Source organism: Euprymna scolopes, chromosome 38, assembly GCF_053919585.1.
Source record: "Euprymna scolopes isolate OS-2025 chromosome 38, ASM5391958v1, whole genome shotgun sequence".
Lineage (NCBI taxonomy): Eukaryota > Metazoa > Mollusca > Cephalopoda > Sepiida > Sepiolidae > Euprymna > Euprymna scolopes.
In genome coordinates this window covers 90,166,334-90,238,422 of record NC_136519.1, presented here as the reverse complement: position 1 = coordinate 90,238,422, position 72,089 = coordinate 90,166,334, and the positions used below count along the sequence as shown (strand labels likewise).

At 35.4% G+C, this 72,089-nt stretch overlaps 1 long non-coding RNA gene across 1 annotated transcript; it reads right to left on the bottom strand.

The window, feature by feature from the left end:
* Positions 1-30,796: 30,796 nt before the first annotated feature.
* LOC145263235 (uncharacterized) lies at positions 30,797-69,780 on the bottom strand. Its single transcript, XR_013864500.1, has 2 exons — positions 69,687-69,780; positions 30,797-42,336 (listed from the first exon to the last, which is right to left on the bottom strand). It is a non-coding gene; the product is annotated as an uncharacterized LOC145263235 (long non-coding RNA).
* Positions 69,781-72,089: the final 2,309 nt, after the last annotated feature.

Here is a 72,089-nt window from a genome sequence, read left to right as displayed (position 1 = left end):
CTTTAGTTTTAATCACTGCCTTGATACGTGTCCGAAACTGGGTGCTTGTCTTTTTCACAAGTGCCGGCAGTAGCTTGGTGAATACTCGGCAGATAGCGGCGATCATGCTGGCTTTGGTGTTGGTTTGTGATATTCTCGATGCATGACACAAGTAGTCCAGCAGGTTCAGGACAGCGAAGGAGAGGGGGGGGGGCAGTGTGAGAAGGGTACAAAGTCGTAGTACTCTTGAAGACCAACCTGAATCTTTTTGAACCTGTGAGCCGATGCCGTGTCTTTCTGCCACATCCAGGGTCTGCCAGCAGTTACCTGATTGTACCAGAGGATCAGCACACTCTTCAGTACATCTAGGTGCAGTTTGGGTCTGACTTTCAAGCCGACTTCGAAGATGTGAGGTGGCATAATGTGGCCTTCACTTGAAACAATAACAAAGATCATTAATTTTCCATGCTGAAAGTGACTTTTTACCCTTTTTTTTACTCTTTGTTGATGTAAGCGAGGGACTTTTATGTTGTTTACTTATTCCTAAAAAGGTTTGGTTATTTTTAACCTAGAACATTTACTTTTTCGACTTCATTTCATTTTATTACCTGAGTTGTGGGAAGAGACTCTCAATTAAGAAGAAACTTTCTCATCTTTTCTTTTCACTTATTTATGATTTTGAGAAAAATAAATTTTGTATTAAATTTATTCTCCACCTTGGTCATCTTTATTTGGTTGTTCAACTCCATTTTATGAATTATTGTTTTTTTTTAGTTTGCAGGACAAACATTGACACCCGTATTCCATCAACACATGCATCGAAACTATAAAATAATGCTGTCCGTGTAGTTAAGTTATTTAATCAGATAATCAGCGAGTTGAGTACATAACCATTTGTAAAGAATCACTAAAATGCTAACTAATGCTGACTCCGATAAAATTCCTAGGATAATTTACCAGCTTGAAAGAACAGATTTTAAAAAATAAATTACTTGCATTCTTAAAAAAAAAACTGGACTTTTGATAAATTTAAAGATTTCTGGGAGTTTTTCTCTCTGACCAAAGAAATATTATTCTATTTCTTCTAAATAAAAAAAATTAAACTGGAATTAGAATTAATCATTCTATTTAGATTTTGTTGAGCATATTTAATATTTGTAAATATTGTTTTGTTTTTATTTATGTTAAATTAACTGTTTTCTCATTTTCGGCTTGTTTATATTTATTTTTTGTAACTGGGTTTTTAGTTGTTTTATATTTGTTGTATGTTGAATATAACAGACACAAGCATTTAACAATAGACACACACACACACACATATATAATATATATAGTTGTAAACGATTTTCATGAACGTAGAAGAGAACTTTCGTGTTTAATCTATTTATTCATTCAATTATTTAAAAGCACCTATTCCTTCATCTCATCGACACCAAAGTTTCTTATATTTTAACATTATTTATATTTTATATCAATTTCTCCTGAATATATGCTGGTCAAAGTACGTCTTGGAAATAAAATTAGAAATTTACTTTTAACTATATATATGTATCATGCGCTGTGCTTATGAGCAATAGATATGGTGAAACACATCTCTGTGTATAACTGTTTTATATGATTAAAATAAGAGTATATAAACAACGAATATATCTATATATATTTATATTCGTATGTTTATATTTATATATGCACATATTCATATGCACCTCTGGAATGTAAGGCGACTAGAATGTAAAGGAGACAAAAAACTCCTAGGTTGAGTAACTCATACTTGAATGCAATCGCCAGAAAAACAATAGAAAATATTCACATACACATATAAGAAAAACAGCATATTTATATTGCAAGTTCTAAATATTTATTTTTATCAGAGTTATTTCAACATATCCAAACTTCCATACATTTTACAGATCATTTTCATTACGCAGAAACAACCAATTATTACTATATCAATATTGAATAATTTTCTGGCTATACACATAAGAAAAATTTAATTTTTTCGCTTAGATAGAAATGTGCAAGAGAATATAATGTTGGAAAAAGAAATTTCTTAGGAACCAACATTATGTATTCATCTAGGTAGCCATTTGGTTTGCAGATAGGTTATAATAAAGACAAACACAGCAGTATTTTTTAGAAAAGGGTACTAACAAAATTATGTAGTAGAAGTACGCATCTTAATTCTGAAGCCATAATTGCCACTAACAATAGCTACCATGATAGAACTGTATTTATTTTTATTATTAATTCCGGAAATAATAGATGTGCTTACAGAAAAACACCCATCCTTTAAGTGAGAATATGGTAAGCAGTAAATATCTTTATTCTCTTAATGCTGATTACAATAATATTGTTTTTGTTTTTTTTGCAAAGTTCGTTTTTTTATAAATTACTTATGCGACTGGTAATTTGACCGTGTTAAACACGATGTCCATTAATACCTGTGTAGGTTTGTCCTCTACATGATCAGAATATCTTTTGCTAGTAAATTTTTGTCCTTTAACTATATATATCATATTCCTAATTATTTAATTTACAATCTTGATTTCAAGTAATGACATTATTCTTAAATATTCGAAAAGAAACATTCATCTAATTTGAAAGCGACATTTTTTACATAAATTTTTTGGTCTAATTTCTAGTGGCTTTGTAACAGTCTGTCAAAAATCGTCTTGGTTTTTTCGTGCAATTCTTTGACAAGATGAAAAGTTATCATTTGGGATCATCCAATACAATTATAGAAAATCCTTTATGGCTTTCTCCATTGGAATACTGTTGTTTTATAGCACATCAACAAATCGCTCCCCTAGAAAATTGCTTCATCATATGTTCCAACTGAGAAAGCTTTTAAAGCTGCTAACCGTCTTTTTTTCAATAGTGTGTTTGCATGTGTCTGTTTAAATAAGCAGTCCGTGAAAACGTAGCACCACAGAGTTCACAAAAATGCGGTTTCTCTCCAGTGTGTGTTCGCATATGATTTCGTAAAGTAGAACTATCTGAAAATGCAGATGCACACATCATACAAGAGTATGGTTTTTCTCCAGAGTGCGTTCGCATGTGTCGTTTTAATGTGGAATTCTTTGAAAATGCTGATTTACATACCTTGCAGGAAAAAGGTTTCTCTCCTGTGTGTGTCCGCATGTGTGATTTTAGGTTCGAGTTTTCTGAAAATGCAGAACCACACACTTCACAAGAATAACGTTTCACTCCAACGTGTGTGTGCATGTGCCGTGTTAAAGTAAAATTCTCTGCAAATGACATTTGGCACACCTCACAATAAAAACGTTTCTCTCCAGTGTGTGTCTGTATGTGGCTTCTTAAAGAAGATTTCAGTGAGAATGCAGCCGTGCAGAATTCACAGGAGAAATGTTTTTCTCCAGTGTGTGTGAGCATGTGTTTTTTTAAAGTGTAATTTAATGCAAACGCTGAGCCACAAATTTCACATGAATATGGTTTTTCTCCAGTATGTATTCTCATATGTGAATTTAATTGAGAATTAAATGAAAATGTTGATCCACATACATGACATGAACAAGGTTTGTGTCCAGTGTGCGTTCTCATGTGTCGTTTTAGATTAGAATTGTCCGAGAATGATGTCTGACAAACTTCACAACAAAAAGGTTTGTATCCAGAATGTTGCATAATATGCCGTTTTAAACAAGACATCGTCGAAAATGTTGAACTACAAACTTCGCAACTATGGGTTGTTTCCTCAGTGTTCCCTTGCATTTTGCTTCTTGAATTGAAACACCTTCAAAATTATTATTATTTTTATTATAATTATTTATAATAGGTATTTGTTCTCCATAATTTTCTCTTTATAAATGGTTATGTACTGACTTCACAACTATGGGTTATTTTTCGAGTGTTCACTTGCATTTTGCCTACTGAATGGAAACACCTTCAAAATTATTATTCACCTTAGCTTTAAGAGAAGTCTTTTGTTCTCCATCATTTTCTCCTTACAATGCTTGTGTACATATATCATATTTGCTTAAACATGGGTTCAATGAGATATTTCATACATACTTAAAACCGTTTAGGTGTTGTGGTAAGATCTACCTAATTAGCATATGGGGAGTGTCAACTATAAACATATAGTTGATACCGTAAAGATGGGAGAGACCCTGCGAGAGACTCAGGGAGACACAAAATCGAGAGTCAATGATCACCCAGTCGACACTTTCTCCAAGGACGGTCTCCCCATGAGTATACCAATGGACACTATGTAAATATTTGTATATACTTTCTTGCTTTTAATATATCTGTTCTACTTCTGTGTTGTAGTTATTTATTCCATGTGTTCAGTCGACCTTAAACATAAGGTGAATTATTCTTTCCTGTTATCTATCCACATACTTTTAAAGAGCAGTTTCGTTTTCTTCAGTATTTTCTCCTTATTGTTTTTCTGTTGAGTTATTCCTCACTTCAGAACTGTTAGATCTATAAATAAAAAATGCAATTAAATCAAATATTACAATAAAATAACATTTGCAATTAAATCAAATCATGGTAAAGTAAAAAGTAAATTTTACATATAAAATGTATATTAAGGAATACACCATATCTTTATATGCACAGAAATCTTTTTTTTATTTAATAAAATTGTTAAAGTTGTATGCATGTGATGGACATCTTATCTTTTTTACATAATGTCCACACATGATATAAAATATTTACGTTTAAATGTTTTCATATTAAAGTTACATAAGATAGAGAAAATATTGGGTTATGATTCTATTTCTTTCAATAAATTGTTATTGTTAAACAGACGATTTGAGTTATAATAAGGCTCCAGAATTCCATTCATCAATTAACATCTGTTTAAATTGCAGATAAACGTGTCTATAATACTATAAAATATACAATCAAATAAAATTGTTTATAATAATATAAAATATACAATCAAATAAAATTGTTTATAATACTATAAAATATACAATCAAATAAAATTGTTTATAATAATATAAAATATACAATCAAATAAAATTGTTTATAATAATATAAAATATACAATCAAATAAAATTGTTTATAATAATATAAAATATACAATCAAATAAAATTGTTTATAATACTATAAAATATACAATCAAATAAAAGTGTTTATAATATTACAAAATACACAATTAAATAAACATCTTAAACATATCTGATTTCATTATTCTGGACAAATTGCAGAAATGTAAACCTATAGTTTTATAATAAATTTTCAACATACATAAAATTCTATATAAAAGGAAATTTTATATAGAATTTAACGTATGTTTAAAATGTAGAATACGCCATATCTTTATACTAACAGACATTTTATTTTCTATGCATACATTAAACAAAATTGTAAAAGTTGTCTGAGACAGTATGTACTCACATGCTGACTTATTTTTCTGCGTATGAAAAATGGATATCTTTTTATTTCTTTTCAACACATGATAAAAGTTTACGTTTAAATTTTACATATAATAGATAGAGAAAATATGATTTATTTCTTTCATGCAATAAATTTTTTATTGTTAAACAAACGATCTGAGTCATAGTAAATAGAACAGAAAAATTAATCGATTTTCTTGGTTTCCAGAATATTCTGTAGTGGCAACTATAAATAACTGTCAATTGCTTCTGCTAGTAGGAAAAACTGTTAGAGGGATGCAGCTTTGACGACCTGGTAACTCCGGCCGTAAAATCAAAAGAAATAACTCCCAGTCGTTAAAAGTAGAATTCTGAACAACAAGCTGAATAGAAATCCTCCTCACCAAGAAAACAGACATTTTATGGTAAATATAGATTTTCTGAGTCTTAGTTTGACCAAAGACACTATATCTTTAAATATTATGAACTATAAATTAGACACGAAACTAATACTAAATTATTTCCCTTTGACCATTAAGAACCTGTAAAATAGTTTTGTTTGTATTCCTTTTGCTTTTGTTTAATAAATTTCCATTTTACTTCACTCTATTATTTTCTTTCTATTTTGAATATATATGACTGTGTTTCTACTCTAGACTAAACACAAAATATGTAACAATATCTAGATATTCTGAACATAAAGTTTTATAACAAATTATGGTAATTACATTAAATAACAACAAACATAATTTAAAACATTATATATATTATACTGTTACATGTTACAGCATAGTACAAATATATCATAACCGTTGTGCATGGCAAAAAGAAAACATACTCTACTCCTTTTCCAACATCCAATGAGCAATGTTGCCAAATTCGGCTGTGTAGGGTCCCTGTTGGTAACCTGGCATCTGGCGGTCACTCTGTGGTAATGATCCTGGACATTGAAAGGTCCTGTCTGACAACTTACCTCAGCCCACGTTGTATTAGAAACAAAGGGGAAAATCACCTGGCATTGGTCATCAATTAAATATTGATTAACTCAATTGTTATAGCTCAAACATATCAAATGTCTACTTGGTCAACTATATCTATTTTTTTTATTATATTTTTAGAGCTTTTTCACTGTTTACAAAACTTATGAACTTTGCTCCATTCGTCAACTGTGGTAATGATCCTGGACATTGAAAGGTCCTGTCTTACAACTCACCTCACCCCACGTTGTGTTAAGATCACATGGCATTGGTCATCTATGTCTTGGTCATGAGGAAAAGAGATTGTTTCAGACAAAAGAAAAAGAACTCAATGCAATGGTTTTTTAATAAGACGACAATTATTAGTTAAAAAAGGAAAGAAAATAAATTTCCACAAGTCCTTGAAAAATGGGTCTGAATGGTGTGTAGTTGGCAAAGTTTGGGCGATTTCACATTTCAATTCTAAGTTCTACAGTTAGTCCATTAGAAGTGAAAGACTCTTGCAAGGAGCGGGCATCATAACACTTTTTTTTACACAGGGAGTCACCACTTATCAAGGTCTGGAGGCCACTCGAGGATAAGGGTTAATGTGAATACATTTATTAATGTAATTATAGTGTAATTAACATAAGTAGAGGAAATTTTGCAAATTTGATTACTAAGGGGGATGGTTCATCAATAACTTGTTTACATTGGACAATAAGATTGTAGTCAGCTGGAAAGCAGGAAATCAGAAGAGAGTTTCACAGGCATGCAGTTCTAAGAAAGAAACTTTGTTCATGGAATCTACATTTAGGTTTAGCACAGATAAAGAGTGTGGGAAATTATTGAAAGTGGTTTTGGCTAGACAAGTGTTTTTCATGAAAGTTTGACAAGGGGGAACCATAGATTGAAGCTCAGATTAGGACTTGCCATGAAAATAATGATAAAGCAGAGACAGCCTCACAACGTCTTTTCTGTGGGAAAGAGGTTGCAGGGAAGAGAAAAGGGCATCCCCCACTAAGCTACGAAGATAATTTTGAACTCCGTCAAGGCAGGATAAGCTGCTTCTAACAGCTCCTGTCCAAATGTGGCAACAGTACTCCATCATTGGCAATACCTGGCTTTTATAAAGATAGTGAATTGCATCAGGAGTGAGATTTTTCCCGACAACCATGGTGTCTTTTCTGGTGAATGGCAGCGGTGAAAACACTAACTTGGCAACTCTTGTGCTTTTATATCAACCCATAAGCAAATTACAGGTTAACCTTTTGATACCACATGCGGCTAGCATATATCGGGCAAACATTGGCACTCAATTGTTATAACTCAAACATATCAAATGTTTACTTGGTCAACTATATCTAATGTTTTATTATATTTTTAGAGCTTTTTCACTGTTTACAAAACTTATGAACTTTGCTCCATTCGTCAACTGTTAATAAACTTTTCTCAATTTTGCTCTATTTGTTAATCATGGCAAAACAGTTTATAATTCTGAGATTATCGATCTTAATTTTTTTAATACAAATCAACAATTCTTACTTCTCATTTATTTTGGTCTTTACAGTTTCCGTTTTAATATATTATCCGAAAACTGACCCTGTTTGCGAGGAGGATGCCATCCTTATTATGTCATTACATTATTAAAGATAATGACCATTATATATTTCAGTTGTTTTATTATACGGGAAAGTGAGCAAATATTGTGTTAAAGACGGAACCCAGTGAGAAATTCGTTCAGATTAAATAATTTTTACTATCAGTTTGCATAATTTTTTAACAAAAATCATTCAGTGATAATTATTTAAATTAAAATACATATTTCGAAATGAAAAACATCGCAACATGATATAAATATTGATATAAATATTGATATAAACATGATATAAATATTGATATAAATGTTGATATAAATGTATTTGTTCTATTCAGTTTGACAGTCATCTATTCTGTTTCCAATTGATTTCCCTCTTTTCAGTCTGTTTTAAATATCACACTTTACTTGACAACAATTATATGCATATAGGGTTCGTACAGATATTACATGTCCATTTTTTATGACTTTTTAAGAACGCTTCAAAGTTTTTCAATGCCTTCCCCAGACAAAATTCGGTACTTGTACAGTTTAGTCAAGACATTAAAAATAAAAATATCGAACAAAGTTTAAATTATATGTATCCGTTATGGAACAAAGTTCTCTGAAAAAAAAATTTCACTTAATTTCATCAGGTAGTTTTTTTTTTTTTTTTTACAGCGAAAAAACAATTTGTTATGATACCGAGCAAAATTTTCGATTTTTAGGAAGAAAAGCTAGTATTAGAGATGGGGAGGGGTGTCAGCGCTTTAACTGGAGTTATCTCCCTTTTGCATTTCTAAAATTCAAACAATTTTTTTTTTTAATCCAAGATGGCCGCCTTCAACGCGCTCTCATAAAAACGTGTTTTTCTGCTGTAATAAAAACAAACTACTTGATGAAATTAAGTGAAATTTTTTTTTTTGAGAACTTTGTTCCATAACGGATACATACAATTTAAACTTTTTTCGATATTTTCATTTTTTAATGTCTTGACTAAACTGTACAAGTACCCAAAATTCGAGTTTTCAAAACAAAATTTGGGGTTTGTTTTACAATTCACAGCGACTCAAAAAAGTGGTAAAAAATCAAATATAGAACAAATAAATCTTACCATAGCCAATAAAAGTTACTTTGCAACCAACCTGCCTCATTTTTTTCTTTTTTTTTTTTTGATGTTTTAAGTATTTTTAAATCTTTTTTTAAAATTTCATCTCAAATATAATTCACTTCTATACGGCTTTAAAATTTTCAACCAAAATGATTACTGTCTTGTCTATTTTTTGGCTCGGCCAACCTCGTTTTTGATCTTTGAGAGTTGGGTGGAGGAATTCACAAGAAATAAGTGACCCCTATTCCATATAAAAAAAAAAAAAAAAAAAAAAAAAAACATCAGGTATTTTGTGATAAAAGGATGGATCTATAATAATACCATGCAATATCGAAACTATGTATTTTTATTTTGTTTTTAATATGTAAAAATATGTTTATGGTATTAATACTTTAAAAAAATAATTTTACAGTGTTTCAACGAATAAAATAAAGAATGCGATAAACACAGTTATTTAAATTTCTTTTTTGTTGGAAAATGAAACAAAGTTTATTTTATAAGGTTCCAGTTTTTTAAAATAAAATACTTATTAACTTCAGTAATTGTTGGTTAACATTATGTGAAGAAAAAGAAATGAAACATTTTAATCGATCATATTGACGTCTTAACTTTGGTACCGGTGTGTCGGTGTGATCCTTTTAATGTCCTCTCATGTCATGTAAGAGTTACAGCCCTTCGTCTCTGACTTTTTTCGATTAAGTAAACATCTGTCTTAATCTATTGATAAAATTTTGTGATTGTCTCGGCTTGTCCTCAGTAGAACTTTTCCAAAAATGAAAACCAAAGAAATATAAAAAGCAGAAGTGCTCAAAATTCTAGTGCGTTTAATGTTCATAATTCATTTTTTAATAAATACTGAAAATATTCTCTCCATCCGGCAATTTTTAGATGTTTTAAAGGAACACAATTTTTGTTTACATTGGAAAATTGAAAAGTCGGGCCATTTTTTTCTTAACATACTTATATGAATAATGTGTTGAAGGCGCCCCAGTAGCACTAAAGAACCTCAAAAGAAATTAAATTAAACTAGTAATACTCACCTTTTTTTTTTTCTTTTTAATTTTATAATCAGCTTTCAATGAAGAAGCGATCCTTAAGATGTGACTTGAGGAGGAAGTTAACATTCAAGATGGCTTAGAGAAGAGCAGGTTCGCAGAAAATGAAAATGAGGAAATAAAAAAACATTTAAAACAACATTCTTTCAAAACAACCGATCTGTTGCGTGAAGATCGGGGGGAAATTAGGCAGATATGCAGTTTACGTTGCAAAGATAGCCCCTAACTCTTGCATGACTAAAAGAATATTTCAGTCAGTTAACGTACTTCCTAATTTTCTGCGAGTCGCTACCGGAAGCGGTGACAAGAAAAAGGAAAACTCGTACTGAGAAAACTCGCCCCTTAGCTTGGTAGGAAAACTGGCCCCTTATTGAATAAATAGCGATTGAAAACACATTTTATGACCGTTCTATCCCATAATATTTAAAAAATATATATATATATATATATATATATATATATATATATATATATATATATATATATATATATATATATATTTACTTGTTTACTGTTGTTTGAAAGAAGAAGAAAAAAAGATTTTTTCTAAGTTTTCGTGTTCTACTTGTTTTGTAAGTTTTTGGTGTTTCAGCTTATTTTAAAGAGTTTATTTAGTTAAAAAAAATAAAACAAGTAATGTCGAGTGTTACTTTTAAACAAGAAATGTTCGACATAAGAGGATCACGTCTTAGGAGTCTCGATAATCGCTCAAAAATAGAAATTTAAAGAAAATACTGAGGTAGATATATTTTTAAAACGAGCCTTCCATTCCCCCTCCCCACCCAAAATAAAATAAATTTGTATATTTTTAGGTAATGTCCAAGATCACTGCTCAGAAAAAAAAAAATCAAGCTACCGGAAGTGGATACGGTTGATTATGTAACGAAACCGAACGGAACACACGAAAAACGAAACCATATATTTATTTAAAAAAATACTTAGTTTTTAACATTTCTTGTGTTATTACGAAACAAACAAACAAAAAGAAAACACTTTTTGTATTATATATAATAAAACAAATATTTTATTTAGAAAGTTTGGTACTTCACGAGGACGTGGACTCTGCATAAACGGTGTTTTTATTTAATCAAGTACCGAAAAACTAATGAAGTTTTAGCACGTTTTTTGTTCACTAAACAACAAACGGCACTTGTACAGTATGCGCACGGCGGCCATTTTTTCTTGATACGTTTCACTAAACTTTCGCCATGTGGCGCATCTATGTCAAAAAACATTTAAATTATCATTTTTTTTTTTATCCTAATTTAAAATTAAAGTTGCTTTAATTAAAAAAAATGTTTCATTTAAATTATTTATTTGTTAAAAAAGAAAAAAAGCTATTTTACTTGATAAAAATCCAATGTTATTTTTATTACAAAATTTTTTATTAAAATTATATTTTCTTAAGCAGACTTTTAAATAAATGTTTTTACGATTATATATGGATACATTTTCATACAATAAATGTTTTGGTTTTCAAATATTTTTCTGTTCGAAAAAAAATCTTGTTTAATACTTATTTTGCCGCGTTATTTGACCAAAAAGAAATTGGAGTTATCACCCTCTAACAATAGCCGCCGTTTGCATACTGCACAAGTGTCCCCGAAATGACTTTTAAACGATACCCCCACCCCACCCATGTTACAAATAGCTTTTAAAATAATAACGTTATTATTTCAGCGCGGGATCAAAATTACATAAGTACCGTGTTTTCTTTTTTGTTGTTTCGTAATAACTAGGCACCGCCAAAAATGGACGAAAAATCAAGTTGTTTTTTAAAACAAAATTACATTTATTAAAATCCATTATTTCTGAGTAACTTTTTTTTTCCCAGAAAGATAACCCCTGAATTTTATCATATAGAAAGCAGAATAATGTAAAACTTTTTCTACTATTTTTAATTAAATTTTAAATGTTTAATTTTCCCAAAAAGTTAACAATTGACATTTTTTTGTCTTGCACCTAAAACGTACATAAATATTTAAAAAAAAAAGGTTTTTGAAATAATTAATTTATTTATTTGTTGTCTAACAAAGATTTAGGATGATTTTCTATGAGAATATGCAAAAATATTATAATATAAGTACCTGGATTTCAAATAATTCCACTTATTCATATAGGCAACCAGTTACTTCGCGTCGATCTAGAGTCTAGATCGACAATGTTTACGTTTGTAGTTGATAAAAAGCAAACTATGGAAGACCAAACAGGCCAAAAAAAAACTTATTTTTCAGTGACGAAAATTTCAATGTATTATTAACGCTGAGGCTGGCCAGTACCAGATGGGTGACCATTTGTATGAGTTTGGTTTTTAATGTGTATGTGTGTGGGGGCCAGGCTCACCAAAATGGGGGGGGGGCAATTTAAAGCAGAATAAAAAAAAATTATTTCAGCGCGTTTGGTCCACCGTAGTCGAAAGGCGGCAAACGTTTTCAAACGGGATCGAAAAAATGCTATTTTTAACACAAAGGGCACAATATTTATCGATTTTTTTTGTATCGATTCTTCAAAGCATGCCCTGTTTAATAATGGTCATGCGTTATTCGGCTCGCTAAAAAAAATTGTTAATTTATTTATCAAAAATTTTAAAATGGCTTTTTTTCGTATAAATATTAATTTTTTTTTTTTTTTTGCTTAACTTAAATTAATTATTTTACTTAACATATTCACCGAATTTCACAGTTTCAACACTCAAAAAGCGGGATAATTAAACACAATTGAAGTTCTGATATTCAGATGTCAAAATAAGGTATGCAAACAATTTTTTTTTTTAATCTATAATTCTGTCCCTTACAACAACACAATATGTTGTGTTCAGTTTCAGATGAAGCATATTTGTACCCCCTCAAAACAAGGGGGGGTTGTAAGCAAAAAAATATATATATAAATATCGTTTATGAAAAATAAGTACACTGTTATAAAGTTCATTCTTCTCTTAATAATCGCTGAAAATTTCGCATTGATCGGATAATTATCTGATTTTTGGTAGATTTTTAAAAAGACGGTCCGTCAAAAAGTACTTACCTGCCCCCCCCCCCCAGTTTTGGCGGTGCCTACTAATAACACAAGAATTGTTTTAACTAAATTAATTATTCTAAATAAAATAATTGCTTTCTTTGATAATCCGTGTTTTCTTTCTTTTTTTTTCGTAATAACACAAAAAAATGTTAAAACTAAAGTATTTTTAATTACCTCCCTTTTTAACTCTCCTGTATTTTACGATCATTTTCATCAACTTCTATTTTTTATTTTCTTTAATAAATATTTATCTGCCTTATCGATGTTCGTAATTTTTGGGTATAATCATCTTAAAAATACGAGGAATACAGAGATACCATTGTTTTCATAAAATCTAAAGAGTGTGCCCCCCCTTTTGTTTGTTAGTCAGTATTAGTGTTGTGAAGCGACGAAGAAGCGATTTGATTAAAATGAAAATATAAAAAAAGGACATCATTGAAAAGTATATTTTGATTTCAATAATTTCATAAACATATATTTATTTTACTTATTTATTTGCCAAGTCCTATGACTCATTTTTCTACTTATTGCTTAGTTACTTTTAACAAGATTATTTGAGTGAACACTATTAAACCCCTTGTTTAGACAATCCCCCTTTTTCATATGAACTTCTTAGGCCCTAGTTGGTGAGATTATTCACAACAATTTTGGCCTATTTTTGCCTTTTAAGTGCTTTGCTCCATGGTTGGCGACATCATTAAGGAAAGTTAAGGTTGATACCTAACCCAAACGAGTAGAGGAATTATCCATGCCCCTGATTCATCTATCAATATTATGCAATGATTATCACATTTTCCCCTTTTCATGTCGCAATACAGCTGGACATTATCATTAATCATAGGCAGTTCGGTTATCAAATGTGATCACTGTTTATTCACTCACTGTTTTCTAATTTCCGCTATCCTCTAAGATTCTTTGTTCATAAACCGACCAGTAATTAACTTCTGATTCCTATGTTATGTTCCATATCCGAGAAATTCGATTTATTCTTCGACTTTTGTCAACGACTTTCTGACACTCTACAGAAAACTTTCTTGCTATTTACATTCTACATCTCTATAACCAACGGCTGTGAGCACCCCAAATGTTTAGTGGACACTTATCTTGGCAATGCAAGCTGCGTGCCTTATCGTCATAAGGATTTTCAGTTTTAAAGAATAATTTCCTTCATGTCAAATGTCCTACCTGATCGCTACAGTCTTGCTTGCCATTTCTTATAAAATTAAAACAATGTAAAATTGACTTGATCAGCTCGACGATTTATCTGCTGTCATAAGAAACTTTTTTTGATCTTCTCTGAGTACCCTTGAGACAAACTTCGTGCAAATCTCCTGGATCTTCAGTTCCTCATGAACAAGTGTGTGTACTGTTCCCACACTAACATCAAACTGTTTATCTTTTGTCTCTATAGACACATGGCGGTCCTTATCTATTTATTTGGACAATAAACTCTAGTGCCTTTACTTCCTTAATCCTTGCACACCTCTCATTATCCCTCACAGACTTTCTACCTTCTTTGAATCTCTTATGCCACTCAAAAACTGTTGCCAGATTTATGTAAGATGGTCCAAACGTAGTCGGAAGCATTCTATACGTTTCTGTGGCATTTTTTTTTTCAAAGTTTAAAAGAGAATTTAATATGAAATGCACTTGCTCAAACGGTCAATTTTTGAAGCAATTGTTAGTGTGTATGAACTACAGATAACAAATGATGTGATTTAGATAAACAAATTGGTAAAAATCTATAATTACAGACCACTCATGCACAGAAAAGAAATTATCATCTTTTTTCTTAAAATTAAATGAATAATAACGACAATAGAATTAAAAAAAAAAAAAATTGCTCCCCACTTCGCGCACTAACTAAATATTTCTTTTTTACAATCATTGGAGATAAAAATGTGAGTCTTAAATGTATAAAAGTTGCGGAGATATAATAATGCAAGAAAACATCTGTGTAGGCATTAAAAAATATTTATGTTGTTTTTGTTATATTTATAAATGACGTATCATTTCCATTAAAAATCAAGATACTTTTTTGCATATAAAATTAAGAAAGAAAAAAAAAACCTTTAAAAATCTCAATATTATGTGAATAAGTTCAAGCAAAAAATACGGCAACCGAATATTACCTGATCTCGTGTATACAATCTAAAAACTGATAACAACTCAAAATGAATGGTCGATGCACAAAATGTATTAACATTTTCACCAACCCTGCACATAAATTCACAAAAACTAAAGAACTTATAGCAGACGAACTTGCAGCAAGCACAATAGCAGGAGTAAATTCTCGTGGCTCGAGATTTGAAATTCATTTTCTTCCTGGCTTGCCCAATCACAAGCCAGCTCCCAGTCATGTGACCGAGTATATAAAGCCTGAAACTAGCAATGCTCCTCCTCTTTCTCCTCAGCAGACATTCGCCTGGGCCTTTGGCCCAAGGCTAACGTAAGTACAACAAGCCAACATGACTATCTTTAAACACCCACTTTTTCCTACGTACGGTAGTCACACAAACCTTCTATATCATGCTACAGAATTGCTCTTGTTGATACACCGAGACATACTCCACGTACCCACTACGAGACGTAAATACACTAAAGATTCTGCTCTTTCTTTCTCCTTTAACCGGCCTCCTTCGTCTGGATGACTACTGGCTACAAGTGTATAAAGAACTATTCTCTCCCTCAAGAAGCTAGCATACACACAAGAACAGTTTCAGCTACTAATCTATTTATAGAACTCCCAAAGGAGCATTGTGGCTTGTGAGTCGGCATTCACCTATTCGCAGTCAGAATCTATCAATATTAGAGATCATGGCTGCAGGTGAAAGGATATCAATAAGTCGAAAGTGATAAAGTGTGACTGAGACCGTTCAAGATAAATTTAGCGAGATCTCCAGCTTACAGAAGTGGGGTTTGTATTACTGTACACACAGATTCGAAAAAGTTGTCACAAAACAAATATAGAACAAATAAATGTTATCAAAGGCAAGATTAGTTACTTTTCTACCAAGTGGATATGTTTTTAGTGTTTATATTTAATGTAACATGTTTATTCAGCTAGAAAATCATACAGTGTTTACCGATGTATTGGAAAATTCAAAATGGCAGCCGATTCTGTCTTGGAGGCGTTAAGTTTGGGAAAAGGAGTTATAAATAAAAAAACAAGTCAAAATACTGTTAAAAACTTGCCTAATATATGTCAGCCTATGTCACGGTAACATATATTGAGTGAGTTTCTGACAGTATTTTGTCTTTTTTTTATTTATAACTAATTACGAGTTTATTTTTATTTTTATTTTATTCGCAGGTTTTTGTTAGGGATGTCAAAAAGTCCTCAAAAATTCTGATACACCTATCGCTGTATTGAGATAAAATAACATTTATTAACATGTTTAAGAAAAAATGATTCAAATCATTTCGATGTCAAGGTTTTTGCAACAAGCGTTCATTAGGCACAATCTTTGTTAATTAGTGTCTCATAGAAAAGGCAAAAGTTCATTCTTATGAATTTTTATGTTGAGAGGAAACACGCGTGGTTACTTTTGGAGAGAAAAGTAAACGATCATTAAAACATTTATGCGTCTTGTGTGCGTGTTCAATACATAGGAAAAATAACAGTTCGAAAAAACTTGTTGGAAAGAATTTATTTGCATTGAAAATGGTACTTTCCATGATGAGAATTTAGATGTATGTTGAAAACGGTGATTGCTATTAGAATGTCTCCTCTGGAGATTTGTTCCGGTCAAATAAAATGGTCACTACAGATTCTATCTAAAAAATTATTTTTTTTGTTTTGTTTGTTTGTTTTTCATATAAAACGTTGTTTGTTTGTTTGTTTGTTTTTGTTTATTATGTTTTTTTGTTTGTTTAAAAAATATGTACATTTTTTTTTTAATTTGGTATATTATGAGTTTAATTTACTAAGTACTAGGGTCTGCCAAACGATTGTGAAAAATGGACGGCATGTTTCCGTGACGTCAGATTTGTGTTAACTATACGAACTATGGAAAAGCAGAAGCGACTTCATGTTTTTTTTAAACCTTTGTTTATCTTCTTCAAACTGCAATTAATAATTAATCTTTGTAATAATTTTATTAGGTTTTAAGATTTACACAGTTTAACGATTAATAATATTATAAACATTTGTTTATTAAATATGAAATAAGGTTTTACTGAATGTTCATTTGGTTACCTACGGGGTTCCATATTTTGTTTGGTAAAAAGAGACAAACAAAATAGGGGGGGCTACTATTATTTGTGTAATAATATTTTCAAATTGATTTTAATCGGGCGATAAAATAGCTGACAAGAGTCAGGTTTATATTAAAACTTAACATTAAAAAAAATTAAACACAATTAAAAATCTATGTTGTAACGGAATATTTTAAAATAATGGAATTTTAATCGTTTTAATCTTTTAAAAATTAATGTTTACGAAGTTTCTTTTTCTTGGCGATTCAACTGATTATAGTATATATTAATTCGAAAAAATGCTATTAAAAAACATATTAAGTTTATATCAATTTTTTAATTGCAACTTCAAGGTAAATTTTTGTTCAATATGTGGATTTAAATTTTTTAAAAATAAATATTTTTTTACTTATATGAACTCTTATGTGTCATAATAACTAGAACTTTCGATAGATTTAAATATATTTTGTTCGAATTTCGAAAAAAAATAAACATGTGTGTGTGGGGGCGATACGCACTAAAAAAAAATATTACTCTCGTATATTTTACGAAACTGAATTTTATATGTAATTTCATTCTAAAATGAATAAGTATCGAAAATTGCACGAAAATCTGACCATTAGTTGATTTTTGCTAGATTTATTAAATACGGGTATGTTTTCACCTTCAGAATGTCTACTACATGGGAACGTTATTTTAAAGCGCCAATTATGTAAACACGATTTTCGTCTTGCAATTTCATTATTTTCGTTCGATGAAAAATATTATTAGTGGTTTATTTTGCCCTTCTTTTAAATGGTACAAAAGTTATACTGATAATATTGATTTATAATAAAGTCACATTGTGTTATATATAGGGTGGGGTAATTCTGTGGTGAATTTTGGCAGTGCCTACTAAGTACCGTTGAAATAGTATCAATAAACTGATCATTATTTTTTTCACAGATAATTAAAGCTAGTTAATTTGGACTTGAAATTCGGACAAAATGTTGTGGTTTTTTTTTTTCAACATTTTTCACTCTAATTATTTTTTAAAACGTAATTATATGTTTTTTTTTCTTTTTCTTTTAGAGATAAACTATGGTCTGCATCTTTGAAACACACACAAGATTTAGACGTAAACTAAAAGAAATAATTATGATAATTTCGTTTGAAGGAACATAAAGGTACTTTTTATGGCCCTCTTGCACTTTAAGTAAATGGAAATTAAGAAGATAAAAAAGGAAAAAGTGTAAAAACTTGGTGTTAACAGGTATTTTTATATTAAATGTGTAGTTCGATTTAGTTTGCTAACCAATATGGTTCATTTTTTTTTATTTCGGTCCACGGTTGATGTTTACATTAGCTAATGGATAGGCTTCACTGAGACCCATGATTAGCCGACTTTTATTTCCTATTCTATTGTTCTGCGGTATGTAGGCTGACAATCCTTTTTTATGAATATTTTGGATTAATAGTTGAGCTTATTATAACCCCTACTTACTAAGAGTGAATTCTGAAATAATTTTATATATACATATATATATATATATATATATATATATATATATATATTGTTGAATAATTATTTTGGATCAAAGTAATGTTGGCACATATTTCCATTGGAGTTTGAAATAATCAGAGGTAATCAAGGTCGCTTGCTCTAAGCATTGTCATCAAAAGAAATTCGTAAAATTGCAATCAAGAGAAAAAAATAGATAAACTGACAGATGAACGGTCTGAAAATCCAAATAATCGAGCACATAAAAAAGAGGGAGAAATTGTTCTCAATTTTTTTTAAGAGTGTGTCTACTTATCAAGATCCAGAAAGAGTTTATGAGTGCAATGTAATCAGTGAGACAACAGCTTAGTGAATGTTCAAGACGGAATTTAGGCCGAACGGGATTATTTTAGGTACAGAAAAATTTGCTCATATAGGACTTGAAGATGATCATGTTGTAGTGAGCTGGGAAACAGGCCAGTGGGACAGAGTACTTTCGTCGAGCAGTTTTTGAAAGCAGCTTTGACACCGGTTGAAAGAATGCAATTTGATTGGATAGAGAAATATTGGCGTCATTACTATGAAATATTGATAAAATTTAAAAATTGAAATTGTTGAAAAACAATTGGAAAAGAATTTAATAACTAAGTATTTAATAATTAATAGTATTTTTGGAATTTTTTAAGTTAAGATAAAATTTAAGAATTGAAATTATTGTAAAAGAATTTAATAAGTATTTAATAATAGTATAAAAATAATTAATGTAAAAGCATTTTTAAAAGTAACAATTCAATCGCTGATTTATAGTGAACTATTTTACTTTGATTTTAAATTTAAAAACGTTAAAAGAATCTTTTAAAGTTAAGATAGAATTTAAGAATTGAAAGTATTGTAAAAGAATATTTCCGCATATAATAATATGTATCAGAGAACAATATCAATTCTAATTATCTTTGGTAAAAAAAAGATCTGTTTTATACTAAATAAAAAAATTAAAAAAAAGACAAGAAAAGTACTTCACGAGATACGTGGACCCTGCGTAAACAGTTTTCTTTTAATGGTTGCTCCCTGAAATGCGCAAAAAAGTTTTTTTTTCACTTTCTTCGTATTTATCTCATTAAAAAAAAAAAAACTGTTTTATACTAAATAAAAAAAAAAGTACTTCACAAGATATGTGGACCCTGCGCAAACAATTCACTTTTAATGGTTGCTCCCTGAAATACGAAAAAAAGATTTTTTTTTTCTCTTTCTTCGTATTTATCTCATAGACCTTTTTTTTTTATCATGCGTGTATTTATTTATTTCTAAAACAATCATTTATTAAAAAAAAATGTTTTCTAATATTGCCAGTTTCAATATCGTTTCTTTTTATCATTTCTAATTAATTAAAATTACGCTTAAGAAATTGTTCAAAAAGTTGTTTATAAAAAAATCCTGCATGCCAATTAAATTGCATTCTTTCAACCGGTGTAAGACGACTGCTGTTCCTTTTTTATATTCTTAATTTCCATTTACTTAAAGTGCAAGAGGGCCCTTTTTATTGTATTTTTTCACGTATTTACACGACAATAATAGACAAACTTTTTCACACAAGGGACATAAGTGATTACACCGCCTTTTGATAATCTCCCCATTTTAATCAAGTGAAATGTATTGTTTTATTATTTATTTTTACATAGTAATAGATTACACCGCTCTTTTATACATAATAATAGATTACACCACTATTTTATAATCTGCCCTTTTTTTTATTGATTAAAATGTTCTTCACACAAGGAATATAATAATAGATTACACCACCTTTTAATAATCTCTCTTTTATATCAATTAAAATGTTTTTATACAGGTGACATAATAATACCGCCTTTGATAATCTCCCCTTCTTATCAATTTAAATGTTTATTATTATTATTATTATTATTATTATTATTATTATTCACACAGGGAACATAATAATAGATTACACCGCCTTTTGATAATCTCCCCTTCTTATCAATTTAAATGTTGTTATTATTATTATTATTATTATTATTATTATTATTCACACAGGGAACATAATAAAAGATTACACCGCCTTTTGATAATCTCCCCTTCTTATTGAGTGAATTTTTTCACACACGGAACTTAATAGATTACCCCGCTTTTTAATAATCTCCCGATTTTATTGATGGACATGAATTTCACACAGGAAACAATGTTAGATTGCACCGACTTTTAATAATCTCCCCTTTTGTATCAATTTAAACGTTTTTATAGGGGGGATATAATAATAGAGTACACCGCCTCTTGATCGTCTCCCCTTTTTTCGATTAAAAATATTTTCACAAATCGAATATAATAATAAATTACACCGCTTTTTGATAATCTCCCCTTTTTATCAATTGAAATATTTTTACACAGGGAAAATAATATAGTAATATTTTGTTAATTCCTCCCCTTTTATCAATGGAAAACTTGGTAATGTCGCTAAATAGGGTTTGTCGGTGATCTGAGAAAAAGGCAAAATTTCGGTTATCCTGACGCTCCGAACTTTTTTGTTTTCCTTGGAAGTGACGTAACACAAATCTTATAATACGGATGACTGCAATTGTAAAAATAATTTGTTTTATTTTTATTTCATTTTGAGCTCCTTTTTTCTCCCGTTTAACTTTTTTTTTTCTCCCATTTCTTATTTTGTGCGGAGAATTTATTTTATTTTCATTTTGAGCTCTTTTTCCGATCCGGCGTTACCTTTTATAGGTACTACTGCAGTACTGCACTGCAACTGCACTTTACGACCCGAGCTATTTTTTAACGCTATTATTTAGAAACCTATTATTTAACATGGCGAAGGGAGGGTGTATTGTAACTATTCTGTACTTTCACCTAACAATTCAATTAAAAAAAAAAAATTAAAAATTAAGGCAAACGAGTAGTTTCCAAGATATGAAGAAATGTTAGTTTTTAAAAATGGGGATCACTTTTCTATAATAATTTAACGGAAAATGATCACCCACTTTGTGGCCATTTTTTTTGGGGGGGGGGATGCTTTCTTTGTACCATCGGAAAATTCGTTAAAATTACCTGTTTACATTTGGTGGGAAGCGGTGTAAAATAATAAACAGTTCTTCTGCTTGGTTAATGTCGGCACGTTACTTATGTTAAAACGGTTAATTAAACTGCATAAGCACCTGTTAAAAAACTATACAAGTAAAACAAATTATTTTTTACTTGTAAACTGGTTTATTAATTGTAGAAAACAAAAACAAACGGGAGAAAAAATGAGCTCAAAATGAAAGAAAAATAAAACAAACTATTTTTACAATTGTAGCCATCCGTATTATAAGATTTGTGTGACGTCACTTCCAAGGAAAACAAAGAAGTGCGGAGCGTAAGGATAACTTAAAATGTCTCTTACCTTAAACATTATTGCATGAGGAATCATTTCAAGTAAAAAGTTAATTTATTCTACCCACTCAAGAAATGCTCCATTCAATGAGTAAAAACTTTACATGGCTGCCAGTTGCCATTTCGTAGACGAAAAAGCAACCTTGACCTTGTGATCAAAAACCAAGGTAAAGGGGCAGCATCTTTCTACCCTCCAAAAAATCTTTAAAATTACCACTATTCCAGGTTTTCGCGGGTGAAAACGAAAATAACTCTTAAAATTCCAGGAAACAAATGGTTTCCAAGATATAAAGAAATTATAGTTTTTAAAAGGAGGGGGGGGGGTCACTTTTCTATAGTTATTTAACGTAAAATGAGCACCCAGTTTATGACCACCTGTTGTGGTCTGGTTTGGTTAACGTAAAATAAACACAAACTAACGTAAAAGAAGCACCCATTTTATGGCCACCTTTTTTTGGGGGGGGGGGGTGACGTAAAATGAGCACCACGTTCTGGCCACCTTTTGAGGGGGGAGGAAGGGAGACTCAGAATTATCTTTGGGTTTTTAAATCTGCTTTAAAGCTTTTTTTTTTTTAAATTGTCAACGTAACAAGGTTGACTAAAAGTTATTTCTGGGGCAATTTTTTTTTTTTTTTTTCGCTTTTCATCTTTTTGCAGTTTTAGGACGAGATTAAAAAATAAAGATAGATCCCCATGATACACTTACCAGACATGAAAAACAATGTCTAATGAATTAAATTGCACTTACGCACATGTTTAAGGACATAAGCGTATAATTGTAAATAACCCTAAAATTTGAAGCGAATTTGCAAAAATTTTTTTACCAGTAACTGACAAATGCTTTATAACTTTATTTCAAATTCTTATCTAAACAATATCTTTCATTTTCATCCATATATTTTTTTTAAATTAATGTTTCTATTTAATTATATTTTTATTGAAAAAACACATTTAAAAGATACAATGTTGCAAGGCCGGTCGTCCGGGGACAATCGACCCAACAACTAACAAGGTAGACACAGACAACAAACGGTAAACAGCAAAAAGGCAAAGAAGAATGCCAGACACGGGTCGTTTGGTTAAAGGCGAGGGTTCACCTTTTATTTTTTAAAGGAAGCAAAGAAAAAAAAATAATCGTTGGATCTGGATGCTGGTCGCCTTGAAGCCGCACGTCACTGTAGGCTAAGGTCGGGAACAGGTACTCTAGACGTAGCGTGGTTCAGGGTTGCTCACTGAGTCTGGAACGATCAGCTGGACGTCTAGGCGGTCCGGAACGGATGCTGGACACTGAGAACGGAGGGGTCAGTGTTAAAGAACGTGCGACACTGGAAACAGAGGATCAGTGTTAAGGAGTGGACGGACAACACTGAGAACAGACGGATCAGTGTTAAGGAACGGACGACACTGAGAACGAAGGGATCAGTGTTTAGGCACGGACGCCACTGAGAACGGAGGGATCAGTGTTAAGAAATGGACGACACTGAGAACGAAGGGATCAGTGTTTAGGCATGGACGACACTGAGAACGGAGGGATCAGTGTTAAGAAATGGACGACCGGTAGGGAGCCAGGTGGCAGGCAAGGCTGTAGGAAACACCAAGGGCTTGAAGGCTGCAGGAGTGATCTGGAGGCGCTGGAGCGAGCTGAGAGGCACCAAGGGCTGGAAAGCTGCAGCGAGCCAGGAGCACTGGAGACTGGAAGTGAAGTTCGCTTCTGGTGTGTCTCAGGAAGCAAGCAGTAGTGGATCGCATTTTTGAAAAAACTTATTAGCCGTGATAAGGGCTGTTTGAACTGCTGCTCCTGCTGCTGGTAAGTTCGGACAACGTGACTGGTAGCAAGCATCACTATCAGTCGTTGCTCCCTGGGCGAGTTTTTATTTATCATAAAAATTGTGTGTACATTTTTAAAGCATACAACAAGTGTCAGACAGGCGTTATATAACAAAAAATGCTACAGTTTTATGATTAGGCATGAAGCCCGAAGGGAATGGGGTGGGGAGGGATGTCGGGGGTTGTCCACTGGTCTATTCCCTAAAACTAGTTGCAATCACCACAATACCGCATTCACTCTATGAACCTAAGCTGATTGAAATCTATCCAGATGAGATGAAGATGACATATTTACAATGCTAATATATATATATATATATATATATATATATGTTAACTTATATATATATATTAGGGATTTTTTTTATATACAAAAATTGGGTGATGTGTATATATGATGTTGTGATGTGTATGAAATATGAAATGATGAAATTGTGATGTGTATGATATATGAGGATGAGGGGGGGGGAATGAAAGCCTTAAAACACCCCAAAATAAAGAAAAATAATCTAATTCCGAAAAGCTTCCTGTTTTCCGGTTCAGAACCGAAAACAAGGGAGTCATTTCCTAAGTGGGAGTGGGCAGTCTACGGACAAAACAAATGGGTGGGGTTTGCGGGGATGTTCGGTGACCTCCAAGATGTGTGCCGTGGGGATGGAAAGGGTCAAAAAAAAATTATTGGGTGCGGGCTTCTTGGAGGTATACTAACACCTGAAAAATAAATAATGGGGCCCTGAGATTCATTCATACCAACTAGCTAAGGGACTGATCCACGATGGTGGGATTTTCTTGTTTGTTCTTATAGTCGGCATGTCCCATGCCTAGGCAGGGAACACGTACTCGAGCCTGCTTCGCATGAACGCGCACAAACTAGCGGTGTATATCCACCTATGACTAAATACCGAGCGGGATAGCCTCCTTCTATCACATCTGATTTTGATTTTAAGTTGATGTTTTAAATGCAAAATCAGATAGTAATGAGAGATTGGATCCTCCCTTCACCCTATCTCTATGCGTGATGTCCACACAACTAGTCTAGCTATGCCTAAGATCGCTACGAACACCATTCGTTCCTCCCTAGGCCAAAGCGGATCTGCGTTGTAGATCACGGATGCTAAATCCAGGCACGTCACCTGGTCGGGAACGATGCGAGCCGTGACCTCGCTGACATACGCCCAGTATTCTTGTAGCTTGGAGCACTCGAAAAAAGTGTGTTTGACAGTTTCCTTGTGTTCCTCCTTGCACCGAGGACAATTTGGGTTGATCTCGTCGTAACTGTGACACCTGCCATTAAGGACAAGCGCGTTCCTAACCAGTCGCCAGGTCAGGGAAAACTCGGGGTTGTTGAGGTAACCCCGGCCTGGCACCCAATTCCACAGAGAGCGCACCTCCCCCGAAAGCCGCAGCCACTCCCCTAGTGGGTCCGACGCGGTCCCCTCCACTAACTCCCTGTAAAATACCCTTCTAGGCCGAGCAAGGTCACTGGACCCCGGCAACACTTTGAGCGCCTCTCGGCATTCGTCATAGAACCACGGCTGCTTTCTCGGCTTGCGTCTGTTTTCGACCGAGTGATTGGGGATGAGGTCGGGAAAAGCTCTACCGACAACAGGGCCCCACACAGATTCTTCTACCAGAGTTCTACTCAGGAACGCCAGCCTCTCAGCACATTTGTGGCTCATCAAATCTCGCCTCCCCAAGCCCCCATCAATCGGACATTGAGTACAGACCTGTCTATGGACCAGTGGCTTCCGCTCATTCCACGAAAGGGAAAAGAGCCAACGGGTCAAAGCTGCAAGATGATCCGCAGGCAGGGGAAGTACAGTCAACTTGTAAAGGATGAGCGGAAAGACGTAGGTAATAAATGCCTCCACTCTACCTTTGAGGGACAACCCCCTCTGAAGCAAAGTCTTCACTGACGCTCCGACCTTTGCCTGTACCTTCGACCAGTTTTTGTCGCGCTGGAGGCCCGGTCCGAACCAAACTCCAAGTACGCGAACTGGGCCATCTGTCCAGCCAAAATAGCCTGGCAGGGCTAAAGAGCCCTGCCAGGCAGCCAACCTCAGGCTGACAGACTTGCCAAGATTGACAACTGCTCCTGTGACTTGTTCGTACCGCTTGAGTGCCTTAATCACCGCGAAAATGTCACGATGGCTTGACACACACACGTCCTTCTTCTGAAGAAGTGTGACCACTCCCTTGGTAACCTGACTCGGAATGGATCCCATGTCAAACCAGTGGTTAAATACGTTTGTCAGAATGGGAACAAACATGTGCGACAGCCTCAAGTACAATTCATAGGACAGATCATCAAGTCTAGGTGATTTGTTGTATCCCACCTGCCTCAGCGCAGCAACGACCTCACACTCTGCAACCCAACAATCACAACTAACCACTCCGGCCGCCTCCAGGTGGATTGAGCAAGCTAAAAAGTTGTCAAACTCCTGGACGTGGAGGCTGAACAGCTGTGAAAAGCGATCCTCGAAGTGCACCCAAAACCGCTTGCAAATCTCCCGAGACGACACTAAGGAGCGCCCTTCTGGGCTTTCGATTTCTTGGATGTAATTCACCGATTTGTGCCCGAGTGAAGCTCTACGCTCTGAAGCGTCTACATTCATGGCTTCGTTGGACACCTTACATAGCCTAGCCCTGGTTACCTGGCCCTGATACCGCTTGTTAGCTGAACAGTTCAGGTCCCCCTTAGCTAGTTCTATCTCTGGGGTGACCCCCCCTGTCACCACCCGGGCCAACCTATCCTCTAGACGTTTCCCAGATCACACGAAGCCATCAGATCAGACTGACTGGTGTCACACCCATCTGTCCTGCTAGTCCTGCCCACCTTATTTACCCTGGGATCAAGGATGGCATTCCAATCACCCACTAGGACTAACCGTCCTGAACCCCCAAGAAACACCTCTAACTGCCGAGAAAAGGAAACCCGCTCTCATGTGGTATTAGGCACATAAACTGTGACGACTCGAAATGATCTATTTTCAACGGCAACATCGGCCACGACAAGTCTGCCATCAGCATCCACGTGCACAAGGCTAATCGCTGCATAAAAAGTGTGTCTAAATAGCAACCCCCCCTACTATGACGGTCATCGAATGCTGAAAAGACATCGTAATGCCCCTCTAGCACCCGCTGATCATCAACTGAAACAAAGTTAGTTTTTTGCAGCACGGCCACATCTATGTTCATGGACATGAGGTCCCTCAGTACCCTAGCGGCTTTGCTTCAGCATCTCATGCCCCTCACGTTCAAGCTAGCTAGGCTGAAAATACGTAGCCATTATGCCTACTCAGTGTCAACTACTGGCTTGAAGTCTTTTGCAGTGAAAATGCTGCAGGATTGGTCGAGACCCGAAAGCAACTTGGACGTGACCCATTCGTCTCGCGCAATTCCCCCGACATCCCGCAGGAAGGGTAACTTTATGGCCCTATAGAACGAAGGGTGGACGTATAGTGGGACCCTCTCCTCACACCTATTTGCCAACTGCTTGAGGGAGTCGTGCCCCTCCTCAACCAATTTTGTGTTCTTGATTGCTGTTTTCACAGCCTCTATCATGGCCTTGGTGCGTCCCACCCTCGTGTGGTCATGAGTAGAGGAGCGTTTTTAAAGTGAGTAGGATCCACAGTCGATACGCTGTCCACTGTCTCCAGCTTCTGGAGTCCCCTCTGCCTGGGAGTTATCTTGTCGGCTGTATGGTGAGGATCTACCTCTGGGGAGGAAGGGGAGCTTCCTGGTCTTTTCTCTCCTTACAGGAGAGGCCGACGCCGCTCTGCGGCTAGTTGGTGTTACCGGCCTCTCCCTCGACAAAGAACGGGCACCAGCTGAGAGTGTATCGAATAGGGATGGGGATTTCGGTTCAGCAGAGGGGGTCTGGGATTCGCGGAGTTGAACCGTAGAGACAGTCTTCTCTAGATGCATGGGGGATGGGGAATGGGACCCAGCATCCTTGGTCTTCTTGGCCTTTCTCAAGTCTTGTATTCGGCATACTACAATGACTGCCGGGCTGTTGCTGCTCCCCTTCAGAATCTGATGAGGAGACCGGTTTCTTCATTTTTAAGGACGCCGACTGCAGATCCTTTTTCGTATTCTGAGATTGCGGCTCTGTGCTCTTGGTGGAGGAGCCACGTGACGACCCTGTGGGAGCCTGCTTACGTTGTTCTTGCGGGGGCTGCTCTTTTGGTTTAGAGGGGGTCTTTGCCGATCTTTGTGATACGACTTTGCGCCAGCCCTGGCTTTCTTCTGTGCCTCCTCCGGCTGGCTTTTCAGTTGTTCTGGTTGTTTCAGTGGAAGCAGGGGCACCCGAAGGAAATCTTTTGGGGCATTCCTTCATCATATGCCCCTGCTTCAAGCAATGCCAACAGCTTGGCCGCTGACCTTCAACAATGACGCTCATTGTCCAGGTCTCACATCTGAGTACAGCGATGATTTTATCGAAGCTGTCATGGTCCACTCTCATTTTTAGTTTGTAGTCCCCCAATAACAGATTACGGGGACCACGCACTGGCATCACGGCTTCGACATCCCCATACTGGCTCATCACAGCCCCAAGCTGCTTTGAGTCGATGTAACAGGGGACACCAAGAATGGAGATGTTGGTGTGTCTCTTACTCAGATACTCCGGCTTGAGGCGCAAATGACCCCACACCAAGTCGGTACTGGACAATCTCACTGCGTCTTCTTCCGTGGACAAAAGAAGATCTCACGTCCCGTAGGCTCTTTTACAGATGTAGGTAGCTGGGATACTCAGCTCCCTCAGCATCTGAGCCATTACTTCCCTCGAGACCCCAGTCAAGGATTTTTTCTTATCATGTCAATAGTGACTAGAGATACTATTCTTCTCTCTAATCTGGCTATTGTAGTTGGCAACGGCTTGATGATGTTGCCTTCCGTCAGATCCTTATACGTCGTGTAGTATAACTGACGGTAGTCCTTAGGTGCTAACTGAGACTGGGGCCTCCAGGTTCTTTCCTGTGTTGCCAGTCGCACCGGCGTGTTTGGGGGTGTCTTACTACAAGGTGGCGGCGTTCGTTGTCTGGGAGGAATCGTGCTATCCAGGGACTCCTGGGTGCCCGGAAGCGCGAGCCAATCAGAAGGCTTCTAGGCTGGTGATGTCACAGTAGCACCAACGACCCCATTCTTATGTTCAGGGTGAGTGGCCCCCGCCTTCCTTTTCTTCGAGCGCAATCGTCTAGCTCCGGCCTGGGCAGCTGATGTCCTGCTCCTAATCTCGTCATCGCAACTGTCATAGCAGCTGCCACTGCTGCTCAGCTCCATATCCCTCTTCAGGGTCTGCGACAGCTCTATGTCAAGGCTGATGATGTTGTTGATAGCCTGCTCCCGGTCGTCGGGCACCACATTCTTGATTGCCTGATCCAAGTCGTTGGTTCTCAAATGTGAGAATTCGAGCAAACCCGAATGTTTCAATCCCGGCCCTGAGAGTACGCTCCTCCTCTGGGTCAGGGGCTGACAGTTGAAGCCCTGGGTCCCTCCCACCGAGCAAGATCACCTCTCCCAGCTGGCCTAGCCCTACTGCTACTGGGGACAGCAACATCAAAACTATCAGAGTAGCCTAATGCTCTAAACTCTGCTTCTAGAGTGCGGGGAGCAGCACTCGTACTGGCCTTAAGGGTGTGGCACTTTACGGGGCCTGTTCCGACAACCGTGTCAGTGACACGGGCGGCAGAACCCGAGCTAGGCAGAGTAGCGGAGCCCGGACCACAGGGAGTGAGTAGAACAGTTGTGGACGCTGGTCCAGTGCTCAGATTAGACCGCGAAGACCCTCTCTGAGAACCGGACCCCAGGCTAGGCATTGCTGTGCTGGAGCCTGGACCAGCTACCCACCTCTTCCTCGTCCCAGAGCTAGACCTGCCGATTTGAGCTGGAGGGTGATTCTGTTGGGCTTGATCCGCAACCACACCCTATGTAGCTCGGCCAGCTGCTTAAGTCAGCCCGAAAAGAGAACCCTAAAACCTGCAAAAAAATCCAAAAAAGAGACAGTGGCCCCCAAAAAAGGGGGCAAGCAGACCAAAGAAGCAAGAGAGATGCTTCCTCAAAGAAAACCCAACAGAACTAATGCCGGACATGATAGTCTAGTGGGGACTGCCTGGGCGAGTTGCCCTGACTTAGCCAGAATGGGCTGTATTCATTTTGCCGGCATAATATTAGTGAGTTTGGTTCCCATGAAAACAAACAAACGACTCTATTTAATTCTTGAACGAAATTTATGCAATCAAGAGTAAATTGGGAGTTTGTTGATTCCATCTAAATTAATTTCGTCTAAAGGGTAAAAATTAAATCGCCTGTTTTGTTGGTATTTTGTTAATATATGTTCATGCGTTTCACTCGTATTTAGCCGCATGTTTCACTCGTGTTTGGCTGGTAAGAGAAGGAGTGGGGGTGAAGAAAGAAAGGGGAAAAAATGGAGGTGGTGATTTGAAACCGCAACAATAACATGAATAACAGTGGCACTAATACTTGTAAGAGTTGTACAAATACTTTCATACAATTGGAGACTTTTCTTCGATGCTATGGTGTCTTAGTAAATAATGTCCGTTGCCCCAAGTGTTAAAGACCATGTTCTCATAGAGAAGACTTCAGCATTTGGCGTTGCACATACCACTAAAGAAAGAAAATACTGCTTCTTCATTGCCAGTGATGCCAAGGGGACATTTCTTGAGAAATCCAAACTTCTGTACTGGAAGATAATGTTTGTTAATCATTATCTTTGTTGTGGGACTGTGGATATCGATGTTAGTCCAGCAATCTCAAAAAAAAAAAAAAAAATTAAAAAAAATTTTTTTTTTATGTAAAATATGGAATTGAACAAGCAAAACAAAGATGACCAAGGGGAAGGATAAATTTTATACAAAATTTATTTCCTCATAATTGAAAAATAAATAGTAAAAGAAAAAGCGGAAAGTTTCCCCTCACTTTAGAGTCTCTTCCGGTGATTGAGGTAATAAAATGTTCTTATGTAATGAAGTAGAAAAAGTTCCTGCGATTGACGGAATAAATGTTTTTAGTTTTTATGCCTGCAAAATTTGCGTGGGTGTAGAAAGGCAAATGTGCACGTAGCTGAAACGATCTTTATACAACCACGCGCGTGCAACAGGGTTCTATGTTTGGGCAGCAAACACACACTGCATGCCATTACTCTTGTTGAGTAGATCTCGCCACCGTTTGCCATGTCGACAGCTACGATATCTTCACCTTCATACTTGGGATCATAAGACGGTCATGGATAATCTGAATATTTCTAAACACGCAAGTGTAGATTTGTGGTCTTTCTGTTCAGAAGTCTGTGAACGTTGGCAATAAAATCAAGAACCTATAGGAGGCGAAGGAATTGCAGTGGAGATAGACAGAAGCCTCATTCTTCGGCGAAAGTACATAGAGGGAAAATACTTAGAAAGATTTGGCTCTTTGAAGGAATAGAGCGAGTGTTGAGACATAGTTTCATTCTGTAGCATCCGCTATATACAACCGGAACAAATTTCTGAATGAGACTTCATAGCAATCACAGTTTTCAGCAAAATGTCTGAAGAATGTGCAAAACACAACGTTGTAATTTGCCCATCTGCACACATGTGATAAAAGGACTACATTACACTCCATGCACAGTAATAGAACAAATAGTCTGGAACATTCTAGATTTCTCCTTTATCAGCTATTTAGGATGCAGATTTATGAATAACAACAGCTATTGTGCATGTAAATCAAACCGGTTTAGGATGCAGTTTTATGAATAACAACATTGCTGCTCGACTTTGCCATGTGGGATGTAAAATCACCAACATGACTTCACGCACACCATACACCTAAATTTTCACCATGGAAAGTATCATATCAAACGAGAATTTATTCTTTTCAACAAGTTGTTTCGAACTGCTATTTTCATGTATATTGATCACACACACACACATAGCTTAAGCAAGTAATGATTTTATTTTCCCTCCAGAAAATAACCACGCATTTCCTCTCAACATGGAAATCTGTAACCATGAACCTATCACCTATTTCACCTTAGACGCTAATATAGTGAATCCTTTTCAATGAACATTTTGTTACTTTGCTAATCTTAACATCGGGAATATTTTGACTTAATATTCATCCCAACATGATCATAACTGTTGTTTGTTTTATATGAATTCATCATGTGATCGTGGCGCTCCCCATATGGTTCTCATAAAATTTCTCATTATGAGTTTAAAAAAAGAAAAAAAAAAAACGCGTGGATTACTTCATTTTAAAAATTAATTAACGCGCGAGACATTTCCCACGTGACTTTAATAAACACATGACCCTCGTGAGTTTGGAATCTGACAGACACTCCGATGACATACAATCGCACATTTTAGCCATGCACAAAATCTGCACATGGATCTGGAAACTGAGGATTACTTGATTACAACGGGACTACTCAGTTCATTAATTGTTATTGAATAAATAACGATGCCAGAATTCAGTAATCATAACTTCTGCAGTATACAGATTGTGATCAAGGAATTACCGAACATGAACAATAGAGCAAAACACCCATGCACCCAAAAATGGAAAACGTCAAAGTGTCATTGAAGTCGACTATGTTTGAATTCATTAAAGTGCTGCCTTTTTGTTTCATTTTAGTTTAGTCCTAGTTGTCAAAACAATCACGGAGCCACTTCCTAGGGGTTAACATTTGATCTGTATATGAGATCTCTTAGGGCATTTAATTTTACTTCAGTTGAAGTTCTTAGAAATCAAAGAGCTTCTGTGCTGGGCTAACATGTGATCTCTAGATGAGATACATGTATATTTGAATATGCCATTAAAGTTCTATTTTACCGCTCAAACCACGAGTTCAGAACATAAGTATCTTCTCCTGAATTGACCATTTAACTATGTTATAGTATATTTTTCTAGTGGTCTTACTGGATTCCAGGACAAGAATCTCCAGATAATTCTCACCTGGAACCGTAAATATTTAACATCTTTATCTATTGTGCCACAGGCCCCGAAGAAACAAGTGCCCAAGGGACCTGTGGTGCAGTGGATAGAGACATTGAATCTTGATGGTCCCAGGTGAGCACTGTCTGAAGATAGCGGTTTCAATCCTATCCAAAGCTGGCCAGAGGCTTACTTGGCAAAAATGTGGTGAGATGACAACTATTGAAGGCAGTAATTGCTTAGGATGCAGTTAGGAGATTCGGAGTTTCTATTCCATTGCGCTTACCACTTGATGGAGGCCAGAGAAATAGTTGGCCGAAACGTCAAGAAACAACTAAGAAAGATTCGGATAATGATCCATAATAAATTAATAAATAATACTCATCTAAATAATGAATTTCAATTAAATAATATATAAGGTTTCGCTATGTTTAAGATTTCCTTTAACAACTTAATGAGAATTCATAAAGAGAGATTAAAAAAAACTTAATAAGGCAAGCTTTTTATTTTAATCCCGTTAATTTTAAGAGATCAAAGAATTCTGTTCTTGTTGCAATATCTTAATATATGAATTAATTTTATATAGCTCCATTTTCTAGATACATAGCTGGAGAAGTTGCATAATCATAGTTGACGGTGTATGAATTATTTGCAACTGTTCTTTTTGATATATATTCACAGGATATGCTGCTGTACTTGATATTCAACATTTTATAGATCGTATAAGTCGAGATATTTACACACTCTTCTGTCGCATTGTATAGTAGCCGTCCTCTAGCAGAACCTTAGTTGGCTCACGTTCTGGTCTTCTTCCTAGTGTGAATTTTTATAGAAAAATTTGATTTACAACCAAAAAGAATTAAATATTTAACCTGATGGTATTTCACTGCCCTTTTTTTAATAAAATTTATAATCACTTTGTTCAAGTTGGGAATGGAGGAACTTAGCAGATGCCAATCATACACTTACTTATATATTTCAGCCGAGAGATCGTTTTAAGATTATAACCATCCCCTTTAAATTATCATTACTTAGACCACTCATCTTTTTAAAAGCCTTGATATTGAGCAACCATTGTAATCTTTTCTTGATTATAGTAGTTTTCTTTTAGTCAGTCTATAAAGGCTTCCTTATTTGTATAGTTCTGAGTGAATTAAACCAGAAGATACCCGTCACCCTGATCGTTGGCCTATTCTTCCAGTTTTTTTGCGATCAAAGTTCTTAGTGTATTTTTGGTGATTCTTTTCGGTTATTTTCAGAATAAACTCGTTTTGATTCCGGCTCCCTTGTAAGACAGGCTTGTTGAAAATGTTTCGTGATGAATCTGAATGATGAATACTAATAAAAGAGTTACCCCCCAAAATAACAATTATTTCCACTTTGTCAGAAAAAAAGTTCATAAAATGTGAGAATTGAAGAACAGGTTACATTACAGACATATATATAATCAAGTATCTCAGAGGTTTTTATTTGTGTAGTATTTCATTCCAGTGTTTAGATAATGTTGTGTGATCAGGAGAGAATATGCATCATTTCGGAGCCTACCGATTCGTGTAGACTTCTTTTTAGTATAGTTTATGTGACAACAGTCATGGAAACCAGCGTCCACGGGTGGTGTGTGCATATTGTAAAAAAAACATCACCGAACCCTGATGGATAGGAAACAAAAAGGTGACATATGCAAATTAAGATGCGGTTACATTTGGGCATATAAAAAAAAACCAATATTTCTTATATTGGCGAGAACGTTTGTTTTGTTGACTCAGAGTCGTCTGAACATACAGTGAATTCATGTGTAAGAGAGTAACAGATTTTCTATGAACATCAAAACAGAAAAAGGTTGTCATTATTGCATGTGCCAAGAACATTGGAAGCTGAAGAAAAACACTTTTTTTTTTGCATGAACATTTAACGGTATTTGGCAGTTCAAAGAAAAACTGTAACTTCAAGACCTCAGTTTATCGGGGGGGGGGTTCACTTGTCAAATCATCAGGAGATATTACCCACCATTTCCAGGCCTACCTATCAATGGCGTTTTTTCATATTGGCCTTGCTAACATATGTGAGGCCCTATTATCTGAATTACATTTAACTGAACTGTTCAATATACTCAAAACTGAACGTTTAATGATTTCAGTGTATCCTGCTGGTGTTCAAATGTTAAGGTGTGGTCTTTTTGAAAATAAAGAATGAAAAATGAATAAATAAGATAAATAAATAAATAAATAGAATGAAAATATAAATAATTAAATAAAATTAAAGAAATAATTGTTTATTTAAAATAAAAAATAATTAAAATAATAAAATAAGGATTATACCTATTGTGGTAGAATCAACTGGTCTAATGAAAAAAAAAATCTGAGGATATTTTTTCTGGATTCCATGAAGAAACTTGTGCTCCACTGGTTTTGTTACTTGAAGTAAGGTCTCTGTGATAATGTTCACTATATATGACCATATATAGCCATGTTAATTATAATAATAAAATAAGCATTATACCGGTTGTGGTAAGATAAACTGGTCTAATGAAAACAAAAAACAGGATTTAAACACTTGTACAGTGAGATTGAAAAATCTCAAGGTTAATGTTTAGTAGTCATTCAGAGTTTTTTTTATTTTTGCTAACGCAGTTTATGATATATGAGGTAGCTTCAATAAGTTTCCAGACTTTTGTTTACAGACATTTAAAATTGTTGTAGACTTTACAATTCAGTATGTTATTGCCATACATCTTATGATGTTCAAATGTACATCTACAGCAGGAATTGGAATACTCCCTACTAAAGTCTGATTCTCACAACTGGTAAATTTCAAAAATGCAATCTGGATGTGAGGACACTTTAGAAAAACGATTTGTAATAACATTCTGTTTTAAACTTGGAAAATACAACAAAAACGCATGGAACGCTTTCGACTGCTATTGAACCATCTGGAATGAATTGAGCATCAGTTTCTGATGGCATAAGAGATTCAAGGAACGCAGGGAATCTGTTAGGAATGATGATGTGTATGGAGGAGTACAGAAGTCACAAAACTACAATTAATTGGTTGGTTAATTAAAGGATTTAATGGATGAGGGCGGTCGTGTGTCTATAGACAATAAGTGCATAGCTTGATGTCAGTGGGGGAACTACACAATTATTCATGATGAACTGCAGATGCGGAATAATTGTGAAAAGGATTTCCCAAGAGTGCAGTTGAGAACTTCATTTATTTGATTAAAATGGGCATCAAAACAGTTCCGCACCCTCCTTATAGTACAGACCTTGGTCCCTTTGACTTTTAATTATTCCCTAAGCTTTAGGAAAACCTTAGAGGCTATCATTATGAGACAATTGTGAAGATGTAAGAGGCTGTGATGAGGGTCACTGACACACTCACACAAGAGGACTTCCATAGGGTATTTCAGAAGTTGTTGGAATGGTACAGCAAGTGCGTTGCAACTGGAGCAGATTACTTCGAAGAGGGACTTAAGTTTCATGTGTATAATACCAATTAAAATGCCCATACAAAAAAAGTCTGAAAATCTATTGAAGACACCTTGTGTACATAAATACAAGTTCATCCAATTTTCTTCTATACTTGGAGATAATTTTTATAGCAGCTTGTATATTTCACATTTCGGTTCATTTTCATTAGAATATTTTTAGGAAAAACACTGACAAATAGATTTCAGAAATGTTTTACTTGTTTTAAGAGATCTGGTCAAAGATTGATTCTGCTATAAGTTGAATTTGTATCTGAGGGCTCTTTTGAGAATAAAAATACAATGTTTTTTATTGTTTTTTACTTGGAGAGTCACCACTTAACAAGATCTAAAGGCTACTCGAGGACAACAGTTAAAAAATATAAGGTGGTAATGTAGCAATCGTTAATGGTGTAAATTAGGTAGAATTTGATTATTTATAGAGACGGCTATTATGCTGTAGTCAGTCAGGAAGCAGGCCAGCAAAACTGTGGAAATGTGAATTTAGATGTTACGCAGATAGTGAGGAAATTGTACATACTGGTTGTAGCTAGTCGAGTGTTTTGTGAAAGAAATGGCTTACCTTACAAACATGTATATAATGAAGTTTATCAGGAGAGAATATGCACCATTTCAGAGCCTACTACTTTCTGTAGACTTTTATATAATAAAGCTTATCATTTTCTTTTTTTTTTCACTTGTGGGGTAATCCATTCCAGACTGCAGGTCATCCGGAGATTTTAATTATTATAAAAAATATATTACTGCATTGATATCTTATATTTTTTATGGAAATAGAATAAAATGTTTTCTGTTTTAATGTTTTTGCATTATTAAAATATATTTATAAATAAAAACATTCATTGATAATTACATAATAAATATGTAAGATTTTTTTAAGTAAATTATTTTTATATAGGTGGACTCTTGTCTGTGTTTGAATTATTTTGGTGGGCTTTTGTCTGGTCACTTATTTTAGGATCTTGATTCTGTATGTGTCAAGGGTCAAATAACATAGAATGTATTTTTGCTAGATAGGGTTAGGGTTAACCGAAAAGCTGTATGACTAATAACATAGGGTGAGAGTGTCGGAAACTTTTTATAGCTATAGTAGCTTGGGTAAACATTTTAATTTCCGAGTTATGTACTTTTATTGAAATAATGAAATGCAGTATGTTAAAATTTGTATTCTTTTAGCATGCAGAACATACTGAAGTTAAAATCAGCCAAGCCACATATTGTACATTCTCTCTTTTTTTTACATTTTATTTCAGTTTGAAGAGATCAAAATGTTTCCTCTAAAAGCTAACACTTAATTATGTTATGTGTTGGTTTTGAAAATAGATCTCTTTAAAGACTGCTATTTGTAGGATTCTGCACCTCGGTTTTCCATGAATTATGCCTAAATAAATTTTTAGTTTTTGTTTCATTAGTTGCTCCAACCACAACTGGTATGTTTTATTATTTTAATTATTTTACATACATGATTATTTCTTTTACTTTATTTGTTTATTTACTTCTTTCATTTATTTTATTTAGTTGTTCATTTTTCTTCTTTTTTCAAAAAGATCACACCTTAACCTGGCGAGTGTAGGAGACACATTTGTTGAACTTTGGAACAGCATGTAAGTAACTGGTCTATTGAGTAAGGCAGGATATGTTGCAATCATTAAGTGTTTAGTTTTGAATATATTGAACAGTTAAATGATTTCACAAAATCGGGCATCACATAAGATAAGAGGGGCGATATGCCAAAAAGCCCTGAAATGATGGTATTCTCTCCTGACGACGCAACATTATCTGGATACCAGAATAGATTTCTCCACATGTGAAAATAAAATCCATTCAACTTTATTATATACAGGAAGTGTTAGAATCTGAAATGGTGCATATTCCCTCCTGATTATACAACACTATCTGGAAACCAGAATAAAATACACCACAAATGAAAACATCTGATAAACTTGATTATATACATGTCTGCAAGGTAAGCTGTTTCTTCCAAACAACAATTTCTCCTGTTGGTTGCTTGCTTCCTTGTGAGTTTCTACTACTGTTCTAGTAGCAAATATTCTTCTTCTTTCAGGAATCATGTCATTTTCAAATCATTCTTCAAGTTTTAATATTTCATCTTTTTTTTGCATTAAGAACTATTGGACAATATCAGTGTTTCTAGCCCTGTCTTTGGTGTATTTGTATGCCTTTGCCATAGAACACTGTCACTTTTGAGTGAAGAGTAATGCACTAGATGTTCAATGATCTGTCACAATGCATTGCTTTGCAGATCTTCCAAGGGTATTTTTATACTATGATAAGGTGTTCAGTTTAAATAACATTTAGTATACAGACATTAGGTGGGTTGGGCTCTCAATCACTGAGTGGTAAACACACACTGGCCATTTGTTTGTAGGGCAGCCATGTTTTCAATCCATTTATAAAAAAGCCTAAAAGTGTGTTTATTATTAATATTTTATTTTTGTTAGTTTTAAACGATCAATGATTTGAACTTATATCCGAGGACTCTTTCAAGAATAGAAGCTGTTCCTGTTATGCGTAATTCGTCCCAGTGTGGTCTTCCAGGGATTGTCTCCAAGTATTTTTTTGGATATTTTTTTTTTTCATGAGGTCAGTTGCTCCCATCACAAAGCGTATAATGTTGATTTCTTTAAGGGACCATATCGTTTTAAAATTATTCTTTAGATCCTGATATTTTGTTATTTTTTCACATTCAGCTCTATTAAGGTCATAGTCATAGTGACATGGATAATGAGTGCATTTCTTTCAGGCTTGTTGCGTGTTACAACGTCTGGTTTAATGGCCTTATCTTTTATGTATCCACGCGTCTGTATGTCATTTTTCCACTTGATGTTATGTTCCCAGACACCTGCATCTCACCACAGATTTTCCATTTGTTGTGGCGAACAGTGTAAAAGCCATTTGGCAATAAGGTTTGGTATCCAGACATTAAGTGGTTTGGACTCTCAATAGCTGAGTGGCAAACACTGCCCATTTGTTTGTAGGCCAGCCATTTTTTAATACATTTGTGAGTACATCCTGATGTTGACGGCTATGATGAGCCTTTTCTCATCAAATGCTAGTCTCCCACTCTTGAGTCATTGAAGTGAGGCATTCCTGTATTTCTGGTTAAGTTTCTCTAGAAATGTCCAGTGTGTTTTTATGTGTTTTTTATGATATCCTCAAAAATACAAATGCACGAATTTAATAAGAATAAACTTCTTCAATGAGTAGCATTCAGTTTAAAAGGCTATTTGACATACAGACATTAGATAGTTTGGGATCTCAATCGTTGAATGGCAAACCTGCAGTGGATATTTGTTTGTTGGGCAGTCACATTTTCAACCCATTTTGGCCTGGTTTAAAAGTGCCCAGTGTGTGATCATGTTTTTTAAAGATTTCTTTAAACATACAAATGCTTTAATTTCACAGAGAATTGGTGGCTTGGGCTCTTAATCACTGAGTGGCAGAACTCGCACTGGCCATTTGTTTGTAGGCCAGCGATTTTTAGTGTCCAGTGTGTGTTTGTATGTGTTTTGTTAAAGAAGACTTCTTTGAAAAGACAAATGCACAAATTTCACAAGGATAAAATTTTTCTCCCACATGTGTCTGCATATGTTTTTTAAAACAAGAACTTTGAAAGAAATTCAATTTGCAGATTGTACATCGAAAAGGTTTTTCTTTCGTATGTGTCGTAATGTGTCTTTTCAAATCAGTTTTTTGTGAAAACGACGAATCGCATATGTGACAAGAATATGGTTTCTCCCCAGTATGCGTTCGAACGTGTCGTTTTAATGAAGAATTTTGTGAAAACGAAGATGAACAAACTTCACACGAATAAGGTTTTTCACCCGTGTGAGTTCGAACATGTTTTTTTAAATCCGAGCTTTGTGTAAAAGCAGAATCGCAGATCGGACAACAAAAAGGTTTTTCACCCGTGTGTGTTCGCATGTGTTTGTTGAGATCAGAATTTTGCAAAAATGATGAATCACAGATTTCACAAGAATAACGTTTTTCTCGAGTGCCAGTTTGCATTTTTTTTAATTTTTAAAGGAGTTTTCGAATATTGTTATATTTTTAAAAGTGTATTTTAGAAAAATATGGTTTTATTTTTAATTTTTAAAGAAGTATTTTAGGAGGTTTTACTTGAGTTTGTGTTTGTATGGGGTTAATAATAATTTTGAAAAAATGCAATCAAGGAGATTTCTTGAAAAATACTTTTTCCTAATTACAACCTTGAAAATGATGAATTACAGATTTCACAAGAATAATGTTTATCTCAAGTCGGAGTTAGCATCTTTTTAAACTTTTAAAGAGGTATTTTAAAAGAATAAGACTTCACTCCTGTTCGTATTGTATGGGATGTTTAAAATATTGTGAAAAAATGCAATATAGGAGATTTAATAATTTTTTTTTTTTAAAAATGAATGTCTTTTATTGTGTAGTTCTTGAAATTATTTATTCAATCACTATACCTCTATTCTGCTTTATTTTTAAAAGAATATTTTAGGTTTTACAATAGTTTGTGTTTGTATGGAATTTAAACAATATTTGTAAAAATAATGCAATCGAGATTTTTTTATGAGTATATTTTTCTGATCAGACGTTTTTTTTTCAAACTTGCATCTTTTATAATTTTTAAATGACTATTTATGGTTTTACTCCAGTTTGTATAGGTTTTAAAAATAATTGTGAAAAAAATGCAATCGAAGAGATTTCATAGTAAGTGCTCTTTTGTTTTTATTTTCAAGCACTTTATTTTGTACTCCTTGTAAATACTCATGTCCTAACTATAAGACCTTACAGATATTTTTTATACCTATTATTGTGCACTCCTAAATATTTATACAATCACTTTAAAAACTTATTTTGCAAAAATGCAAAGGATTAATGTTTATCTCTAGTGTGAGTTTGCATCTGAAATTTTAAAATGAGTATTTTAGAATATGTTTTTTTTCAAGTGCATTTTTGTATAGGATATAAAAAATAATTGTGAAAAAATGCAATGTCTTTTTAAATATATAGTTTCAAATGATTATCGAATAAGAGGTCTTTGAAAAAATGCAATCAAGATTTCTTAACAAGTGTTTTTTCTAAAGAAATGTCTTTGTACATAGATTTTCAAACATTCTGCCGTGTACTCTTTGTAAATACTCACATCCTAAGATTTTATCTTCAGTATATATGCTCTTTCTTGAAAATATTATTTCTGCAAAAAAGCACATTTCACAGCAACAACTTGTAAATATTTATTAATCCCTTTATAAAAATATTTTTCTGAATGAATATTTTTAGATATATTTTATACCTTTTATTACGTACTCCTTCTAAATATTTATTAAATCACTTTAAATTATTTTGCAAACAAGCAGATTTCGCAACAAATACAAAAATGAACTTAAGTTTGCATATTTAAAATTTTTTTAAAAGAATAACGTTTTACTCCAATTTGTTTTCATAGGATTTAAAAATACTTTTGAAAAAATGCAATGAGATTTCTTAAGTATTTTTTCTAAATAGATGTCTTTGTAAATATATTTTCAAACATTTTGAAGATTTTGTCTCTAGTGATCATTGTAGATATATTTTATACCATTTATTGTGAACCTCTTGTAAATATTTATTCAGTCACTCTAAAAAATAATTATACGAAAATACAAACTCGTAGATTTCACAACAAATGCAAAACTCCTTGTAAATATTCAATTCCTTCAGAAAAATATGTTTTATTTATAAACGAGAAGACATTGAAAATATTATTTCAATTCTTTTATCGTGTACTCCCTGTATATATGGATTCAATCACTTCATAAGTTTTTACCTCCAATAAAGAATATTTTCATACAAAATAAAAATGTTTCCTGTAGGCATGTGTTTGCATATTTTTCAAAAAAGAAATTTGCAGAAACGGTAATCAACAAAGAGCAATATATTTACTGTTTTTTACTCTTTAAAAGATGAGTTATTCTTCACGGGAAAACTGTTTTTCTGTGAATAAAAAAGAAATATTATTAGAAAGAATATATTTATTGATGAATAAAAAAAGAAATATTAGGAAGTATATAGTTATTGATGAATTTTGTCAAACGGATACATAATATCTAAAAGTTAGAAAAAATATTAATTCTAAGAGTTAACTGGGCAAGTTTTTCATTATATAATTTTCTAAAATAAAACCCCATAACAGTGTATTTATGTAGTAATTTGGAAAACTGCAGCATTATTCTTTGAAATCTTCCAGAAATCACATCATTTCTCTTCAAATTATAAAATTGTTATTATTGATGGGAAGATTCCAATATTTTTCCAAATTCCAATACAATTCCCGATTCCATACTAGCTTCCTGATTCTGATACAATTACTGATTCTAATGCTTTATAAATCTCTAAATATCTAACTATAAATTATTTTTGGCTGATTACCATACAAATACATGTTAAATGTCCTGATATTTTCTTAAATGTAAAAATACACATGTGGTGGATGATCCATCGATTTTTGTTTTACAGGTAGTTAAAAATCAATAAATATTTATTATTTAAACATTACTATCAGCAGTGTTAGAGTTTGTCTTATAGATTCGTTTTTGGCATTAAGAAATAGACAACATTTTCTGATTACTGATACTCTCCCCAATATTCAAATTTTTCCGATGCCTGATTCCAATTAATTACACCAACACTAGTTATTACATAATTTTCAAAGAAAACAATATATTTATGTAGTAATTTGGAAAACTGCAGCATTATTCCCTTGTTTTCTTTGTAATAACCCTTTATATCGTTTTTTCTTTTTCTTCTCCATATTATATTTTATTTTTTATTTTTATTTATTTTTGTTTCTCCTCCTCATCATTCTCTCTCCATTATATTTTTTTAGTTTTCTTTAGATTGCCTCTCCCTCTTTACATCTTATAATTAAAGTTCTGTGTTTTAAGGTTTTTTAACTCAAACCTTTAAAGAGTTCCTACCTAAAAAATAAAATCCATTATTCATTGAACATTTGAATAGTCAAGTCGCTGTCTGATGATATCTGTTGTTTGATTCAAACAAGTGGCTGTTTGTAGCAGCGGGATGTAAACATGTTTATATAACAATAAACAAGTATTATCAGCTCTTTTTATTGAGCACTATCTAACAACCTCGTTGAATTCACTAGTCCATTACTTTTGAATAAAAAAACCTGAGTATATATATATATATATATATTAGTGTTGGGATAATTAACTGGAATCGGGATTTGGAAACATCAAAACTTTTAGGGTATCAGAATCAGTATTGGAATCGGAAAAATTTGAGTCTATTTTCTGATGCCAAAACCGATTCCTTAAATTATCTTTTTATTTGATTTTGGTTTAACAAACATCTTCCACTCTTTGTAGTAATAATAAAATAATAGTTATTAATTTAAACTTCCAGTAAGACTAAAATCTCTAGACCACCCCCTAACAAGTGTGTTTTTACATTTAAGAAAATATAGGGACATTTAAGATGTGTTTTTAAAAGTAATCGGGACAAAATAATACTTTTATAGTTAAATATTTAGAGATTTATAAGGAATCGGAATCTGTAATTATATTGAAATTGGGAATTTAGTACGGAATCGAGAAAAATATTGGAATCGTCCTATCACTAACATATATATATATATATATATATATATATATATATATATATATATATATTAGTTTAACTTGAAGAGATATTCTTATAAACATAATGTATTGAGGCAGAACAATACACAGATATAAAATTTTAAAAATTACACCAATAAATATCTGTCTGGCAGCAACAACTGAAAACTGAGTAAATCACTAAGTGTTTGCTATGAATTATCCTTTGTAGCTTCAACTTTAATATCATTAGCCAAATTAGTTCTTATATATATATATATATATATATATATATATATATATATATATATAAATACAGGGTGGGCCAAAATAAGGGTCCTATCTTTAAATTTGAATAACTTCCACAAAATAACAGTTAAACTCACCAAACTTTATGCGTGTGTAGACTGACCCTTCAGAGATTTTTTTGAAATAAACAAAACAAATTTTGCCCGAAAAACACTTCTTAAAACTTACATGTATTTATGAATTTTTAAAAATAGGACCCTTATTTTGGCCCACCCTGTAAATGGAAATTCTGACCATAATCGACCATATGCCATGAAAAATATATACAATAGAACAGAGGCAGGCTGACAACATCTTTTCTGTGGGAAAGAGGTTTCACGTAAGAGAAAACAGCATCACCTATTAGGTTTCGAAGCCAGGCTGATTAGGGCACACCAAGCAGCTCCTGCCCAGATGTGGCAACAGTACTTCATTTTCTACACTCTCAACAATTTCCAGTTTAGTCTCCTGAAACATCCTCTTAAGTTCTGCACTTTTCATAGCCAAACGTTGTCTTCAGAGTATATCAGTAATAACACATATCTGTGGTTTTCTTTAGACTCGTGAAAAGTTTAGCAGATATTTCAGTATTTGGTATATTATAATCAGAAAAAAAATTTTTGGTGAGGAACTGAAGTTGTGGAAGATTTCAGCAGTTTCTCTCAAGGATGCTGAGAAAATATCAGAAAGAAAGATGTTATGAGCAGAAGTTGTTGGAATGATACAAGTGCATTGCAGCCAAAGGAGATTACTCTGAAGGGGACTAGAATTTCATGTGTGTACCTATAAGTGCCCATACTAAAACAACATGGAAACTTACTGAAGACACCTCATATCATTAAATGTTATGTACTTTCCACTGATTGTTATGATTGCAGAAACCTTTCAAACAATGTGCCCAGCTGTTAATCACATCCAGTATAAGGAGCAGTTCAAAGTAGTGTGTCTACAACCACAACTTCAACATCAAACTAATAAAATAAAGCCTTTTCAATATCACTGCATATGCATTTCTCTCAGGAATAGATTGATAAAAATGCTGGCTAGGAAACAATGTTCTATACCAGAAGTGGTTTACTAATATAGCGTTACACAAAAAAAGTGTTTCAACATCCACTTCACTGCCTAACACTATATACATCTACGACATCCACATACAAGCTGTTGATCCCAGGGCCAACCCTGACCCACAAGATGCTCAGGAACTGTACCAAGTGGGAGATGCTGTTAAAGTTAGAATCTTTCACAGCGGGTGTATGACCAAGTCCAAGATAGGTTAGGTGACTAGAATCAAGAGTCCACACTCAGTGATAGTTAATAGAATCCCTTATCATATAATTTTCACACTTATACAGGATGGAATAAGTCAGAGAGAGTTGCAACCTTGATTGAAGTGAGTGTTCCTAATGATGGCGGTCTTAACAGAGCTGAAAGAGAGAAACAGACCAAATACCAAGGTCTCATGTATGATATGAAAAGAAACTGGAACCTAAAGGGGATATCGATCATACCAGTTATCATAGGTGCCACAGGACTTATGAAGAAGAACCTGAAGTCCTACCTAACTAATATTCCTGGTGAACCAAGTGCAAAAGAGATTCAGACAATTGCACTTAAGGGAACAGCAAGGATACTAAAAAGAGCTCTCGGTTGGTTTCAATAAAAAAGTGGGGCAATGTTGGCAGCTGGTTTGGCTGCCCCATACCCGGCATTACAATCTTCAAAGGAAGAAGAAAAAAAAAAAAAAAAGAAAAAAAAAAAGAGCTTAAATACCGGTTAATACCAATAGTGGCTCATAAGAAAGTGAACAAATAAACAGGCCAAGGTTGCTATCAATAAATGATGCTTCCAACACAAGTAGCTCAGCAAACTCTCATGATTATGACCATGAGAGACTGCCCGACAAGGATGACGATGATGATAGACCACCAAAAAACAGTGATGAGTGTAATTCTCCCATGGAGTAAACTGTTGCTCCCCTACTCTGCAGGAGTGCCCAAACAAAGAGGTCCACACCCAACTGCACTATTTGTGATGATTACATCAGAGAGAAATATGACGAAAGTGGTACAAAATGGGACTTACACAAGCGAGGGTACCTTTGTCTATCCTGCTGGGTGACAAAATCAAGGAAGGAAAGAGAAATGAAAATGTTTTGTGCATAGACAACAATATACGTATGGCATGGTCTTCATAAGATTTTAAACACGTGCAATTTGACAAAGAAAAACTTCCTTGAAATATATTATGGAATCCTGTCATGCACAAGGTAATATGGTGTATTAAATATATATCTATAAATGTCTCCATTCCGTTTTGAAAGACAAAGGGTAACCCCTGTAAAGGCAGCTTTGCGTGTAATTTTGAGGCAAGGGTTGAACAATCCGCAACTACTGAATCGACACTGTTTAAGTCCAGTGGCAAGGAGAAGTCAAGGATGACTGGAAACAATGCGGAGATAAGCGGAGAGCAGATCTGGAAATCCCAAATCGTCACCCATTTAGTACTAACTAGGTCAACATTGCTTAACTTCAGTGATCTGGTGGGAACCTGTGTATCAATACAGTTATGCTATATATATATGGAGAGAGAGAGAACGTCAGTTAGTTTTGTCTTCCTTTGTTGGAAATTACTAAAAATGACTTGCCACCGGTTTTTGGGAAGATAAGGAAAATTTACCCATAACTCCCTATTGCGGTTGTGTACTGCGCTCTCATTGATTAATGAGTACATATAAAGAATCACCTTGTTTCTTTTGTTGTTGTTGATTGGATTCTGCATTTCTTTCATGGTTAAATTGATCATGGAATTTTGTTACCATTATGAGACCATTGGAGGCAAAAGGTTGCAACATAACTATTGTTGCAACCCCTACCTTGATGGACTACTAACAAGAGAACTGTTGTCTTTGGTGGAATTTCCCAAACCTTCCTCAACAGCAACAACTTTCCATGTCTTGCATTGGGATAGTCTTCTAGCACTTCCACATGTGTATATATCTGTCTCTAACCAGCAGTGGTTGGCACTAAACCAATAAAGGATTTGTCTCATGTTATTCAAATTAATCAACCTATCGCAACCATTTAAAAATAAAGAGAATCTTCAAATATATATATATTATTCCTTAATTGGAATTCATTTTTTGAGATGAGCATTATATGTTAATTTTATTTTTATTTCAGACTATTAGTCTCATCTTTATTAGTTGTTGTTTTTGGATCTTTTTATTGGTTCACAACGTTTCGGCCAACTTCCTCTGGCCTTCGTCAGGTGGTAACCGCGACGGATAGGAACTTTGAATCTCCTAACTGCATTCTCAGCCATCACTGCCATCCGTAGTTGTTGTCGTCTCACCACATTTTTGACCAATTACCTCTGGCACGCTTTTGGGTGGGATTGAAACCGCTATCTTCAGACAATGTTCATCTGGAACCGTAGAGATTCAACGTCTCTATCAACTGCGCCATGGGCCCCGAAGGGCGATCAAGGTTGGATTCTTTAATCTTATAAATCCACGTTTTATTTATTATCTGATCTTCCATAGTCAGGTCCGTACCGATTGGTATATATACACTTGTGCCCGATATTATTCATACCCCCCCTTGAAAATTGAGTTTATTAGGTGTAACTTTGTAAGAATTTATTGTTTACGTCCATATTGATACATATTCTTAATAAACCTCTTCTGATCATTTTCGTCATTTTAAAATCTCGGGATACTTGTAATAAAAGAAATATACAGCTATTTATAAAATCTGCAATGTTCAAAAATAATCATACCCCCTTATTTTTTCAGTATTAATCGAGTTTCTGACTATTTGTTTCCTGTTTGATTCTTATTTTGAATGCTTTTATACAACCTTTGATTAATTTCATTTCGTTTTTTGCATTTTTCAGAAATAAAAATGATATCAACTGAAAACCAATAAAAGAATAAAAATTATTAGAATGAGGATGAAAAAAGAGCTTAGTAATAATCTTAGGACTAAAATTGTGAATTCACATAAAGATGGTTTAGGTTACAAGTCAATTTCCAAGAAATTTGAGGTCCCTACAGCAACAGTACAGAGCATCATCAAAAAATTCCATAGCCACCACACAACAAACAACTTGATTGGTAGAGGAAGGAAAATGAAACTGTCTGCTAGAGCCACCAGGAATATTGTAAGAAGTGTTAATGCAAATCCAAGCACCACTACTAAGGACATTTTAGAAAATCTGGAGTCTTCTGTCATAAAAATATCAAGGCAAACATTGCAAAGGACTCTGGATGAAAATGGTCTGAAAGGAAGAAGACCAAGAAGGACTCGATTGAACACCGGAAAACACCTTGCAGCACGTCTAAAGTTTGCTAGGACCCATGTGAATTCTCCAGAGTCCGTTTTCTCAAGTATTTTGTGGACTGACGAAACAAAAATTGAATTGTTTGGCCATATGGATGCTTCTTACGTTTGAAGGAAGAAAGGAAAAGCTTACAACCCAAAGAACACCATACACACGGTAAAACATGGTGGTGGTAGCCTAATGTTTTGGGGCTCGTTTTCGGCTAGTGTTCCAGGTAGTTTGATCAAGATAGATGGAACCAAGAAGGAGCAATATTTGGAGATACTCCAGAAAAACATTAGACAGGATGCGGAGAAGCTCCATTTAGGACCAAACTGGGTCCTTCAACAGGATAATGATTCAAAACATACTGTCAAAATAGTCAAGAAATGGTTTGAGGATAATCAAATTAATGTTTTGGAATGGCCTCGTCAGAGTCCCGACCTGAACCCTATCGAAAACCTCTGGCACATATTGAAAACTGAGGTTAAAAAGCGGACACCTAGAAATTTGAGGGATTTGGAGAACTACTGCATTAAAGAATGATCAAAAATCAGTGTTGATGCTTGTAAAAACCTTGTTGATAAATATAAAAAAACGGTTACAGGCAGTTATTAAGAATAAAGGGCATGCTATTGACTATTAGTAAGAGAGGTATGAATAATTTTGAACTAGTGCCATTATTGTTTTTCTTTGTATAATGTTTCAAATTTGCATAATTTATTTATTTGTTGAGTTTAAATTAAATGCTTATGCTTGATTTATTGTTTGAAATCCCTTTAACATTGTCTACCTTCTGGTTTGAGCAATATTCTTATAGAAATCTCAAAGATCCGAGGGGTATGAATAGTATCGGGCACAAGTGTATATATTATTCCTTAATTGGAATTCATTTTTTTTTTTTTTACGAAGGCCAGAGGAAGTTGGCCGAAACGTTTTTTGATGAAGGCCAGAGGAAGTTGGCCGAAACGTTGTGAACCAATAAAAAGATCCAAAAACAACAACTAATAAAGATGAGACTAATAGTCCGAAATAAAAATAAAATTAACAGAATCTTCAAAATTTTAATGTTATAAAAACAAAAATTCAGTGCTTATTTTTGTACTTCCCTCTCCCTTGAATACATAGTTTTTTCAGTTTACTTTTATTTTGTTGACAGTTTTTCCCCGTACTAAATCTGCTTTCAATTAAAATAATTTTTATTATCAATTTATTTTAGTGTAGTATATTTTATATAATGCCTAATATTTTCCCGGCACTTCTGCAGTTTATAAACTGTGTTGAACAAATAACATTTTTATTTAGAGATTCATTCGTTTCCTACAAAGTAGAGAAGTCCTTCTGGACTTGCAGTTTTTTTATTTTGTCACAATCCAGAATGCCCTTTTTGGGACATGCATCAGTTTTTCCTAATGGAAAAAAAGTATCTTCTTTGATCATTTTATTTATTTATATTTTTGCTTGAATTGAAATTAATAGGATTTTTTAGTTAAATTACATTTTTTAAGTATATTTTATTTGTTAAATTATGTGAGAAAAAAGTTAAACAACTCACTAAACTTAAGGAGGTTGAAGATTAGAGGAGGGCTGGATTCGTTTTGGACTGTGAAAACCTTGTGACGTTTTAATTCTAACTTATATCTGATGCTGCTGCTGATGATGATGCTGGAAGTGATTGCATATGTATGACAGTTACTTGTTATTTAAGGGATCGCTTTCAATAGGGCAGGGGAGTTCTGAATACAGCTACTTTGAGCAAACATTATTTTACCAACACTAGAGTTCAGACACACAGGGTTTGATTTATAGTCTTGTGTTTCTTGACCCTTAGCTGAGCTGGAGGTTGCAATCTTGCAACCATTCCAGATTTATCCCCTATCTGTGGTGTCAGAGAATTTTCAACAATTATTAGATGAATGTACAGAATAGATTTCTTCCATATGTTAAGAATGGGTTTCTAAATAATAACATTATTATTTAATCATGGTCCATAAACTGCAGAAGTGACAAAAAACAATTTAATATGATATAAAAGATACTACACTGTAATGTTAGTCATATTTTGAAAAGTAACAAAATAGAAATAAAATGAAAAGAATTTGCTTCTTTTATAAATGGTTGTACCAGATTGGTTAACTTATTTATATATTGTTGTAAGAAAAAGATTACTTATCACCATGCATAGCTGGCATAACGTGAGGTTGCAAAAAAAAAAATACTTCTTTTGCAACCCTCTTCTTATGTCTTTAAACTTTAAGTAACAAAGACAGAACTCTCCATTGGTGAGGAAGGTTTGATTTTATAAGAAACTAGCCTGGGTACCAAGCACTGCCCGGGTGTTTAGAGGTGTGTTGAGCAAAAAGAAAGTTGTAGGCAGGCAGACTTGAACTGCGAAAGAGGAAAAGAATGAGAAAAAAAAATGTGACATCTTTATTATTGTGTCCCTTGCCAAACTTGAAGTGGTGAAGGTTTAAATTAAGCCTAGTCAATCGAAAAGAGGGGATGATTTTTTAAAACATCAGTGAAAAAAGCGACCCCTCCCTGTAAAAAAGTGCCCAGTTAAGGGTGAAGGAATTAATGTTTGTAGCTAATTTTTTGATATTTATCATCTGAAGGGTTGAGCTCCAAAACAATACTGATCTTGTGAAAATCTGTCACCTCTGTCAAAAGTTTTAGGCAGACATAAAAACATACATTTAAACAGACAGGTGAGATTTATATTATAGACTAGCAGGGGTACCCGGCATTGCCCGGGTGTTTAGAAGTGTGAAAGAAAAAAGTCTTAGTAGGGAGGGAGGCTTGAATCCCTGACGCGAAGGTTGAAAAGAAAACATGAAAACTTACTGCTATGCTAAGAATGAACAGCGTTCAAATTTAAGTTTTACTCAAAAGTTGACTTGCCAAGTGAATGAGTTCACACATGGGCAGAAACGAGCATTGGCTGAAAGCCATTTCAGCTTTCTGCCGATTTGGTTCCCCACAATGTTGGGGAAACAAAGCTCCACAGAAAAAGGGGAACTCTCAAATGAATAGGAATTGTCTGATATGAAGGGTATTCTCAGCATACTTTTCAAAACGTCCTGGCACAAAAGGCTGCTGACGCCTTTGCATCAGTGACTTTCGCTTTATTTATACAAAAAAAGCTGAACAAACACGCAACAGGACAAAATAGCGTGAATTTTGTAAAAGTCGCTCAAATAAAAGATATAGGCGATCTTGCTTCGCAAATCATAGATACTACAATCTAGGCAGTATATAATAAGTTCTAAAATATAATAACCCTGCCTCCTCGAGACCCCTGGTAAAAAAGCCTTTCTTGGATATACAAAAACGCGCACGGCCATTTTGTCTTTTATATAAATAGATGATTATATAAGTATAAATATCTACCAAATTATCATTTGTCTTCGACATTCGAAGAGCCTTTTCTGCTCCAGCAGCTATACTCTGGTAACTTAGCTCATTATTTATCACACACTTATCTCTCTCTCATATATAAAGACATGTGCAAAATGAATGCTGATGGTCAAAATGAATAAAAATCTTCACCCCTCCCTTTACTTAAAAATTCACCAAAAATCAGGAAATTAACCAATTTTAATGAAATTTTCAGTATTTATTAAATAATGATCACGGAATATATTGAATCCATAATTTTTATTTAAACCTTAGTGGAAATGTAGTATTTTGTTTAAACAAAAAGAAAAATGAATTTCTTGAACTACTGATATTATCATTGAATTAAGCATTTTCATAAAATTTTTATATGTATGATTTTAATATTTTCCTTGCTTGAATAAATGTGAAACTTTCGGCATAAAAATTTTTTATACAATATTGGCCAATAATTAAAAAATTAATTTAAAAACAAGAAGATAAGAAAATAATTAAATTAAAAAATAATAAAAATGATACAAATGTACAGATGCACGTCTTGGGAGGAAAAAACAAAAAAATCAGCACCTTCTCCCTCCTTTTAATTACATAACATCATTCTCAGACAGCTTTTCAGATTTTGGGCTTTCATATATGTGTTTACAAAACTTTCGTCTGTTGCACTTTTGTGAACCACTAGGTGTACCAGAATCGGCCATTAAAAATGCCGTATATGAACTTGAATAAATCAACTTACTATCTTTTGAAGCTTATAATTACTTGAAAAAAATGTAATTCAAACCCTAATTTTTTTACAATTAAAGGAGCAAAGACTTAATTTTTTTTTAAATAACAAGTTAAATCGCAAATTATTCAATATTTGTTTTTTTTTTTTAAATCGGTTTTCTTTAAAAAAAGATTTAAAAATCAACGAAATTTTACTTACTTCGATTATAAAAATATATATAAATTTCAAAAAATCACTTACCTATAAAAATACTATTCAATTTATACTTCCATTGTTCATTGTTAAGAATTTATCCATATTTATACTCATATTCCATGTCCTTTTTAAATAAAATACTTTTTTAAACAAGGATTAAAAAAAAAAAAAAAAAAAACGCAAACTCATTTTTTTGACTGTTCAAATAAAGGGAGACAAAACTGATTTTTATTCGCAATTATCTGACGGTGACTTATCAACGCCATAATTAATATCTCTTTTTATTGTGTGCTGTTAACCAAAACTAGTATTTTGGGGCCTCCGTAGTTGAAAAGTTTTTGCCATTAAACAAAAAACCCAGTCAACTGATTTTTTTTTAATTCTCTTAAAGTTTTGATTATTATATTTTATTTCTACTTTTTCAATGAATTTTTTTTTAATATCTAAAAAAAAGAAAACATTGAATGAAATAGAGAAAATTGTCGTCAGCATCTGGTATTTACTTGACGATATAAGCATAACATGAGCTTTCATTAAAATAAAATCAATGTGGTTTTAAAACAAAAAGGTTTTACACTTTGGACTTAACAGGTAAATTTCCAAAAGACACTTCTTTTTTTTGTTTTAAATTAGAATATTTTATTTATTGATCTTTTATCTTCAATTTGTGATATATAAAACTTTGGTGAGTAAATTAATTATTTAAATTTTAATAAACATTTCAAAATAGGGGTGTGAATTTAAAAAAACGTTTGTCTAAAATATTATATTCGGTTCATTGAAAAGAGCATAAAATTTCACAGCAACCCTGAAAATATCGTAAAAATTGAACTAATAGAAAAATTGATAGATTTTTAAAGTTTAAAAATTGAAAAAAAAAAAATTAACTTGTAAAATTCAATTACATACAAAAAAAATTTCTGGTTGAACGTGCACCGGCACTTTGTAAACACTGTTTTTTTTAAATAAAAATAATATTTCTATTATTTTTTAAACAACTTTAATAGTTTATTTTGGAAGTATATTCCATACAGAAAATAAACAACCCACTTTAAAAAGAGAAATTACGAGTTTTTTTATATTTTATTCACAGTTTTCTGTTAGGGGTATCAAAAATTCGGTACTAGTGCACTCATTGATCCGTGCTGAAATAGTAAGGTTATTATTTAAAAAGCCATTCTTAACATGGGGAGGGGGGTGGTTTGTACCTATTCTATACTTTAACCTTACAAGTGAATAAAAAACATAAAACTTTAATTAAACTTGGAAATACGATTTAAAAAATAGCGCAGATCAGAACCAAAAATTCCCAAAATTCTGATACACCTAGTGAACCACTCGGTTTTTGGGCTAATTAAACTATTTTTTGTACAAACAAGGTGTTTTTTTTATTATTATTTAATTCAAATTTAAATGTCTTAGGACTTTACTAATTATCTTTGAAATAGACCCATAAAACTAATATTTATCTTTTAAAGGATTTTTACAATGATTTATTTAACTTCAAAATTTTGCTGAATTGGTTAGCTCGCCATAAAAACATTTTTATAACTTTTTTTTTCATGTGTACAAATATTTTTTTCTTTAGGAAATAAAGTTTAGTTCTGAATCTTTCAAATGCAATGAAAAAGTAGTTGGGAAGCTACAAAAAACTATGATAAATCGGCTTTCAAAACAAGGCTCCCCTATCTTTATTTGTACATTTTTGCGCATATATGTAGGTGCTTATGTTAACGGATCATTAAATCTAAGGGAGATAACCAGCATAAACATAACAAAAATAAGCATATTTTGCAAGCTATAATTTGGGACGCTGAAATAATCAGTAGAACAATAAAAGAATGTTAAATAGAAAAAAAAATTACACGATTACTGCAGCCGAGTTCCAGAAATTGCTGAAGCAATTTACGAAAAGGTAATAAGTTAGCGAAGTTAATCAACAAACTTAAAAATATAACCATGTTAAGTAGAAAAATAAACTTATTATTAACGTATTACACAAAAGTAAACAACCTGTTACAATAAAACTATGTTAATTAATCAAAAAAAATTGAATAAAATTGTTAATTAATCAAGAAGTTGTTCGATTAGCCAAAGGAAAATGCTTCCCTTATTTAAGAGACCCCACCTAAAAAAAAACAAAAAACGAACACTTTATCTTGTGCATAATCTTTGAACGTTGTTATTTTTTCCTACTTTAATCATAGATAGAAATAACTGATTACCTAAAATAAAGAAAAACAAATTTTTTATTTATTTTTTAGGTGCTAATGCACTTACTCATCCGCGCTATTTTTTAAATCGTATTTCCAAGTTTAATTAAAGTTTTATGATGTTTTTTATTCAATTTGTGAGAAAATAAAAATAAAAATAAAAATAAAAAAAGAAGATTGCTTACTTGGTGGCGCTGGCCTCGAGGGCGGAATTCTAATCTGAGTGGTTGAGAGGACAAGTCTCTTATAGACTTGGAGGAGTAGGGGGAGGCACAATTCTTCTGTTATAAAAGAATTGTGTCTCTGACTAGTACCAGTTCTGTTAATGACTCTCCCTCTCAACGCTACGATTATTTCAGTCTACGCTACGATTATTCAGTCTACGCTGCTGCGATTATTTTGTAAGTCTATTATCTCCTCTCTGTCTTTTTCCTTTCCTTCTTCTTCACCGAGTCGGATTTTCTTTTGTCTTCCACTCGACGTTTTTTTTTTTTTGCTCTACTTTTTACTGTTTTCAGACGCCCATTATTGTTAACACCATGGAGCAGGAAAGTGCCACACCTTCTTTGCCTAACAGTTGGTCTAAACCCCCCAAAATTGATATTGACGTTAAGGACTTCGTGGAAAAGGCAAAACAATGCCTGGAACTTGTCAACGACACCGGCTTAATTGTCAACCTGCCAAAATTAGAGGAGATTAGAAAAAAGTGCCTAACACTATTTGTTGTGGACAGGAAGACTAAAAAGGTTATCAGAGCAACAGCAGACATCGTCATCAACCTCTTTGCCACAGCAGGAGTTAGACCCTTACGCATCAGTAAATGTAAGGGTTATAATACCTGGAGCATTCTTCTGAACTCTCCTGAAGAATGCATTACAATATCGCAGAAAGAAATTATTACAGCGCAATACATTCTGAGGACCGAATATATGGGGAAACGACAAACTACGGTTTCAGTTTTTCACGTCCCACACCACATCGAAGGAGAACATCTCGGTGCCTTCTTTTTGAAATTTGGAGAAATGGTATCCGTCCAAGTTGACGAGTTCCATGGAATATGGTCCTTTGACATCCTCCTCGATAAAGAAAACTTCACAAACATTCCTTATTTCCTAGAAGTAGGAGAAGAAAAATTACCCATTATAGTAGCTGGCAGGAGACCAACTTGTTGGAACTGTAGTGAAATTGGGCATCTGACATCGAAATGCCCCTTAAAGAAACCCACACCAAACCCCAAAAGACTCACCGGACAACACCTGGGAAGCACAACCACCACAAGCTTTCCTAAACTTACCAGCCACGATACAACCCCGGATGAACCACTCAGAGGAGAACCCTGGCAGATCGCCCCCGGGAAGAAAACCCCTGGACGCCTGAGCCTCGAGCAACAGAGAGAGCAAGCCATGCTCAAAAATGACCCGGGAAAGGATAAATACCTCGAAATTGTTAACCTAAAAAAGAAACTGGACTCTCAAAAAAAAAAAAAAACACCCCAATCCCCATGCAAATCACCTCCACCAAAAAACATAAAATTAATAAGTCAGTCCCCCACTACATCCAAAACTCCTTCTCCTTTCAAAATGCCTCCTCCAGTCACAACTCCCATTTCTCCCAAAATATCCAAACTAACACCACTAAGTCCCCTACGAAACACAAATCCTCCACTCCTGTTACAGCCACCTCTAAGTCCCCTCACAACACTCCTCCTGCCTCTCCTGAAAAAACCCTACTGACCCTACTAACATGGATACTACCCCCACTATTGAACAAAAGAAAAAAACCCTCTACCTCCCTGGAAAGGATATCTGTATCCTTAATACAGCTGCTATTAATAACAGCAAAAACCTAAAAGGCCCGGACCTAGGCAAGTTAGCCGATTTCAGGGAGGTAGGGGGAAGCTAATAGACACCCCCACCAACTTCCCCAATGCAAGACAGGTTTTAACCGTAATAAGAAAAAGAGAAGAAGCTAAGGACCTATGGCAAATGCTGGAGGAGGCAAACAAGACCTTTAATCTTTCCCCTCCCCTAGCTATCTTTAAAGACTCTGATATAAAAAGCCTAAAAAAATGTTGTGTTGTGTTGGGAGGGTCCCGGTTAAAATGCACCCCTCCTTGTATAGGATAGTAAAACTAACCTATCCCCTGCATGTCGGCGGTATCTCTCGTGACGGACTCATCGATACTGCAATGGGTACCTATTCCCTCACGAGAGCTGTCGGCACGCTCACGACCGCGATGTTCGTTTCTGGTACTCAACTCTAAGGCACCACCATGGATCTCAAGCTTGCTAGTTTAAATGTCCGAGGGCTAAGGGCCGACTCGCGCAAATGGCGCTTAAGTTTGGACCTGCAGCACCTCGGAGTGGATATCTGTTGTGTGCAGGAAACCCACCTTATTCCTGGTGACCATTTGGGTGCACTGTCTAAGACCTTTGAGGCTTACTCAGCACACTATAATTCTCGCTCGAGAGGGGTTTCCTGGCTAGTTAAAAGGTCTCTAGATGCATCGTGTGACCCGTGTTACTTGGATCCGGAGGGAAGACTATGTGTTTTGGATGTTACCATAAAGGGTAGGGCATTACGTCTTATTGGGGTTTATGCGCCCAATAGCCATTCTGAGCTGGCTGGTTTTTTTCGGCAGATCGAGCAATTCATAGATGTTTCCAGAACGGTTATCTTAGCGGGAGACTGGAACGCCGTCCTGGATCCCGAGTTAGATCGATTTGGGTTAACATCTAGGGGAACTAACAGAGATCGGGATGCTGTTGTATTTCATGAATTTGTGGATAAGTTTGATCTTATCGACAAATTCCGAAATGAAAAGCCCCATGACTTAGTATGGACTTGGACAGGTAGAAGCGGCTCCGATTCGATACAGCTCTCGAGCTATATTGACCGGTTCTTAGTTAGGCGAGTCGACGTAGGAGTATTGGATTGTCCAAGTTTCCACAATATAGTTTACTCGGATCACAGACTTGTTCGTGTACGGGTAAACTTAGATAGACCTAAGCCTAGATTAGCCGGTTACTGGAAGCTCAACACGTCGTTGTTCGATGTGAAGGGCTTCCGTGACGGGCTATTACTAACCCTACAGCGGGAATTGACGGGGGCAATTATTGGGAATAAGTGGTGGGTAAAAGTTAAGGAAGCCATTAGGTCCTTTGCTGCTGACTTTAGCAAAAGACTCAAACTAGATTCTAGGGCAGCTAAAGTGACACTAGAGTCTAGACTAGATCGGGCGGTGGAGGAGGGGGATAATGCTAGCGTTAATATAATTAGGGCTCGGCTTGCCCCCCTTGCTGAAAAGGAGCACCAAGCCTAAGCGATTAGGGCTAGGTTAAAAAGAATGCCCCAGGAAGCAACAAACATGGCCGCTGAACTGCGTGCAGAGGAGCTTAGGCAAGCGGCTGATAGGCACATCGCTCGTGTCACATTGCCGGACGGGCGTACCGTGACCACAAACCAGGGTGTGCTGGAGGCGTTTAGATCCCATTTCCAGGAGCTTTTTTCCATGGAACCTGGTCTGTCATTAGAACAGTTCGACACCTATTTGGCTGACTTTTCTCGTCTTTCGACGACCGAAGCGGCTAGGTGCGAAGGTGGCATAACGGAGGATGAAGTCATTGAAGCCTTAAAGCGGGTCGGCCTTAATAGGTCACTGGGGATCGATGGTCTTCCCTACGAAGTGTAGTTGAGGTTGTCGCACATCTTTGTCCCTTTGCTGACGGTTTTGTTTAACTCATGGTTTAGGAACAGCTCAATCCCCAAGTACTTTACCATGGGTGTGATAAAGCTTGTTCGTAAAAGCAAAGATGGTGGGGATGGGTTAGGTAATTTCAGGCCCTTAACGATGCTTAACGCTGAGTTAAAGATTTTGGCCAAGATTCTCGCAAATCGTCTGCAGCTTGTCCTGGCTCGTCTTATTAGCCCCGAGCAAACGTGTGCCGTGAAGGGCAGGACAATCCAGGATAACTTGCACTCGATACGCCTGATGATAGAAAAAGTTGACACTGAGGCCGCGCTGATCAATTTAGATCAGTCCAAAGCCTTCGATAGGGTTGACCATCGGTACTTGGGGGCTGTTTTATCGGCGGCCGGTTTTGGCCCGCAATTTTGCTCTTGGGTTCATCTTCTCTATGCTAACCCCACGGTGATGGTAGAAGTAAATGGGAAGAGGTCGAGACCCTTCAGTTTGTCACGTTCCATTCGTCAAGGGTGCCCGTTATCACCCATGCTATATGTGCTTGCGATTGAGCCATGTTTGCGCAGGCTAAGGGTGAATCCGGTCCTACGCGGAATCACTTTGCCAGGTGTGAATGCCCAGGCGAAGTACTCCGCCTATGCCGACGACGTAACTGTGCTTGTAACGAGCAGTGCTGAGATTAGTGTCGTCGGTGTAGAAATCAGATTGTATGAAACGGTAACAGGGGCCAAAATTAACTGCGACAAGTCTTCGGGTTTGCGCATTGGTGCCTGGAGGGGTATGCCCCTTCAGGGGCCCTTTAGTTGGAGCGATGGGCCTTGCAAGATACTCGGCGTCTGGTTTGGTCCTGACCTCCAGCTGGAAAAAAACTGGTCGGAGGTTCTGAAAGCGGTACGGTCTGCAGCTTCACGGTGGATCAGTAGAAACCTTTCATTAAAGGGGCGAGCAGAGGTGTGTAATACCCACATCTATCCAATCGCTATTTATCGTCTATCAGTGCTTCCAATCTCGTCAGATACACTGCTATATTTGCAGAGGGCTCTTTTCAACTTCTTATGGCTTGGAAGGGCCCCTAAGGTCTGTCGCGATGTCTGCTACCTACATCCTTCTGAAGGCGGTCTAGGTATGCCAAACGTGGAGATTCGGCTATACACGCTACGGCTCTACTACCTAGATCGAATGTGCACACAAGATAGGGAAAACAGTGGCCTCTGGATGGAGGACACTAAGAAAGCCTTCCCGGCTTTGAGAGGGGTGCACTACTCCGAGGGGGAGGCACACAGGTTGCCCCGAGGTGAATGTCCCTTCTATCGCGAGTGCCGGCGCGCACTGAAGTCCCTCTTAAGAGTGAAGGAAAGCCTCTCTAACACTCTGCTGTTGTCCCGAAAGGCATTATATCGGGTTTTAGTGAGGGGATCCGTAACGGATGTCATCGGTGGGAGGCTCCCTTTGACGAAGGAGCAGCTCCGCTCAATCTGGCCTTGGGCGCCTGGGTCAGGATGCCTCACTAACGACGAGACTTCCCTGACCTGGCTGGTAATTCGGGATGCTCTCTGGGTCGGTAAGAGACTCCACTCAGCTGGCTTGGTGGACTCGCCTATTTGTAAACGGTGCGGCGATGAGGACGAGACTTTATGTCACGCCTTCGTTTATTGTCGCATCGTGAAGCTGCTGATTGAGTTTGTTACAGGTCTCATGGTCCGCATACTAAACACATCCTCATTAACTTTGGTTCCTATTAATGTCTGTAGCAATTGGGCTCCGACAACGGATAGGCTCAGAAAAGATTTGTGTTTGACCTTGCTAGCTGTGATGAGAGGTGTTATCTGGAACACACGTATGAAAGTGGTCTATGGATCTGAGGACTTTGCTCCCCTCGACCTTATACGACTCTTCCGTCATTATTTGAAGGATCGTATCAAGGCCGAGAGAGTTAGACTCTCTCCATCAGACTTTGTTGAAAAGTGGGTGTCAGTTGCACATGTGTGTCGGGTGAGAGAAGCAAGTCTTGACTGGTTCTTGGATGTTCCTTAGGAAAAAGAATTTTGGGTGACAGGAACGAACGTCAGCCCTGACTCGTTTTTAGTCCAGAGTAGGTCACGATATAGGCAAGAGTAGGACCATTATTTAGGCTTCTTTGTTCATAACCTAGCTAGTGTGTGATAGCGATCATTAGGTCCCTTTTAAGTTCCCCCCCCCTTTTTTTTTTTTAACCCCACTCCCCTCCCCAATTAGGTGACAGGTCACTTGATTCGCCAGAGATGCGGGTTCCCTTTCGAAGTTTTCGTAAGAGTTGTTTTAAATAAAGCGTTCGGACCCGCATCACCCTTTCGACTGGCGAATCGGTGTATCTGCCATAGTTTAACAACAGGGGGGTCTTTTGTTACTAACATTGTAAATATTTCATTTGTATTTTGTATATAAAATTTTTATCTTCCCAAATCCCCCTTTCTTATGGGTTTTAATTAGGTTATCATGGTATGATGTTCTTATGGTGATTGATGAAGGATGTATACACTGATGGATGTATAGTATGAATGTGGTATTATGGTGTAAGTAGAGTGAAAGTCGGAACTAGTTAGGTTAGATTAGTTAGCACTAGTCAGAGAAGACCGTCCTTTCCCCTCCCCCATCTTCGGCCTTGTGCCAAATTTTTCTGATTTTTTACTTGTAAATTTTCTGGAAATAAATACCTTCTGTTAATGACTTACTGGTGAACGGTTGGCACAACTTAGTTACTCGCTGCTCGCCGTACTACAATACTTGTTACTCGACCCAGTAGGGGGGGTCGCATAGGGCATCCTTTGCAACCCCTCGGAGCTTACGCTATCACCGGGTAATCTACTTTACCCTCTAAATAGTTTTTTTTTCCACATCTTGCAAAGGATTTGCTGCTTACTCTTTCGTCGGTTAACTACTGTCATGAACGTCACGAAAGAGCAGCTCCTACGCAGAAGGGAGTATTTATCGGACAGGAAATGGAGTCCGACCGCATGAGTTTCAGAAACTTCTTGACTAGGTTTGAGAACTGCATGATCGGCATGGCCAATGATGCCGAGAGGTTGAACTTTTTGAAGTGTTCACTCTCAGACAGAGCCTTGAGGCTGGTAAATCACCTGAGTTGCACTGACACCAATTACCAGCAAGCCATGGCTATACTGAAGAGGGAGTATCTGGACCTGGATGAAATCATTGACAAAATATTCCAGGATATTCTGGACTATGTACCAAAGAAAGGTGGAGCCCTTTTTGAGCTGGGGGACTTCGTTTCCAGGACGGCATCGCTGTTGGAAGAGCTGGGGAATTCCTTTTCGTGTGACTTTTCTGTGGACGATTCTGGCGGAGCCAGACTGATGGCTAAGATTCTATTTAGGAAATTTCCTCTCAAACTGAAAGGGGAGATAATAGCGCTAACAAATAGATGTATTGAGTAAAGCAATAAAGAGATTGCAGATTAAGGGCGGTGTCTCCACTTCATTTACATCAACAGTAAGACAGAATACGTCTCAAAAGTTTGGTAGGGGAACGCTATTACTCCTTCTTTTCATGTGGATGTGAACAATGCAACTTCAACCGGGTATTCCCGCACGTTGCCACCCATTCTCTCAGTTACATTCTCTTGTGGACCAAAGACAGTGTCAGTGAATTGCCTACTGGACACGGGTAGCGGGCGGACATATCTGGCGGCAGATGTTCTGAGAACTTTGTGCCCAATCGAAACCCTTGGTGTCAATTGTCAGCTGAGATTGTCTACCTTTCTAGATGAGTGTCAGCGTGGGTTTACAGAGGTAGTCCTGGGAGTTGATTTGGGTTCTGGAAGGACTGTGACATCTCCTTTCTTGGTAGCCGATGGTATGGACTTGTCGGTTCGAGTGGCCAACCTGGAATCTCTATTGCGTGTCTTTTAGGATGCAAAATATGCTTTGGCCGGCCAGTTTGAGACTGGAAGGGATTTAATACCAGTAAAGGGAATAATTGGGTTAGACCTGATTAAACACCTGGACTCATTGAAACTGATCCCATGTTTGAATGGATGGGCCTTTGCAACCCCCCCCCCCTGGATTGGTCCCATTTGGAGCAGTGGACTCTTTTTTCTTGGAAGATAAGCCCCTCTCTGAGGTTACTCACTTCTCGTTTAATTCGGTGATGGAACATATCCCCCAGGTCGATTCATCACATTTATGTTTTGTTCTTGAAACACAATCAACATACCTGGATCCCATGGCGGAGTGCTTTCCTGACAGTATGGTACAAAGAGGACTAGAACAAATGTTTACGTTGGAATCTCTGGGGCTTCCCAGTCAGGAGGACTTTTCTGATTACGATAAAGTGCAGATGAAGCGATTTGAGGAAACGGTAGAGCTTCGGGATGGAAGCTATTATGTGGAGCTCCCCTGGCATCACGATAGATTAGCCAGAGTCCCCTCTAATCATGCAACTTCCTTGCATTTTTAGACCGGGTAGCAGCAAACCTGACTAAAAGAAAAATATATGATGAATATTTGGAGGTGTTTCGTCAGCAACAGGAGGATGGTATAATTGAAGAGATTTTTGTCTCCCCTCAGGAGTTCGACAAATATGTGTGGATACCACATAGACAAGTTTTCAAGTCGGACCCTACGGCAACTACCAGGATCAGACCAGTGTTCAACTGTAGTTTGAAGACAGGAGATGGATTATCGCTGAACGAAGCAGCATATTCTGGCGTTAACTTAACAGGGGACATCTTAAAGTTGTTGCTGGCCTTTAGAGCCAACAATTATGTGCTACTAGCAGACATTCGCCGAGCCTTCCTAATGATTCGGCTTAAGCTGGAGGCGGATAGGAACCGGTTTTGCTTTTTTCTTAAACAAGGAGATTGTTTGCGCTGCTTCCGCTATACCACCTTGATATTCGGGTTTACTTCAAGCCCATTTGTGTTGGGGTGCATCTTAAAATTGCATGCGGCAAAATACCCTCAGGATGCTTGCCGCAGAATGATGGAGGACCGGTTTTATATGGATAACCTTGTGGCATCCGTAGCAGACGCGAGTGAGCTTACTACATTGTATTCCCTTGTTAGAGAGCGTTTACTGGAAGGGGGCTTATTATCCAGTCATGCAACTCAAACAGTCAGGCGCTCCGCAATAGGATGAAAGAGGATGGTACTCTAAGTATCCATGAAGAGGAGTGGGAGAGAGTACTGGGCTACCGATACTCCCCACATTCGGAGGAGTTGTATGTCGCTCCGGTAAAGTGCAATCCTGACGTGACAACTAAGAGAGGTTTTCTTTCAGAGTCAGCTAAGGTCTTCGATCCGTTGTCCCTATGTCTCCCGGTTACTATCCGCAGTAGAATGCTAATCAGGTCCATGTGGAAGAATGGTGCAGGTTGGGATGATCCACTCCAGCCAGCGATCTTGAGTGATTGGAGAGAACTAGCCAGGGACCTTTCAGGGTTGAGTGATTTCCGTTTTTTGCGCAAGGCGCTTATGGCAGGGCTGCCTGGAGATATGTACCTGTTTTGCGACGCGTCCAAGGAAGCATATGGGTTTGCCGTGTATATCGTACAAAATGGTCGGTCATCCTTATTATTTGCGAAAGCTAAGGTGGCACCTATGAAGGACAAGACTTTGCCTGTGTTGGAACTAATGGCCGTTTTCCTCGCCTTCAAGTGTCTCCCCACAATCCTGGACAATTGTGAAGGATTTGTTCCCGAGAATTTGTGTATAGCCACGGATGCACAGGTGGTCTTGTCATGGATTTTATCTCAAAACATGGCTAGCAAAAATGTTTTTGCAAAAAATAGACTTAAAGACATTCTGCAGATGAAAGTGGAGTTGGAGTCTCGCTATGGTTTGAAGACTCTCTTCAGATATGTTGATAGTACACTCAACCCGGCAGATTTGTTAACAAGAGGATTAACATTGAGAAAGTTCCAATCCAAGATGGAATTTTGGTGTTTAGGCCCTTCCTGGCTATGCGAAGGAATATCTCAATGGCCAGGACAGGATATGCCCTGTTTGAGTGAGATATGCCAGCGAATGACCCGCAGTTCAGCAAATTGTTCTTTGATCCATGATCAAGAGTACACTTCGGCCATACCTTTTCAGAGGTTTTCCTCATTCTCTGGTTTACTGACTGTTACTGCCTTGGTGTTTAAGTTCCTAGCCATCCGATTTAATCGACAATGGGACTACAACTCTAAGGCAGCGATCTACCTTATGAAGACAGTGCAACGGCAAGAATTTCACGTGGAAGTGGAGTACCTAAAGGAGCCGAGTGGTAAACCCATGCCAGTTAGGGTTCATGCTCTGGATCTTTTTCTGGACCCTGACGGTTTGATTCGATCTCGGGGAAGAATCAACCAATCTTCCCACTTTGGTTATGAAGTTAAAAACCCCATTCTGATAGGGAAACATCATCCTGTTACCAGACTCATCATTTTAGATTGTCATGAAAGGTGTTGCCACCTTGGAACTGGGTCAACTCTAGCGGAGTTGAGGCGAAGCGGTTATTGGATCCCGCAGGGTCGACAAGCTGTGAATAAGGTACTGGCTGTTTGTGCCAGATGTAAACGTTATAATTCAACGCCAGTGACGCCGAATGCTGCTGCTGCCCTGCGTCGCACCGTACCGATTTCAGAGTCCCCTATCAACACACTGGGATTGATTTTACTGGCCATCTTTGGGTGAGTGACGGGAAACGAGATACGAAAATGTACTTGCTCCTGTTCACTTGCTTGAATATCAGAGCAATACACATTGAAGTAGTTCCCGACATGAGTGTACCCTCTTTCTTCCAGGCACTGGTTCGATTTACTAACCGATATGGCGTTCCCGAAACCCTTTATAGTGACAACGCGAAAACGTTTATAGGAAGTGGAAAGATTTTCGACCGTCTCTCTCTTTTTATGGACTATCAAAGAAAATACGGTCCTTGTAAGTTAAAACTTAAAACCATTCCCTTGTTCTCTCCTTGGTATGGAGGAACATGGGAGCGATGTATCAAGACCATGAAGAATTGCCTATTTAAGATTCTTGGCAGGGGTAGATTGGATTACTTTTCCCTTCTGACAGTGTTATCGGATATTCAGAGGTCTGTTAATAACCGGCCTCTTACTTACCAGGTGTCTGCCGACAAAAATGCTACTCCAATTACCCCTAATATGTTCCTTAAGCCCAATAAGAGCCCCGGGCTATTGATACGACTGGATAGAGAGGATAGGACAACCTTGTTGCCTCCCAGCAGGGAGAGGCTAATTCAAACCTTGGAACTTAGGGACCAATGTCTGACAGATTTCCACAAACTATGGTATGAGGAGTACCTGCTAGAGCTGGGAAGGAAGATTCCTGGTCGATCCCGACTCAGTACAAGAACCCGCCTCCAGAAGGATGATGTTGTGCTGATTAAGAGTCCTTTGAAACCCAGACCGTTTTGGGTCTTAGGAACTATTACTGAACTGATTCCAGGCCATGATGGTGTCGTTAGAGCAGCACGTGTTCAAAAAGGGGAGGGCTTGGAGGAAGTACATTCCCTAAAACATCTGTACCCCTTAGAGCTTTCTAGGACTCCTGAAGGACCTCCTGTTGCGGAGGGAGGGGAGACGTTGGATTCACCCCCTAGTGTTGAAGAGCAGGTCTGGTTTTGTCCCCTGAGCAGCTCTCCGCAGCAGAATCAGAATATGATCGGGTGTGACTCGTGCGACGATTGGTACCATTTCCGATGTGTCGGTATCGACTCAGAACCTCCCAACAGGCAAAAGTGGTATTGCCCAGAATGCGCGCCACTTAAAAAACGACGGGGTAGACCTAGCCTACTGCCTGCTTGATTGATATCTGGACTGATCGACTACTGCTATATTGTACTAACAGTTGTTTTTTGATTAAGTATTTTGGTGGTCTGTCATTTTTATGTAACTTTTTTCTTTTTCTTTTCTCTCTTCTACCTTTTGTTTTTTTTTTTTCTCGTTTTTGTCGGGAGTGTGTGAGAAAATAAAAATAAAAATAAAAAAAGAAGATTGCTTACTTGGTGGTGCCGGCCTCGAGGGCGGAATTCTAATCTGAGTGGTTGAGAGGACGAGTCTCTTATAGACTTGGAGGAGTAGGGGGAGGCACAATTCTTCTGTTATAAAAGAATTGTGTCTCTGACTAGTACCAGTTCTGTTAATGACTTACTGGTGAACGGTTGGCACAACTTAGTTACTCGCTGCTCGCCGTACTACAATACTTGTTACTCGACCCAGTAGGGGGGGGGGTCGCATAGGGTATCCTTTGCAACCCCTCGGAGCTTACACTATCACCGGGTAATCTACTTTACCCTCTAAATAGTATTTTTTTCCACAAATTGTAAGGTTAAAGTACAGAATAGGTACAAACTCCCCTCCCCATGTTAAGAATGGCTTTTTTTTAATAATAACGTTATTATCTCAGCACGGATCAATAAGTGCACTAGTACCATTTTTTATTTTCATTTAAAAAAAAAAATACATTGACGGTTTAACTTCAAAATCTACTTCCAAAAAGTTTTCTATTTTCGTTGTTTTGTGTACGTTAATTATTATGCGCCCCAAATTATGCCTTGCAAAATGAAACTAGAGAATATTAAAAAATAAATAAATTAATTAAACTAAACTTTCATCATTGGCGGTTTAAATACTTCAAAATCTTCTTTAAATTTTTTTTAATCATCCTGACGCTGACTGATTACCTAAAATAAAGAAAAACAAATTTCTTTTTTTTTGTGTGTAATCATTTTTTCTTTTTTTTTTTTTTTTTTCGTTTAACATTCTTTCATTGTTCTGCTGATATTTCAGCGTCCCAAATTAAATCTTGCAAAATATGCTTATTTTTGCTATGTTTATGCTGGTTATCTCCCTTAGAGTTGATGATCCATTGACATAAGCGCATATATAGCAGTATCAGAAATTTGGGGACATTCGCAGGCGAAGTCGCCATTTTGAATATACACCTATCTTTCTATCAGATTTTAATAATAGTAAAACGTAATTTAAACCCGTAAATCTTATTTCAATAAAACGAGCAAAGACCAAATTTTAATATCATAAAAGCTTTAATAGAGAAATAAACAATTTTATTTATTTTTCCGTCGATTTCTTCACTTAAGTGACACTTAACATTCGAACAATAACATTACTTGAATCTTACGATAATTATTTTAACGGCAAAATAAAGAACTTACCTGGTTAATGAGTAAGATATGCTTTCTTTTAATCTTCCTGTATAAGAATTTATTCATATTTATGTATTATAATCCATGTATTTTTAAATGGAAGGATTTTTCCAACACACGGCGACGACATCGTGTCTTTAAAGCAAGTTGTGACAACACCGGAAAGTGAAAAATTATCTCTTACTTATGTACGGAGGCCTATAAGTGTAAAAAAAACCCACTAATTCAGAAACCTTAATAATCTCGATATTGGATTATATTCCTTCAAATTTTCCACTTTTAAAGGTTTTCGGAGGCGCTGAAAACATAAATAAACATTTATATATACGGCAAACGAAACTAATAGTTTCCAAGATGAAAAATTTTACAAATGGTCACAAAGTGGGGGGTCACTTTTCTATAATGATGTGACGTCAAATGGGCACCCACTTTATGGCCACATTGCAATGAACAGATTGACGGTAGCAGTACGTTTTTGCCTGACTTAAGGGAGATAACTTGTCCGGTTTTTTTTATTTTTGTGCCTTGACGCTATCGTAGACAAAATCTGATAGTTTTCATTTTTTCATTAACACGGATTACTATATGACGCAGATGTTCAATGGTATTTTTCTTTTTTTAATATCTTAAAGAAATACCTGAATATTTTTTTTATTATACTATAAATCTGCATTATCCGAATTCGTCTTTGTTTTTTTATATATCGAAAAAAAGGAAACCAGGAATTAAATATAATTATATAAACTGATGGACTATTAATTACTGGAACATTCTAAACAAAAATTAAGCTTCCACGTAAAAAAAACAAAAAACAAAAAAAAAAACACGTGGTTATCGAAAAAAGGATTTAAATTTTGAACTTTACCGGTAAATTACCAGATAAGTGATATTTTTTTGTTGTTTTAAATTTGAGTATTTTATTTATTCATGTTTTATCTTCAATTTGTGATATATAAAACGTTTCAAGCAAAATTAATTATTAAATTTCTCATAGACATTCCAAAATGGGGGGGTGAATTTATAAAACAACGTTTGTCTAAAATATTATATTTAGTTTATCGGAAAGAGCATAAAATTTTACATTCACCCTGAAAAAAACGTAACAATTGAACGAATAGGAAAATTTTGATAGATTTTTAAAGTTTAAAAATTGAAAAATATTCATCTCATAAAAATCAATTGATTTCACTACGTAACAAAATGGCTTCCCAGAACGCACGCACTTTGTAAACAATGTTTTTTAAACAATGAAAAATAATATTTCTATTATTTTTTAAACAACTTAAATAGTTTATTTTGGAAGCATATTCTATAAAGAAAATAAATAACCCACTTTAGAAAGAGAAATTACGAGTTTTCTATATTTTAATCGCAGTTTTCTGTTAGGGGTGTCAAAAATTCCCCCAAATTTCTGATACTGCTAGCGCATATATATAAACTACTTCATTTACTCACATAAATTAATATACAAAAGTATAAATTTATGTGTAAACTTTAAGTATTTACTTCAAAAGTGCTCAATACGTAGGTAGAGCTAGTTAGTAATTCTTAAAATATATATGGCGATTAAGCTCTACACTGAATCTTAAAAATTACTATATATATATATATATATATATATATATATATATATATATATATATATATATATATATATTGGTTTCGAGGCGTAGAAAGAAACTAAATCAAAATTGAATTAATAATACTTACTTTTTGCCTTATAATATGTTCCGAAGTAACTAACAGTTCTTAAAACGTTATTTGGACTTAAGTGAAAATTCAAGATGGCGACTGGAAAAGCAGGTTCGCAGAAAATAAAAAAAAAAATGAGGAAGAAAATTAAAATAGAAATTATCTTGAAACAACGCCGATCTTTTTGGTGAATTAATTATCACTGATAAAATTTTTTTTTTTTTTTGTACTTTTGCATTTATGAACCCGCGATTTTCACGAAGTTACTTAGGTGTGCCCGTGCCCGGCGGATGACGGAAAGAAAAGAACCGGATACGGTCGGCAAGTAGTTTAAAGACTTTATTTGGTAATATCTCGTAGCTTTCTATGAGGCTGTCTCCGGAAACAATGAAAACTCAGAATATTCCCTTCTGATTTTTTTTTTTTTTTAATTATTAAGGTGTTCCAATGTTCCATACCGAAAAGATTGATACTTGTACAGTTTAGTCAAGACATTAAAAAATGAAAATATCGAAAAAAGTTTAAATTGTATTTATCCGTTATGAAGTTCTCCGAAAAAAAATTTCACTTAATTTCATCAAGTAGTTTTTTTTTACAGCGAAAAAACAATTTGTTATGATACCGAGCAAAATGTTCGATTTTTTGGAAGAAAAGCTAGTATTAAAGATGGGAAGGGATGTCAGCACTTTAATTGGAGTTATCTCCCTTTGGCATTTCTAAAATTCAAACAATTTTTTTTATCCAAGATGGCTGCCTTCAACGCTCTCTCATAAAAACGTGTTTTTTTCCCCACTGTAAAAAAAAACTACTTGATGCAATTAAGTGAAATTATTTTCGGAGAACTTCGTACGTAACGAATACAAACAATTTAAACTTTTTTCGGTATTTTCATTTTTTAATGTCTTGACTAAACTGTACAAGTATCCACTAATTATATCGTGTAGAGATTTGTTGAAATAAAAAAAAAAAAATTAAATATAACAAATTAGGAATTGTAAGAAACATTTATGAAACAAGTTAAAAAAATTATTAAAACTAAAAGAAATACATCTTTTATTTGAACTTTTTAATAAAATTATATTTATGAATCGAGATAAGTTACTTTTCTACCTATCTGGAATTTTTAGCTCTTTAATAGTTTAGATAAACCAAAATATGAAGAGAATACTGGGACATATTTGGGAGTACACCGACACCGCCTGTAAGCATGTCATTTTGATTGGCGTAATTTGTAAAATAATTTTGGTAAATTTTTAGTTTACTGACCCCTCGGCATTCACCTTTAATTTGTCGACTATTAAAGGTTTTGGGAGACGCTGAGGACGAATATCGCATTTATTTTTTTGCGCAAACACGCAGTTATCCGTATTTGAAGACATTCAAAATCCAACATAATCTGGTAAAATCCATTGAAAGCGGTCGGTGGTTCTATGAGAAAATAAAGCTGTGTACGCATTATAAATGTTTCTTTTCTGTGTTTTACGTTATACATTAGTACATTAGGGGTCATTTCGAGTTAAAAGTTTATTTACTGCACTCATCTGGACTAGAGAAAATCATGATTTAAATGTGTGTGTGTGTCTCGTCTAAATAACTAACGATAATTCTCTGATATGGCCAACCAGAAGACGGGTGATCAAAAAGTCAGATCGAGCGTACCGCGTACCGGAAAACGAAATGAGATCAAATTGACAATTGGCATTTTTTTTTTTTTTTTTTGGCTTGAACTTTTCGCTTTTCAGATTAATTTGTTATGTTTTATTTTCTTGGTGGATAATTTTTTTTTTGGTCGTGTTTTTTTTTTTTTTTTTTTTTTGCTCGTTTTTTTTGGGGGGGGGTCTTGAATAAAAAATTAACTCGACTGTTTTTTATTCAAACGTAAATAAAATTCAATTTCGATTTGGCTTATTTCGTTAGTCTCATTTCGTTTTCCGGTACGCGGTACGGTACGCTCGATCTGACTTTTTGATCACCCGTCTGGTCGGCCATATCAGAGAATTATCGTTAGTTATTTAGACGACACATACACATTTAAATCATGATTTTCTCTAGTCCAGATGAGTGCAGTGAATAAACTTTTAACGCGAAATGACCCCTAATGTAAATGTACTAATGTAGACACAGAAAAAAAAACATTTATAATGCGTAGCGTACACAGCTTTATTTTCTCATAGTACCACCGACCGCTTTCAATGGATTTTACCCATATAATCTCTATCATTTTTAATGGCGGTCATCTTGTTTTCCAATAACGAAAAAACACACACACACACAAAAAAAAAAAAAAAAAAGGCTGAATATGCCACATGTAATTAAAATCCCCTCTTCCCCACCACCGGCGTTGGAGCAAAAAGAAGAAAGAAAAAAAAGGTTTATTGGAGGAGGAAGGGGCAAATTCCAAGAAACCTTGAGCGAAAGAAA